Raw genomic sequence first — 60,948 nt, 5'->3', positions numbered from 1 at the left:
AACCATGAATTGCAGTTCAGTGAGTGGCACACATAAAGTGAGACTCTCTGTGCTGATAAAAGACCTGAAAAAGGCCCTATTGAGTGAAGTGGAGACTAGGAGTTTGGTAGGGGAGCTCACCTGTGGAGAGGAGTCTATAGCTGCATAGAAGGCTCAACAGCTGCCAGGGTTGTAAGTCTAGGCACCTAGCAGAGTCGCAGAATGGGAAATGCAAGGCGCTCTTTCAATGCACTGCCACTTAGTAACAGAAGGCATGTGCCAAACTTGCAGAATGAGAATGAAAACTCCCCCTTCAGAGTTCACTAAATATCAGCAGCGACTCTTTTTATCCCCTCCCCTCTTCTCTCCCTTCTCTCTTTCTCTTGTCTCCCTCTCCTTTAGTCTATTATAATTCCTTCATAAAAGAACAATGCTTGACTGAAAGACCCCCAAACCACGGAGATATACCAACAATCAGCAGGGAGAAGGAAGAAGGGGGGAATCGGCTGAAGTGTGGAAGCCATCAATTACTGAGGGCCTAAAGTTAACATCCCAGCAGGATATGTGCATTAGAATGCAGATATGGGCAGGCTATGGACAGCAGATGCCTAGCGGAGCGGTCAAAAGAGCACCTCGAGCTTATGAGAGGACATATGCAGTGTGGGAGACTCTCGCCTCTGCTGCCTCGCCTTGTAATCTGCAGAAGAATAGAAAACTAAATTGAATGATGATTGCAGTAGTGGCTCAAAAGAGTCATTGTGTGGAACTAACTGGAATTATGGGTTTGAGATATGACAAACAACTGACATCTCACATAATAGATGCCAGTACACATGGCTGTGGTGCAGCCTCAGTAAATCTCACACATCAGCAGTGAGATTGCCGTGGATCTGGGGGATTGCCACTGCAACAAGTGGGCCGATGAGCTCCAGTCGAGTCGAAAACGCACCGTGATTCCTCCACATGCACTGCCCTAACAGGATTTTCCCTCTCACACCATCTCCCCATTCTAGCCACTCAGCAAGACTCAGCCCTGCGGGCTTCCTCGCGCTGCTAATTTACACTAGCCTGCAGGCTACCTTCACAGACAGAACACTGCAATTGTGTTTTCAGCCTCATTAAGCAACAGCACAAAAAAGGGGAGCTCTTACCCCCCATCTACTTTCCCGTCCACGCTGTGTTCACAGGGATAGAAAGGCGAGTGAAGAAGAAATAAAAGGTAGGATAAAGAAATGGAGCAAAGTGCTAAATTATAGTTTCAAGCCTCTACCAGGTTGTTTGTGTTTACTACATCAATTCATTTGGGAGCCGTTGGAAGAGGAGGTGGAGAGTCTGAGCAGTCATTGCTCTTGATCTTCTGAGAACCAATCCGGCTGGTCAGGAGCAGCTCTATTCAGGATCAACCCATGCTTGTTTATTTGAAAGAGACCCTGCTTTTTTTTTTTTTTTTTAACTTCCCACCCTTTCCTTTGTTCATCTTCTCATGGGGAGGACTTTGAAATTGTAATCTCAGAATATTCAAACGTGCACATTTGTTCTGGCCTTTGGTGCCTGCAATAACATTATTATCAGACAAGCACTGCCCATTTGGGTCTATAGTGCATTCATCCACTTGAACACTTTTGTTAATTCATAAAAAAATGTATACGGCGGATTACATTAGAAAATGTGAGTCAATACTAATGACATTTTTATTGTCTGTAAATATAAAAAATATTTAGAGGAAGTTACACAGTAAAAGCTTCCATCTACAAATTATTTAGTGAAATTTGATGCTTAGTGCTGGAAATGTACCTGAATTCACACATAAAGAGTGAATTATCATCTCAGTTATAGTCTCATAAAATCTGACAATAAAATTATATAAAATAACAAAATTGCTTGCAACAAATGATCAGTATTTTTCCTCACATAGTAATACAGACTAATACATTTTTATGATGTGACAAAGAAAAGATTTCATATAATATACATCAAATTGCAGTAATTTATACAATAGTTACTGGCTTTGGAAATGCTTGGATTTGAAAGCAGCAGTAAGGGAAAAAAATCGATGCTGCTGCCTTTTTTCTGATACATTGCATAGAGCTTTGGCTGCTAAGAGCGTATGAGATTGTGGTGACATTCTTGGGTTTGTGAATGAGACCACAGAGTAGCCACACAAAGTTGCTTGTCCCCAGTCCTCAACCTAAACTCGCCCACTCACATTGTCTCTAGACTTTCCTCAAGAATGTGAATTTCTATGGCCATCGGCAAGCCAGACTAAATTGCCAATTGCATTGTCACCTCTTGTGGGTTTTCTCCTTAACAATCTCTGTTGGCAGTATGGCCCAGGAAGAACCTACTCAACAAAAACATCTGTTTTTAAAGATACTAGACTGGGAAGCAGTGTTTAAGATGTTATTTTAAAATGCAGTCATCAGATTATGAAACAAATGTTAATTTATCCACTACAGTCAAATGAAATAAACCCTGCTGTGTTCCGGTTTGACTCAAAAACAGCAGCTATAACAACACAGGATGCTCCAGTCCCTGATTTCTTTTTTACTGTCTAAAAAAGAAGCCACGATGAAGGCAATTTGCTTCTTTAACTACAGCACAACAGGAGTATTTCCATCTTTACCCGACATTCAAACACAGGGCACTGTGATGCCACAAGAGGAAGTGGCTCTGGCAGAAAATGTCAGACCAGTGTTTAAGTGCAGGACTGGATTGACTTGTTAAGTCAAATGAAAGGTCAAAGATTTTTCCACAGCGTTGAACAACCCAAAAACTACTATTTAGATTGCTGTTAACTGGAGAGTGTCATGCTTGTCACTTGATGTGAGGAAGGCAAAGACGTGTTGACAGAGAGAGAAAATGAAAATAAAACATTCTCCCAGAAGAAATATTAAATTACTGAGCAACTTCAGCACAGTTTTCCAGCCTCCTTCTAATTTCAGGCATGAAAGGTGAGAGTGACGAGTTGTGATGTTGCTGAGGATAGTACACTCGCTTGTCTCTATCTGCTCTGCACTCTGGCATGTCAGCAAAGTGTCCATCACGTAAAAGCCTATAGCTGCAGGCCTTTGTGCCACTGTGACACCTCTTGGAGGGATTGGGTTCCCCAGCTCACTCAGTCCTCTAAATGATCTGTTTGTTTGTCAGTCTCACTACAGCAGCTTACCTGGACTCCCACAAAGCCTGACGTCATCAGCTGGTGCACCTGAAGAGTGCGGTCTTGGCTCATTTGGACATGAACTGGGTTATCCTTGGATCAAGAAAACAAATGTGTGTTATGAAAATCGCTTTGAAAGACTATAGTTTTCCCATATACCTTACTGTGCTGCCACTTGGCCCCTTGCACTTTATGAAATGCCTAAATGGTTTCATCGAAGCATGAGACTATTGGAAATGGCCCCTGCACATACATGTGAAAAAGTTTTCATTTCTGGTGCCAGCTGAGGGAAAAGTGCTTCCCATTGAGCTCGCACCGACCTTGAAAGGCAGATCTGCTTTCAGACTCGCTAACACCATCTGACACAGTTCACTCGCCTGCATGCTGTTACAGAAATGTCTTTTTGGGTTGTAGAGAGGGGGCCCCGAAGCTAAATACACTGGAGCAAACACCAGGGGAGGAGAGGTAACTGTACTTCTTGTGTAGATTTATCTCTGTGTGTACCTGTATCAGATGAATCTCTGTATGAGACCATGCGCTCCGCGGGGCCGACTCTCATCCCCTACTTGCACGACACTGTGGAGATGAGATAGAGGGAAGGGGTACATGGTCGCTGGGATTTAAACCCAAACCAGCTGGGTGACGAGAGGCCCCCCTGTGTGTGGAGACAGAGGGCCGGCTTTGTCAGATAGGAAATGAAGGCGCGGACTCAACATCAGGATTTACTCAAGTTGAATCATCAACCAAAAGCTGTGGCTCTTACCTGATGAGGGGTAAATTGTTCTTTGCACCTGAGGGCTTTCAAAACCATCAGTGATCTCACTAAGGATATTTCTTTTACTCAGTCTTCTCTTTTTTGTCGTTTTACTGGAAAACAGCAGCTAAGTATTAGTACCTATCATATGCTGTGATACAGGGCTGTAGCACACAACCCAGTACTGGTGATTACTGGACAAGGCAATAAAATGGCACAATTATTTATTGTTTCATCCAATTAAAAATGTATAAATGGATATAATACAGTACGTTGGCATGGCAGAACAGGACGGAAGAGCAGGTTGTATAAATTCTTGGACTGACCGCTACCATTGGATGTTTGTGTTGATGTTTGTGGAGCTCGCTGTGTTGTGTTGTGTGTTGTGTTGGCCTGATGATGTCCAGGTGGCCACACTGTGTGCTGACACATTCAGTGTGATATCAGCTTGGACACACTGATGGGGAAGAATTTAGATTGTAAACATCATGAGGTTTAAGGCAACAAGCCTCTAGGAGGGAAATAAGTTCTGTGTAATGCAAAAACCAGTACCAAAGGACAACAAGTAACTAGATATGTGTACTCAAATACTGTAATTAGGTATAGCTTTGAAATACTTATACTTTAAGTATTTCAATTTTATGGAACTTGTATTTCACTACACATAAGAGGTAAAAATACCTTTTAGTTTACAGCATTTATCTGACCAGTTTTGTAGATTAAGACTTAATCTGCAGACCCCGTGATCAGCCTCTAAAATATGGTGTTTTAATGTAAACTCTGCAGTGAAGACTTAACTACAAGATTATAATGGTATTTCCATCTAAATATCTGCTATTAGTTTATGTAACACTCTGACTGGGGCTGTTACTTTTGATAGTTTAATATATTTGGCTGATATAATACTCCTGTAGTGTTCACACAAGTACAGTTTTGAATACAGGACGTTTACCTAAAAAACACACAGTGATGGCTCTTATGAAATAAATCCTCACTCTAAATTAACACTATAATTAATCAGATTATGCTACGCTCCTTGGATTATCTGATAGGAACTTATTATTCTCCTTGCTGATGTTAGACATTTTAAACAATTGCAGTAGGTGATTTAATGTTAATGAAACATGTCAACATGAATTGAACCGGCCCGTCGTCAATTCCAGACTAGACGTGAAACAGTTAACATGTCCACCCAGCTCCACGCAGTGGACTATGAAATATTTGGAGGACAATTGGTTAAGTGGAGTTAACCGTTGCCTTTTCTCCCTGAGGTATCTTCCTTTTTGATCCTGCCGAGCCTGGCGCCTCGCAAAACACAACTTGTCTGGCTTATTAAATAGTTTGACCTGGAGAAAGAAAAACGCCTGTTGCTTCTCAACTGCGGCCATTGTGAAATGAGAAGGGCTCATGACAGGCCTTAAATTGCTGTAATGCTGTGTGACCAGAAGTCATACCTAATCAGCCTCTGTCCTGGCTGTTTTCTCATGTGATGTGATTCTCCAGTTATTCTTTTACTCGTTTTGTTTTTAGACCTTTATGTGATTAACTGCTTTCACATACTAGAATTTAATTTTCCGTGTAGTATTTTAATTCGTGAATTCGACATAGGCATGATTTATCTATTTTTCTTTTCTGTCCTCTGTGATAAAAGTGTTGCTTTGATATTGACATGTGACTCGGTATATGACCTAATATAGCCTATGAAGGGCCCGGCTAATGGATGTAAATGGCCAAGAGCGTCCTCCCCACTGGTTAATTGCGCTGAAATTGGTCTAAGCTACTTTGTGAGAGCCATCAATAACCCCGCACCGCATGGGGTCTGTATGATTAACTTCTCCTTCCTTTCAAAGGCCTCTTGATGTTTCCTTGGAAGGCAGTGGGCCAATCAAAACCACACTGGTAGACGTCACCAAGCCAACTTGACGAGCTGATTGGTGGGAGCGGGGAGGGGGAACGGCCCCTGTCCTTTTATAGACTACCCCGTCCAGCGCGTAAAAGCTTCTGGGCACCGCTGACAGCGCAGAGACGCATATTGGACACTGCAGACCTCAGCAACTCTGAACGGGTCACACGGACGTGCATGGCCCCATCCCCTTGTATCATGATGAATCCTGTGCAGGGGTCACCGTCCCAAGACGCCAAACAGCTTCATCAAAAAGAAGAGACGGATACGGAGGGCGAGGAACTTCAGCCGAAAGACATGACCACGGAGAAAGGATACAAACTACAGCGGAGCAGCCTCCCGTTTAGCGTCGAGTCGCTTATTTCCAAGAAGACCACCTGTCGGACTTCTTATTCTCCCTCAAATTTGGCTCTGGCCCTGGTCAAGCCCGGGGCGGAACAGGGCGCGCAGTTCTCTCCAAGGACTTTTTACGCGGAGAGGAAGGTTTCCGCGGAGAGCTCGCAGGGTGTTTCGAGTAGTTCCAGCGAGGACAGTCCGCAGTTCAGTGAGAAAGATCAGAGCACTTGGTATCAGACGTCCTCCTTTTCTACTCCTCCTCGTAAGTCCATCCCACCGTTGTTGCCATAGTTTTGTGATTTTCCAAACAAGAACAAACTGCATTTATTATTTTTACTGTCCATAATCGGGGCTGCAAGAATAAGAAAGTGTTATTGTTTACCAAAATGGTCATTTCCCTGTTGCGTCACGACCCTTTTAATATTGTCCTACAGGCTGTGCTTAAAATTTAAAGTTTTCTTGAATTGTGTCCTTTAAATTGTAACCAACAAGTTGCAGCTAAATTAAGAGAACGTTATATCTGAGCCCATGAAGCGCACCTTTAGCTGCTGTGCTGATGCTTTGTTCTTTCATATAATCTTGGCTTATATATTTCTTATTATGGGCTGTATTTAAAATATTTGCACGCAGGTGATATGCAAGCAAGCATCACAAATCGGACGGTGAATGCATGATGAACTCTTGCAGTTCGTGTTTTAATGTGGTCAGTTTGTGACGCAGATTGCTGTGAAGTGTCAGCAATTGGTGCGTTTACTCGCTGAATCGTGTCTGTGTTTGCATCTACACCTGAAGGCTCAGCTTTGGTGCTCAAGCCTCAATTTAATCTAACCTGGGCTATTTTTATTTGCTCGTTTTCTCCAACAGGGAGCTCAAGTCCAACACAGTGTACTTTAAGGAAACACAAAAACAACAGGAAACCTCGCACGCCCTTCACTACCTCCCAGCTGCTGGCGCTGGAGCGCAAGTTTCGCCAGAAACAGTACCTCTCCATCGCCGAGAGAGCCGAGTTCTCCAACTCTCTCAATCTGACGGAGACTCAGGTCAAAATTTGGTTTCAGAACAGGAGGGCCAAAGCCAAGAGACTGCAGGAGGCCGAGCTGGAAAAGTTTAAACTGGCCTCCAAGCCCGTCCTGCCTGCCTTCGCGCTGCCGTTCCCCCTCGGAGCGCACATGGGTTCTCCAACATGGGGTCCGTCAAGCGCCTTCCCGAGGCCCAGTCTGCCGGTTCCTGGACTGTTCAGTGGACCCGTCACTTATGGGATGTACTATTTGTCTTAGTATTCCTGTGTGTGTTTGTGGTTTTTAGGGAGTAATAATGTCCTCTGCTCATGGTTGCAACACACTTATGAATAAGGATGATGCCTCTTTCACTCCTCGGGAAACCATTTTTGTATTTTGAATTTGGAGTTGTGAGATTTTTTTTTTTCTGTAACTTTCAGAAAGAAAACAATTAAAACTGTGGACACATTTCGATACTTCGATACAGACTTTTGTAACTTGTGTGCGTTTCTGGGCCCAATGAGTTCACTTGCTCTTCTCATTTTAAGATCAGTGCTGTAGGTTGTGGATTCTTAGACAGCATCTTAAATGTAAATGTTTTTAAGCAACATGGCTTAAAAATCTCCTTCCTCTCTCCGCCGTGCTCCTTTTAAAACTGGCCATCTAAAGAGTGCCCAGACAAGAAGGCAATAATCTACTGAAAGATGCTCAAAACCAACAGAAAAGTACTTAAACTGTGTCAGTGCCTTAAGACCAGTGAATCACTTGAAGTATTTCTCCTTATTCAGTGTGGACTGTTCTTTGTCATCATCGGGTAAAACTGCAGTTTTCTTAGAGTTGCTGTTTGAATGTTTGCATTTCCTTCCAGCAGTTTATGTCACAGTTTTTGTATTTTGTAAAAAAAATGAAGCAAAAGTATATTTTAGAAAACACGTATATAGATCATTGTTTTTTTACTCTCACAGTGTGGCCTTTATGGGACTGATGATAGATTTTCTTTGGGGAATTTTACTGTAAATGTAAATAAAATGTGTAGTGTTCATAAAGCGCTGCAGCCTCACTTGAAGAGCTGCAGGAAACGTGGTATTTATTGAATATCTTTGTATCTGTACTGTGTACATACATCAGTCTATCTAAATGCTCAGTTACTTGTAAAAACTGATTTTAGTAAATAAATATTATACAAGACTCCTTTTACAAATGTATGCTGTTTTTCTTCACTCTGAAGATCCTTCCATCCATTTTCTATACCCGCTTATTCCTTAACCAGGTTCACGGGGATCTGCTGAAACCTATCCCAGCTCTCTTTGGGTGAAAGGCAGGGGTCCACCCTGGACAGGTACTGTGAAGATAATTAGCCTAAATGTTCTTACGTTTGATGAATCAGGCAGGAGTTTGGGGCTTATATGAAGTGCAAGTTTCCAGATATCAAATATTTATATCGCATGGACTGCGTTAGACAAGTTAAAGTTAAATGGAATCGACAGAAAATTGTTTAATTATTTTAGATATATAGGCTATGCATGCCAAAGAATTGGGAAACCTCTTAGCCTGATCTGCATTTACTTCACAGTTATTTTTATCTCGTTAGAACAAACTCAGTAAATGAGGAACCCTTTCAGTTTTGTTCCATTTAGTCTGCACGGCTTTAGTTCAGAATATGCTGCTGGGTTTAATTTGGTTATTCTGAAGGTAAAACATTGAGCTGGAACTCGATAATATATATTAAAGCACTATGATCTCATAAATCAACATTTAACACATTCTGCATTTAACACCTTCTTTGGCGCATCACATACGTGTTTTTTGTTTGACATTAAGGCACGTTTAAATGAAAATACATTTAAACGTGTATCTTCCCATTCAGCTGCTGTGTTGAAACCAAACGCAAATAAAGAAATCTTTCAGTCCCGTAAATAAATAAATAAAGAGATAAACAAATAAAAAATTTATAATTCATCAATTAGCCCTCTAATAATGCAATTGTAAAGGCAGTGTATTTCGTTATGCCAAACAGGCTGCTCACAAAGTTTCTAAAATGTAGTCAGTTTAGATGAGCAGCTCCATAACGTCAGGGAACATTCAATTTCTCTCAATTTTTGAAAGTGATGCAATTAATTGCTTGTAATTATTTTTTGATTGCCTACATTTTCACTCTGTTCTAGACTAATTATATAAACTATTAAAAGGCCTAGTTATTATCCATTTTTATTCTCATTTTATTGCCTTTCGTTACTTTGCTTCAAATTAAAGTCAGCATGTGTCTCTTACCGAAACAGCTAAACTCCCAGGAACATAAAATAAAGTTTATTTTAGCTCTTGATTGGCCATTGTTCTTCACACAGGCAGACAGAAACATACCTGCAGATCCAGACCCGTCTGTGTTATACGCGCTGTCGACGAACTGCGGGCAGTGCAAGTCCCTGTTGGTACCGGGCGCGTCCAGCAGAGCGCGGTAGTGGCCTAAGTGCCGCCTCACTGACTCATGAAGAAGAAGCACTTCCGTTGTTCCGTCTCGTCACAGATAGAGCTTGCTGCAGCGAGGTGAGTGTTAACTTAGCGGTTTATTGAATGGAAGCACATATAGAAATAGTTAAAATAAGGCTTTGTTAGGGCCAAGCCGTTATCTTTGTGCACGACACGAAACAGTTCACTCGGTGCTTGTTGAAGGTCGTGACGTCACATAGAGATTTCTCTGACCTTGGGTGGGAAGCTAACAGTTAGCCAACGTAGGCTAATACCGCAGGTCCTGAATTATCCGAGAGCTCTGGGACCCATTGTCATTAACTGTTTAGATTTAGACTGAATCATATAACCATCCTGTCTTCTCTGCTAGTTATTAAACCGACGTTTTACCAATTAGCTCCTGCTGCTTGCTGGTCCTTGTTGGCATGTAACGTTAGTAATAATGTCTTGACGTATTTACCTGAATTTTTTCCCTTATCTTAAGGCTTAGTACATAAAATCAATGACATGGTATAAATTAAGAGGTAGACTGTCATTTTCACACGTACATATAGCTAAGGTCATTGAAATGTGGAACACTGGTTAGAAACGTACATTGGCCAGATTATTAGGTACACCCATCTAGCTAAAACTAATGCAGTGTAATAGCACTTAGTTACATTAAAGGGGATAATGTTCAGTTTTTGTTGTAGCTAATTGTTATTTGAGCTATGTGGTCATTTTGCTGTTGAACTGGTCTTTGTTGTTTTTTTAATTTGCTACTGCTGGATTTTGTGCATTCTACTGAGAGGTGCTGCAAATATTTCGCCTAGCCCTGCTGATATAAGTGGGATGGACACAATATTAGAACCATGTAGCCACAAATCACAAATAGTGACTATGAAAGATCAGGCTTGACTTTGGTAACAATAGGATGATGATAAAATCCCCAGCCTCTGCGAAAGCAACTAAAAAACTAAGAAAAAAGACACTAAGAAAAAATGTATCAGTCAAGCTCTCAGATAATTGCATGCACACATGCATTTTATTGTGATTAACTTGTAATCTGAATTATTGTGATGTTCTTCGTTTAATGCATGTCTGAATTAAACACAGTTTCCTTCTACCTTTCAGACAGTCAGGATGGCCAGCCGTCGTGTAGCTCTGAAGGCCATTGACTGGGTGGCATTTGCAGAGCGTGTTCCACCCAGCCAGAAGAGCATGTTCAATGCACTGAAGGCTCGCAGTGATGGCATTTCTGCCAAGTTAGTTACACCATAACTACATTCATCCATCCCTTATGTACCACTTATCCTGGTAGATCCAGGGTCTCATGGGCTGGAGCCAGTCCCAGCTAACATTTTGAAAGTGGTGGGGTACACCCTGGACAGATTTCCAGACTTACAAGCACAGGCTTTAGGAAAATAATGAAAGTCATCTTAATTCATCTTTAGTTTTCTAGCATGGAAATTTCACCCTGTGTTTAATCAGTAACTTAAATATCAGATTATTGAAATCATTGCTACTTGGTGATGATGGTTTGCTCTTGCTCATAATTAAGACAATGCTATGCCACATGTGGCTGCGAAGCAGGTGTACACACTAGAATCTATTTTTTGCAGTGTGTAGTTTGTGTGTGGATGTTTTTTTTTTTGTTTGTTTGTGTTTTATTTCTGTAGGCCTATAGTCAGTGTTTCATATTTAATTATATGCAGTTTGCTTGAGCATTTTTAGAAAATAGTTCCTACTAATGGTCTACTGGAATAAGTCATACACTTACAGCACTTGTCTTGCGCAAACTTGCACACTTTTTTTTTACATTTTTATCAACTCAAGTACATTTTCTTATTTGTGGTAACGTTTTGTACACATTTCATTCCCAATGTCCTTTTCAGTTTGCTTACTGAATCTTCATGTATTAACCTACATCTTCTCTCCTTATACCAGACTAGCCTCCCTGCCAGAGGCTCCTGCTGCCATTGACTGGAGTTACTACAGGAGCACAGTAGCCAAAGCGGGGATGGTTGATGAGTTTGAGAATAAGGTGAGTTTAACTAAACTGTGTTATTCTACAGGTGATGAGCATTTTGCGTGCATCCAGTAAGGCATGGGTTCCAATTTCTACTCTTGTATATAGTCACAACTCCATTTAAATTATTGGTGCCATAATTTTTTGTATATGGAACTTTTCCAATAGAGGACAAGATTCCTAAATCCCAATGAATGGTAAATTCAATGTAGAAAGTGTTACCATTTGATTTGCATTATGGAGGTAAGTCTTACATGTTCCTTCTACACACAGTTCAAAGCCCTGAAAATCCCTGAACCAGTTGATACACAGACGAGCACGATCAACACGCAGGAGGCTGAGGCTGTAAGTGATTACATCAAACATATCTGTATATTGAACGAATTTCAGTTTCAACTTTTCTTGAACAATTCTGTTTATTATTTCTTTGCTTGAACTTAACTGTGAAGCAAGAATTGGCAATCATAGGTTTGTAACTCTTGGGAATTGTAGATGTGTAGATGCCTAGATATCATAGAATTTAATATAAATATATAATAATATAATATAATAATAAATATAATATAAAATCCAGTCTTTTTTCTCTTTGTGTGCTTGTTGCTGTGACAAATTAATTTCCCCTTGGGGATTAATAAAGTCTATCTACCTATCTACCTATCTACCTATCTACCTATCTACCTATCTACCTATCTACCTATCTACCTATCTACCTATCTACCTATCTACCTATCTACCTATCTTTTTCCACTTTGGTGTAAATAGAGCAAAAGCGCAGCATCTTACATTGAAGGATCGAAGACCCGAATCTCTCATTATGAGGAAGAGGTGAGATTGTAATTGCATTAGTTGCTAAAATGGACATTGTGAACATGGACGTTACAATTAAACATCCAACTGTTCTTTCACTCGCCTTCTCTTCTACTTTGTTTTTTTTTTTTTTTTAGCTGGAAAAGTTTAAAAACATGATCCCCTTCGATCAGATGACAATTGAAGACCTCAATACCGTTTTCCCTGAGACCAAGTTGGACAAGGTTAAATACCCCTACTGGCCCCACAAACCCATTGCTGATCTGTAACTCTATTACTGAACACTGACATCACAATAAACAATATGTATTTTAAAAAGAGAAAGATTTGATGTCTTCATTATTTTGGTAACTACTTGAAATGAACTTGGTGGTGGTTCCCACAAGGGGGCAGTGTTACTATAATTACTATATTATAAACTTGAGCATGTTTAGTTTTTAATGTAATATTTATGTACGTATGTGTAATATTGGAAAATAAACCGTAAACCGAGGCAAATGTTTCTCTGGGCATTAAATCCGTCATGTCGCGATGTCAGAGGCGTCTTCTGATTGAATGGTAAATAACATAATTAACGATATCCAATCATGGGTCGCCTCGCTGTTTTCGTTAATGATCATTGGTTAAAGGCTTTTTATTTACATAAAAGTGGGTGGGATATCGGACTCTCGACCAATCAGAATGTGGGGCTGGGCCGACTTTACAGTGTCCGAGCTGTTCATTGGCTAGAGCTGCAGCAGTAAAACAGAAAGATGATTTCCGTTGCATGTTGACGACTGACGGGAGTCTATCACCCCAGGTAAACACCTTTTTAAAAACATTTCTCTAGTTAATGATATGTTTCAGTGCAATACATTTCACTGTCGTGTGTTTCACTGAGAGTTTCCAGCTTCTACGAGTAAGCGGTGTTAAAAACATGAGCTATCCGTTCAGAGGTCTCGGTAACTGAGGTCAAAAAGAGAAAATAGCAGCGATCACGGAGCATGTGGGAGTCAGCGTGGTGATGGTTTGCGGTTGTTTTACTTCGACATGCCTGTTGATTGTCACAGAGATGTACATGTACAGCTAATGTTTGCTAACTTCCAGTGACAGCGTTAGCCACTAGCAGGGATTAACCTTACTGCTAGATGGGACAGTGGGGCAGGTGCCCTCTGCCCTCGATATTATACAGCTGATTTATGCTGGTGTTGCCACACCTATTTAACGAAACACTAAAAAAAACCTGTCACCCTATGAGTTTTGACGTGTGGCCAGTGTCAACAGTAAGGCCTAATTATTTGGCTAACGCTAACATTAGTGACCAAACGTTGCAGGCTTGTGTGGTGGTTAGCTAGCTGTAACATCACTGCGTCAAAACAGCCCGCACTGCTGTGATTGTGATCATTTCCTGCAAGATTAGCTTGATTAAAGAATGCTTCAGGGTTTTCTGTTTATTAGGCGGCTCCCTGTCGAGCTGCTGTGGGTGCGGCACACCCAAACAGTCATGCCAAGGGTTTTACGAAAGGTTAGTAAGCTTGTGTAGTGAAATGTGTTTGTCTTCCACTGTGTGTGTGTGTGTGTGTGTGTGTGTTAACTAGCTGGTGTAACGTTATTTCTGACGAGAGTTTTCTGTGGTTGTTGTACAGATCATTAAAGATATGTACGTGGTCCAGACCCACATCACTTCTTAATGGTTTCATTGCGTCAGACATTTTCCAAACCAGTCTTCTTAATATGGGTCCAAGCGCATATATGGCCTAGCAACCCGTGATGCTTGTTCTTGTTGTGAATCACATGGCACAGAGGGTGTATTATGTTGATGCAAACACACAGGTCTGTGCCCGGACAGTGGGGCAGTTGTTCATGGAGAACAATGGGAGGGAGGCGCTGCTCGGAGCCTGCAGGTTAGGTTGGTTTGGTTTTTTGTTTTTTTGTTTTCGCAGTGTTGTTACCAAGCACAAGGCTATGTAGAGGTAAAGATAGCTAATATGAGGCAAAGCATCTTCTTCTGCAGCAACAAGTTTAGGTACACTTCATCCAACAGATGTTTTGTTACAGAGACTGCTGCCCCTGGGACAGCTGTTGTCACATCCCAAACTCCACAAGCTAGCTCAGTGTTTGAACAGTAGCTGATCTACCTGCAGCTAAGATGTGCTTGTTTGGCTAACCTTTTGATTTTCCATCCAGAGATTGATGAACCAGTAGCAGGTCAGGGAGAGTGTTGAACAGTAATTACCAGGAACTGAAATGCTGAGATAAACATAATTAATCCCTGAAGGAAAATTCAGGTAGGCTTGTAGTGACAGTAAGAAGAACTAAGTAGTAAAAGTCCAGTTCATGTAGGTCAGTCATCTACCATTAGTTAAGGTGTTGTAGAGCCTCATGGCAGTGGGGATGAAGGATCTACGATATCGTTCAGTCCTGCAGCTGCTTCTCTGGTCCATCAGGGTGGAAGGGGATGTTCAGTGTATTCTGGGATGGTCTCTACCCTTTTCTGTGTGCATCTGCACAGCACAGCCTCCAGTTAGTCCAGCCTCATTCCAGTCACTGATCCAGATTTTTGCCCCAGTTTGTCCAGCTGCCTTTGTGATTAGTTATTATCATCATTGAAAATCTCGTTCATAATTTCTGGTAAAAAAAGAAAAAAACTAAATAAATAACCTCTTAAATAAATATAGGAAAGTGAAGCCACATAATTTAATTTCATAAAAAGGTGCTGAACACAGAATAGTCAACATTAACACTTGACATACTCGTTTGTAATGTCCCATGGCCTAGGAACTGTCACAATATCAGCATCCTGTTCTGTGGCTTATGGTGATGAAAACAGCTACTTAATGTAACATGATGCTCCATGCACTGATCTGTCTACCCTCTCACAGTTACTGATGTTCTAGACTGAACAGGAAATACAGTTGACAAAAGATGCTGCTGATGACAAGCTCTTCTTATCATCAACAGGGACTTACATTCAAATGTTCTTTAGATGACTACTTAGCACTACGGTTATTAAGCTTCTGATCTTTCCTCTTTCCTTGTGAAGTTTTGGCTGTTAGGATTGAGATCCTTAGTTTATAGGCTTTGTCATGGTTGTTTTGTAACCTACTTTGTATGCCCTCAGCAAACAGTCTGTGTTCTTGGCCAGCTTGTCTTTCCCCCAGTCTCTCTTTCTGTGGCAGTCATTAGAGTAGGAGTGGGAAATTGGTAGACCTCAGCAACCTAAGCTAACATAGCTGTTTATTTGTCTATGGACAGTAAATGAAGCTTGTTGGCCCAGCTACAACAGAGATGCCTGTGTGAGATGAACAAGTCTGTGCTGGCAGATGTGGGCAGGAATGTGGTAATTAACCAACCTGAAAGATGAACTTTAGGAATCAGTCTATTGCTTCACTGCAGTAGTGTGTTGGATTCCGGTAACACTGGGCTACTTCCGGTACCTTTGTATGGTTATATGCTAATATACATATCAGCCAAGGTATGTTTTTCCAGTCAGGTTCTTTAAAAAACAAAACATTTGGATCCACTTCAATGTCTCTTCTTAAGAAATCAACTTTTACACTTTACATCAAACCATCAGACAACAACACAACATGTTTCTTCAGAAGTGTTCAGAAGTGGCACCAATTTATTGGGCCAGTAATCAGGTCATAGGGATGTGATTAGAGAGGGAGGGATTCATAAAGTGGGGAAGGGGCTACCATCTGGAAGGTTTATTAACTGTTATCTGGGGAGCCTTCTGTGCTTCAGTGTAAAAGAGGAAATAATCCTGGCCCAGTGTTCTCAGCAGTGTGCTTCTGTATGATGCGGTAATTTAAATCTTCTCTGATTTTAGCACTCAGTTAAAGCAGTTTTAAGGAGTGATTCACTGCAACACACATAGGCAGTTTCAAAACCTCACCCCTAAGGCAAGACTACTGCTAACGTCACATTTGCTGGTTTGTCTTCACTGGTTTTCTTTTAGCTAAGAGCAATTTAGTGTTTGTTTCTGTGAATGTATATACATAGTAACAATACAACGTTTTCTCAATAGGAGTGAAAAGTCCGCTGTGAGATCATATAAATAACATTTGTCCTGGGATGCAGCTGAACTCAGGGAACAAACATTTGACATGCATGTTCTTGTGTTCAAATGAATACTGGTTTGTTTTCTGCTTTTAGAAGCCACTTTTACATGTGCCATTTTGAGTTTACATAGTAGGTCAATTACGGGTGTTGATGACAATGTTGAAGAGGGCTCTGTTCTTTTGAAGTGTCTTAGTAAGGCTCGACAGTGAAACAGCAGCAGGGCCTGAAACAATATCACTTTGGTTATCATCAACTAACTTCTCCTTGGAATTCAGCCATCATTGTCATGATGCTGTGACATGTCCATATATCTTTCTGCTGAATCTGTATGTCTGACTTTGATTGCAGTGGCTGTTGATGGACCATCCCTATGAAGACACAAGGTTACAATGGCACAGAGCCCCTCGGACACCACCGAGGTTAGTTTGTTCACTGCATTTAGCTGCATGAGGATAAAACAGATGGAGTCAAATGGTCGAGTCTACCTTAATAAGTACAGTAAATCCAGCCCTCTACCATCACAAGTCGCCAAGTGGGCTGACAGATATGGGTATTAGAGAAGCGAGGAACACTGCTGTCATTGTACTGCCAAATTTGCAAACCAGACCCTACACTACTTTCTTACCTTTCCCTTCCCTTTTCTTCCCTTGAATAACAAACAGGAAGTGTCTTACAAATAAGAATGAATTTGGTAACTCTTGTATTTGGTCTGCACAGAATAGATCACTGTGACCTGCCAGTAGCTTATAAGGGGCAATAAGACAGTTCTTTTAGCTTACATTTAACCCTTTGTAGTTTTACTTTGTCACTGACCTTTCACTTACCAGATTAGTGCAGTGGATAAACTGTACTCTGTCTTTCACATTGTTTCCAGCTGAGCATTGCTTCCACTACTTCGAAAATTGCTTAACCAAACCTAAACCAGACTATAGCCTAAAACTGTAGATTAAAGCATGTCTTGAATTTGAACCAGAACCCAGGACATAGTCCAGATACGTCAGACTAAATTTTGGTAACAGAACCTCACACAGAGTTTCTCAGAATAAAAAAAAAATATATATATATAATAACTTAAAAGTATAGATGTAACATAGAATTTTTTTTTCTGATTTGAGTTAATGTTCCTCTGTGATGCCATCAGCCATCACATTAAGATTGCATACAGTTGCACACGTGTACACTTTCCACCTTTACACTTTGATTTCTACATTTTATTACCCTTGCTCATTGCTTCCAGCTACAGTATATTTCTGTAGACACCTGCTGCTCATGCATTCAGTCATCTGAAAGCTCCACTATCAATATTACTCTGTGTCCACCTTAGGCGTTTTACTGCCAAATTACCTTTAGCTCCTCACACACAAATCAGTAACCATTGATAATGGATCTGTAGTCTCACTGGTTGAGCACTAAAAACCTTTTTCTTTTTTTGTTTTTCTTTTTCATTTTTTGCCTGTGTAGCAGCCAACATGTAAGCTTCTAAACAGTTACTGGCTGTAAAAGTTGTATGTTTTGTATTATTGGTATGAAATCAGAAATGTGTATGCATTTCTCTGTTATATCAGGAAAGGTTGAGGCGCATCAAGACATTTGTGGAGGAGGAACTGCAGACAAGCATGGTAAGTGTGCAGTGAGATATTTTTTGCTTTACTCATTGCTGCCCTTTAGCTGTTGTCGGGGCACATGTTGTACTTTGGCTCAAGTTTGAAAATAAGGAGAAGAAAATGTAGGTAAGTCAAAGATGATTGTTTTTAGACCCAGCGCTGCTGCTGCTTCACCTCAGATAAAACCAGCCACACTGAAACAATTTGTGAAACCTGTGGTGACAAATCTGGGTGTAAAAATGGATTGTGATTTTAAATTAGACAAGCAGATCAACACAGTGGTAAAAACAGCCTTTTTTCAGTTGAGGCTCCTCTCGAAAGTCAAGCCTTTCTTATCCCGTAACGACCTCAGGAAGGTTTTACATGCTTTTATTACGACTCGCCTCGATTACTGCAGTGCACTCTATTATGGTATAAGCCAGGCCTGCCTCTCTCAGCTTCAACTGGTACAAAACGCTGCTGCTCAACTACTTACAGAAACCCGCAAACGAGACCACATCACTCTTGTCCTGGCTTCTCTTCACTGGCTTCCAGTCCAGTAGAGAATTGATTTTAAAATACTCCTCTTGGTTTTTAAGGCTCTGAATGGTCTTGCATCATCCTTTATCTCGGAACTAAGTCTATGTCCCCTCACACTCATTGAGGTCTAATGACCAGTTGCCACTTTTAGCACCAAACACTAGGTTCAAGAGCTGGGCAGACAGAGCGTTCTCCGTGGCAGCCCCCAGACTCTGGCACAAATTGCCTCTTCAGGTTAGGCTAGCTCCTAGCCTATCTGTTTTTAAATCCCGATTGAAAAGATATTTATACTCTTTGGCTTTTAAATCAACATTTTAATCATGTGTATATTGTGTTGTATTATTTTGTTTTTATTGTACAGCACTTTGGCTCAACCTGTTTGTTTTAAATGTGCTATATAAAGTTACAAGTTTATAAAGTAGCAGGAAGCAGATGGAGTTAAGTAATACTTTTAACACTTACTTACTTTATATACCAAAGTAAATCAAATTTCTCCTGTATTGTTTTTCACTTCAGATGGTGGGGATGGTGATTGGTGCAGGCATCGCTATAGTCCTCATTGCCATCCTCATCTTCTTCATCTTGAGGAGGATACAGCTTCGAAGTCAGTAAAAGCTGAGATACAGGGCTCATCATCCAATGGAAAAACATAAATTCAGAATTTGTATGTATTTCTATTTTAAATTGTCATGTCTTGCATATCATAGACCTGGAAGCTCAGGAGGCACCGAAATACCGCTTCCGCAAGCGAGACAAAGTCATGTTCTATGGGCGAAAGATCATGCGAAAAGTGAGTGTGTGTCTTCCTCAGCCTATCCCGCATAATATGCAAGAATATAACAGGGGTGATAGTTAAACCAGTATGTTTCTCAACAGGTCTCACAGTCTACCTCTTCCCTGGTGGGTACATCCTCCTCGTCTCGACCACGCCTAAAGAAGAAGCAGAAGATGCTCAACATTGCCAAAAAGTATACCTAAAAGCTGACTTCGACCAGCCTTTCTGTTGCTAACAGACAGTGTTTTATAATCTACCCATAATCTCATTTTTCATTTCTCTCCATCCTGCTGTCTTCCTGTCCTCACCTGTGTAGGATTCTGCGCTTTAAGAAGGAGGTGCCTACCCTTCAGGCCAAGGAGCCTCCTCCCTCAGTTCTTGAGGCAGACCTGACTGAATTTGATGTGGCCAACTCCCACCTTCCCTCTGAGGTGCTCTACATGCTCAAAAATGTCCGGTAGGTTTGTCCTCTGTGACATGTCTGTGAAATGTTGCTACCCCCATTTTTTTCAGTATATGAACTCCACTGGGTTAGTTCTGCCTTTCCAAACACTATAAACAACTGTACAAACCAACCTAACCTCTCCTTTGTCCCTGCAGCGTGCTGGGTCACTTTGAGAAGCCCCTGTTCCTGGAGCTGTGTAAGCACATGGTGTTTCTGCAGTTCCAACAAGGGGAGTACGTCTTCAGGCCGAGCCAACCTGACAACAGCATCTATGTGGTTCAGGATGGAAAATTAGAATTGTGCCTTACTGGAACGGTACATAAGCTCACTTCTGCGTGTATTACCATTTGGCCTGTTTACCTAGGAATGCAAATTATTTTCTGCAATTTGGTATTTGACTGGTATGTCTTGTGATTGAAAAATTCTATAACTCATACACAACATCTGCTAAAGTGCTTGGTGGGATTTCTGGCTTAGGCAACCCATTAGCATCCACTGACATTTGGCTCAAATAATCCTCATTAGGGAGCTAGAGGAAAATATGGCTTTTATCAGAGGTTTCTTTCTATTGAGCACGAGTTGCTTGATGTGCATATTGATGTAATGTTATATTCCTGTTGTCTAGGACGGCAAAGAAAGCGTGGTGAAAGAGGTTTACCCAGGAGACAGTGTCCACAGCCTCCTCAGCATCCTGGATGTCATCACAGTAAGTCACACCTTCTTCTTGCCACATGTGCTAATATACACATCCTCAAATAAAACAGTGTTTTGGACCTTGCCCACTTCCTGCTACAGAGCTCTTACACATAACATCATTCACATTTACCAGCTGACTCACCAGACCTATTCTGGCATACGCACATCTGTAGCAGTTATTCAATTTAAACTGTATAACTTGGATAGCATCACTATGGTTTCACAGTGTTCTTAAATAAGCATTGTTAAAATGATGATAACCAAAATGATGACGGATCTTTGTGTCCAGGGCCACCAGAAGCCTTACAGAACAGTGTCAGCACGGGCTGCAGAGGTTTCCACTGTTCTCCGGTTACCTGTAGAGGCCTTCCTGTCTATATTTGAGAAGTATCCTGAGAGCCTAGTGCGAGTAGTACAGGTCAGTCATGTGCATAAATTGGTAGGATCTGTGTTTGTTTTAATTTTTTCTTCAGTTTTTATTTCAGCATTTAACTTAATAGCATAATTGTGTGACACACACATAATTATTGCTCCTGATGTACTCTACTATAGACTCAATAACTTTGCATGTGATATGTTGAATGACACACTTCCTACTCTTCTGTTCAGATTATCATGGTTCGTCTCCAAAGAGTGACAGTTCTAGCCCTGCACAACTATCTGGGACTCACCAATGAGCTCTTCAGCCATGTGAGTTTGTCACACACACACACACACACATGCAGACATCTCTGGGTGTGTGGTTTTGCATTTATCAGGAAATCTTACTCAGTATACATCTTGTTTTTATTATGATTGCGACACTGAATGCTAATGTTCCCCCCACGCTCTCCCACCAAAATAGACAAATGAACGGTGTACCTCACACACATTATTTACATGCCACGTGCTTTTGATCTATAGGAAATGCAGCCCTCACGTCTGCCACCTCAGTCACCGCACCCTACTCGCACTAGCCCCATCCGCCACGCCAAACGCTTTGGCAGTCTGACGGTGCCTGAGGAGCATCGGGATGCTGCTATTAAGGGCGAAATTGCAGGTAGAGGTTAAAAAACCCAGCAATCTGATAGAGTGAGAGAATATAGTTTGTAATTGATTGTGTTAATGATGAAGAAGCTCTCTGAGCTTCTGTTAAAGCTTGTTAAATGTTGCACATTTGATTTATTTTAGGAGGAGAAGAAGGGAAGGATGGAGCAGCAGTTCCAACTCTTTCAAGGACCATCTCTATGCCAGTTGACATCGCTGGTGAGGGACAGCTCTACTATGAAAAATCTTGATTGAGAAGCAGGAAAAGATTATTTCTTTTTTTGTGCCTAATCGAAGCAATCATATTTATCACATTTAGCTTCATAGTGAAGGCAAATAACAATACATTTAGCTTTCCTGCCATTATTTGCACTCCAAAAAAGTGAACACAGGTATAATCACATTCCTGGTTTAAAGAAGGATGTTTTCAATTTTGTCTTTTTTTTAGACTTATTCTCACAGTGTCATTGGTTGTAGTTTAACAATTTCTGCTTTCTAAAAATGGGTGTAGATTTCAGGTGCACTTTCTTACATTCCTTACATTTAAACTGAATGATTTTCATCTAGCAATCTTAAGTTTTGTCTGTGCAGGTATACAGAAAAGTGTGAGATCAGACTTTGACATGGCATATGAAAGGGGACGGATCTCTGTTTCTGCAGAGGATGGCAACACTCCTCCCACCTTTCCCCGGGTCAGTACCCTGCACACCCTTCAGATGCAGATGAAATGAGGTCGCCATCAACTATTTTCTTGTATGTTCATCATTTTGTTCTGTGTCCCAGGACCAGCGGGAGAGAAAGGTAACAGTAGATGAGGTTCCCTCAGGGATCTACCTGTATCCAGAGGAAGAACCGGGAGTAGACAATATTTATACACCTGTCTGCAGTCGATACAGTTCTTCTCTGTTTGAGGAAGCTCAGAAAGAGATCCTCAAACTCATGAGGATTGAGGTTTGTGTCTGCATTGTTTTTTGTCTGTGGCTCCACAGGGAATTACAAAAAGTGTGAAGTCAAATAAGTAATTCTCATAAAGAATATGTGTTTCTATGTATTTGTAGAATTTGTGAGTCTTTACATAAGAATCAAAATACTAAATGCGTGGTACAATTTCTTCATGTGGAATAATGTATCCACATTATCACATTAGGTTTCTGTTTGTTTTTGAGCTGAAGCAAACTACAGCCAGCCATTCAAACGGTTAAGTGTTGGTCTCCCAGTTACCCTGTGTAATATGAGACCAAATTGTAATGGACTAAGAAATAATAATAGGCTCAGTACATTTCGTTTTTTGCATGAATGAACACTTTGTTGCAAGTCACTCCAGAGCATCTGCTGACCGATTATGATGTCAAAAGGAGGTCAGTCAGCGTGCCCACTCTAGAGGAGCTGGGTCCAAACTGTTTCTTAAATGCTGAAGTGTTGATGCTGATGTCCTCATCCTCTGTCTGGTATACAAAAAAGAGGTGACATAATATCCATGGTAAATAAACTTACAAAAAATGGAAAAACAATACAGAACAAAACAGAAAATTTGGCTGAAGTGCATACTACTGTAATTTATACTCACAGCGTTTCTGTGCTACATGTATCGTTTGAAGTTGTTTGCATGCATTTGAGCATTTGATAGAGAATGTGGGAAAAGTCCTTTTCTGTGTGTCTCTTAGTACTTCAATATCATCAGTGTGCAAAAATGTCTGTTTTTTTTTTTTTATCCAAAGCTGAATAAAAGATAATAAAGACATTTATTCCACGTTCCTGCACTTTGCTTAACTCTTCTCTAATTCAGGACCCGTCATTGTTAAATGGAAGAGTGACTCTGCACCATGCAAAAGCTGGAGCTGTCTTAGCCAGACAGGGAGACCAGGTACGTAGCACAAGACATAGTGGATGCCTTTTTTTAAAAACTGAAGACTGAACTGTCTCCCTTTACCTATGCTAGTATAATAAGAGTAGAAAGTAGTTGTAGGTAGAAAATGTATGACTTGAATCAGTGAAACAAACAATTAATGTGTCAGATAATATAGCAAATATTTTTGACCTGGTTCAGATTTCTGTATCACTTCATTTCCCTTTTTTCTCTTCTTAAGGACGTGAGTCTGCACTTTGTCCTGTCTGGTTGTCTGCACGTCTACCAGCGGATGATTAACAAACAGGAAGATGTGTGCTTGTTTGTGACCCACCAAGGTGAGATGGTGGGCCAGTTAGCTGTGCTCACTGGTGAGCCCCTTATCTTCACCATCAAGGCTGTCCGAGACTGCACTTACCTCAAGATCTCAAAGTCGGATTTCTATGAGTGAGTCTTTCATTCTTAGTATGGGCACAAATTAAATAACAAATAACACAATGATTTTTTTTTTCACATAATAATAATTCACTGGTGGTCAGCCTTATCCCTTTTTTTCATATTCTCTGAAAAGATTAGGAATGAATCTTTGTCTTCATATTCCAGCTTTGCCATAAACAATCACTGTTTTAACCATAATTAAAAGCAGTATGAATCAATGCTTTTACTACTTATGACTGTTCTGTTTGCTGCTTACTGCAGGATTATGAGAGAGCAGCCTAGTGTAGTGCTGAGTGCAGCCCACACGGTGGCTGTCCGCATGTCCCCTTTTGTCAGACAGATGGACTTTGCTATTGACTGGATGGCTGTGGAGGCTGGCAGAGCACTCTATAGGTATTTCACTTCAGTCGTCACTGACCTGTTGTAACAGAAGACTCGGTCCATTTCCTTTACATTTTATCTGTAACGATTACTGTAATATCTTTGTTTTTGCTCTTCGTGTCCACAGACAGGATGACCAGTCAGACTGCACCTACATTGTTTTGAATGGCCGTCTGCGTTCAGTCATCCGCAAAACAAATGGCAAGAAAGAACTTGTTGGGGAATATGGCAGAGGAGATCTCATTGGAGTGGTAAGTACAAGTCTCTTTGACCCTCTGCCATTTTCTCATTAATCACATGTGTAAAAAAGCCTAAATGAATGGCAAATCAGATCATTTTGACTTCAACATTCATAATTTAGCATTATGCCATTTTACTATCATTATTCCTTTGAATTATGCAGTAGTATGGCATGTTTCCTGTTATATGCTTTAGGTGGAGGCCTTAACCAGACAGCCAAGAGCCACCACTGTCCATGCTGTGAGAGACACAGAGCTGGTCAAACTTCCTGAAGGAACGCTCAACAACATCAAAAGAAGATACCCCCAGGTCAGCGACTTTGATTGCAAAAACATCTGGTGAAAATGTAGTCTGATTTTTGTGTGGTGTACCAGTGAGTGACATAATACTGATATCTATTGTCATCATTGTTTAGGTGGTGACAAGGTTGATCCACTTGTTAGGTCAGAAGATTCTGGGGAACCTGCAGCAGGGTCGAGGGCCATTCTCAGGTGACGTGACAAGGATTTTTCTTTTTCTTCATATAAACATCCATTCTTGTCTTTGTTTGTCCATCTTAATGCTTTTCTCTCACACTCCATCCACTCACTGTGTTTCTGTCTCACAGGTTCAGGCTTAAATCTGCCCAGTATGACAGCTAGTGCTGACGTAACCAACCCCGCCAGCAACCTCTCTACTGTAGCTGTGCTGCCTGTATGTGACGAAGTACCGATCAACGCCTTCAACCTGGAGCTCAGCCATGCCCTCAATGCAATTGGTTGGCCCACAGATTTTCTTTTTTTTAAATTTAGGCTTGCTCTCTGTTTAGTTCCTGATTATACCAGTATACATGATTATTTTTTTTGTCCTATGTCATACAGTGTAGTATATTAAACAAACGGAAATACTCATATAGAAACTTTACATTCTTTACTCTTTTTTGTTTTTGTACTTTTTGTTTGACACTTGCAGGACCCACTCTGCTGTTAACAAGTGACATAATCAGAGAGAGACTAGGTGCATCCGCTTTGGACAGGTCAGTCAAGTTTGATCACAAAAAGAATTTTACCACTTTCTCTTCTTTTTCACTGTCTGTGTTAAAAGCCTGTCCCACATCCTCATGTCTCTGCTTTCCTCTTTCCGTCAGTATCCATGAGTACCGTCTGTCTGGCTGGCTGGCCCAGCAGGAGGACATCAATCGGATTGTCCTGTACCAGACGGACAACAGCATGACCCCGTGGACTCAACGCTGTATCCGCCAGGCTGACTGCATTCTCATTGTTGGCCTGGGGGACCAGGAACCTGCTTTGGGCGAGGTGTGTGTGTACATGTACATGTCTTTCTCACTGTTTCATTTATTTATTTATTTATTTATTTATTTAAAATTGTGAGGACATTTTGCCCTTTGGAGGCCTTTCTTTTCTGGTCCTCACAATGTCAAAAGGTTGGTTGTTTGAGGGGTAATACTCAGTATCACTGCTTTCCTGCCAACTGTCAGATATCCAGTACATGCTAGGACAGGAGTCTCTCTTTAACCAGAGTCCTTCTCTTCTGGAGGTCACAAAGAACTTAAAATGAATATCACAGTGCATCTAGTCTTCTATAACATCTCTTGTTCTCTAGCTGGAGCAGATGCTGGAGAACACAGCTGTACGAGCTTTGAAACAGCTGGTCCTTCTGCACAAAGAAGATGGGCCAGGCCCCTCCAGGACGGTTGAGTGGCTCAACATGCGTAGCTGGTGTTCCGGGCACCTGCATCTCAAGTGTCCCCGCAGGGTCTTCTCTAGACGCAGCCCTAGCAAACTGGTACAAAGCAAACTTTCCATCATAACTGAACACTGCAAGATTATCGTGTAAGATTATTGTGCTACTACATGGAAACAATATTCTCATGTTAATTTTTTTTGTGCAGAGGGAGGTATATGAGAAGGTGTTTCAGAAAACTGCGGACAGGCACAGTGACTTCTCTCGGCTGGCCCGGGTCCTGACAGGAAACAGCATCGCTCTGGTGCTGGGAGGAGGGGGAGCCAGGTGTGTAGAGAGCAGTTTGTGCTTGAAGTTTAGTAGTTTTAAATGTAATATTGGCAAAGCAGCCTCCACATTTAACATAAGTAAATTATTACAGATTGTAATGTATCAGCAGCCCTAAACTAAAGTGGGGGATGTTTTGTGATGCAGGTTATAAAGTGGGGAGCGAAAAAATGAAACTAAAGTGGGTTGGCCCTGCAGAAAAAGATTGGTTTTCTCTGCTTTTCAACTTGCGATCTCTACTTTTTTGCCCAAATTACATTTCCTGTATCTGCCTGGTGTTGAACGTGTTTGCTCTCCCTCGTGCAGAGGCTGCTCTCATGTTGGTGTGATCAAAGCTATGGAGGAAGCGGGAATTCCTATTGACATAGTGGGAGGGACCTCGATTGGTTCATTCATTGGTGCATTGTATGCTGAGGAGAGGAGCGCTGTTAGAACCAAACAGCGAGCCAGAGAGTGGGCCAAGGTAACATACACATCTGTATTGATATGTTTCATCATTTCTGTCTTCCTCACATGTCTAAGATAAACTTAACTTTGCCCTGTAAGGAGTACGTTTCATTGTTACCCAGCAGCCCTCAGTAAGTTTCATTGTTACCCAGCAGCCCTCAGTGCACCTTTTTTTTTTGGTGTATTTGAAGGGCATTGTCTAGAAACTCATAAGAAACAAAGAAAAGCTGGTCATCAACCAAACTTTATCCAAATTTTGCTTTTTTTTTTAATAGGCAATGAACTCAGTATTTAAAACAGTCCTGGACCTTACCTATCCCATCACCTCCATGTTTTCTGGCTCTGCCTTCAACACCAGCATCTACAAAGTGTTTCAGGACAAGCAAGCTGAGGTGAGAGACTGTAGCACAAAATCATTTTGCAGAAGGAATTTATCTATCATGACAGTAGAGTTTGCATGCAGATGAGAGGGTTATGTTTTTAAGTCAGTCAGTGGAAAAAATGTTAATATGGTTTATGAAATCAACAATTATTTTCCCCTAGGACCTGTGGCTTCCATATTTCAATGTCACCACTGATATCACAGCTTCAGCCATGCGTGTTCACCAGGACGGTGAGTAATGGCTTTGCTGACTGCAAAGGCTGCCAACCTCATTCTCATTATTCTATTTTGATAGGCTTATTTTTTTTTTTTCAAAACTCTACACAAGCTGAGGGCAGTACATTAGTGTGATACTGTACTTTTAGAATAGTTTTTTAGTACAGCTGTAGTACTCATGGACATGGTAAAAAGTATGAGTAATTTTATAACTCTTTCTCAGTATGTAATGCAACTTGTCTAATAAAAGCTATGGATGATGAAGAGCGTGAAAAGTGTGAAATTAGCATTTTGTTAGCATGTTTATAAAGTATTTAAGTTGCAGGATACAGTCGTTACGTAAGTTACAACATTGGCATGTTGTTGCTCTCAGTTAAGTGACTTTGAGCAGTGTTTATTAACCATAATTTAACAAGTCTATAAATGTTTTGTTAGTAGGCACAACCTGACACAGAACCCCAAATGTATTTATTTATATATCAAGACTGACTGCATGGCTTCAGATTGCTGGTTTAAGGTGTCAATACTCCAAACTGAATTGAAACTTTAAAAGACATTTTACACTGAAAATTTAAGGCAGATTTATGGCCAGTATAGTCTCTGTGACTCTAGATGTGTTTAAGTCTCACTGGAAGAAAAGTAGTTTAAATTCCTCACGCCAAAAGCACAGTTGATGTGTTAAACAAGTAAAATGCAATGGATGTAAGGAGGCTCGGAGGACAGAGTAGAATTGCAGCCATTTACATCACATTATGGATGAATTGCAAACATTGTCAGTGTATAGGGGGTGGACCTATGCAGTGTGACCTCACCCATAGCGTTAGACACCGTTTCGGCTGTTATAGACGTCGCCATGTTGCTTTTTTGGAACCAGAAGTACCATATTTGGACAATATGTCAGTGTCAGAGAATATTCCAGTGGCGACCATTGAGCCAATCAGCAGCGAGCTTGTTGAACGTACATGCCCCCTGGAGAGAGTGGCTAAAGCTATGACCGCCTACAATGTGATCTGGCCTTAGCCATAAGGCTTAGCCTAAGGCTAAATATCAATATCTGTAATGCAAAATTAATTCCACCTATAAAATGGCAGGCATCTGCAATTTGTGTATGGGTAAAGCAACCTGTCAATCAAACATGTCAATCATCTTCACGTAGGAGTGGACAGGCGACATGGATTAAAGGAGGCACCTGATTGGTCAGTTATTTATCTTAATATCTTGTGGTACGGAGCAAATTTCAACATAAAAACTTAGTAATTGGCGCTGATTTTTTTTTTTTTTTTTTTTTTTTTTTTTTAAATGTAAATCAATGGGAGACGAGGCTTGTTGGAGCCAGTGGGTACTTCCTATAGGGCTTCAAACCTGGAGGCAAGCTTGATATGTCCACCCCTTCTACAGTCACTGATTGCAAGAAGAGTATGTTGGGGAGTGATGAAATGAGTGAAAAATGTTCAAATGGCCTGCATTCATATATTACTATCAAAACCAGATGTATTGTTTCATTTTAGTTTCAAACCCATTGTTTTGCCTCTCACAACATTCCAGTTTCAATCTAGTTTGGAGTATGCTACAGCCTAGGGCTTAGGAGATTTCACTAAATATGTACAAAAGCAAACACTGTATAATTGATAACACTGTATTTATATGCATGTGTCTGTATTTGCTGATAAAATGGTGAATGTGTTCTGTTTGACATGCATAAAAAATGCACCATCATTGACTTTACTTTAGTCTGAAATGATCTTTCCTACCAACCCCCCAAATTCTGAGAGCTATTTTCTATGTTGTGTAATGTTTCAGCTCAATTAATGTAATGCTACCTTGTAGGTTACAGAACTGTGCCTCAAATTCAGATTAATAGTTTGTAATGGTTCAAATTATTATAATTGAGGCTGATTACTGGATTTGAGGGGTTTGTGGGTTTGCATGCCTTAGTCCTGCAGGGAAACCTTAAATCTTTGTTTGCATTTTAGCATGTGTATGAATTAACTGCTGGAGCAAAGCCTTTTCATCTCTCTCTTTGTCCCCATAAGCTTCCTCTTTTACTGTTATCGCACTAGTTTCTTCATATTTGATTGTTTATTTCCATCCTTTATCTTTCTTTTACCATCTATATCTTGTTTTTCTTTTCTTTCTGTATTAAACTCCTCTCCTTCTTACTTTTCCTACACTAAATTAACTGAGCTTTCTTTTTTGTACGTTCATATCTAAAACTCCCCTGATTATGTCCTAGATGTATATCCCGGTCCAGATCTTTCTGCACATAGAGAAACATCACAGAACTGCTCACCCATAGGTTACTGTGTAGACAAAATAACCTGTGTAGTTGCTGACCCCAAAGATGCTGAACCCCACTCCCATGTCCGTGTCAACATGTAGGATCCAGAACACTCCATGTTACCTCTTCCCTTTCTTGCTCTTTACTGACATCCCATGTTGCTTCCTCCACTCAATCGTCTCCATTCTGTGCCTTCTTTAGTGTTTCATGTATGTTTTTGTCAAACATTGTTTGCATGGTGCTACTCTGAAAAAGCTACCAAAGTGAGATCTGAAACTAAACAGAAATTGAAACTCTTTTCCAGGACAACCTTGCCCTGTTTCACTTGCAGTTTTCTTGCAGTTCAGAGATTTTTATTTGTTTTCCTATTTTAGTTCAACTTTCTCATTTGCCCCCTCACCCCTTCTCACCTTACATCAGAGTTTAATAAAGACAACACAGGAATATGTGGTACTTCTGGACTCAGCCGGTTCCGCTGTTTTCAGGGAATCACACTTGTGGCAGTTAAAATGTTAGGAGGCCACAACATAAGGTGAGAAAGGGAGAGCTAGTAAATGAGAATGAGGACATCCTAGCAGAGTTTAAAGTAAATTATTTCAAGCTTTGTCTCTACCTCCATCTCTCTTATCTCTCTTTTTCCTACCATGTTTGTTGAACATTTATGTAACACTAACATAATTTTAAATTTGTAATTTAAATTATAAAATGTAAATTTGTAACGCAACAAAAGATCCTCACTGATTTACACATATCATTCATTGTGTTCTAGTAAACTAGTGTCCTAGTTTATATCGTAGCTTTTTTTTTTTATCATTTAGCTTAAATTGTATTGTTATAAATTCTGTAGTGTTTGGTATTTAGCCATTATTCTGTACAAAGTTGTGCATATTTTCTGAATTATCATTCAAAGTGTTAAATTTAATTGGCTGTAGTATTCTTCGCGCCTGTGTTTGTATCAAACTTACCTCCTGCTAGAATTTACTGCATTTAGCTACAAGCTTTCTGCAGTTTTGTTATCACTGTATTCCCCATCCTCTGTGTTTCACTCTCAGCAGCTTCTTGCACTCTCTTCTTCACTTTGTTAGGGCCATTTCTTTCTCCCTTCTTCCCTGTCTCTCCCTTTTCCCAATTTCTCTGCTCTCTTTGTTTCTTTGTCATTCCTGCTCTGTTATTCCATCTGTGACATGGAGTCCAGCCCATATTTGATGTGATCCTCCTTCTCCATCTTCATTTCCCGACAGGTTGTGTGTGGCGCTATGTTAGAGCCAGTGCCTCCTACACCCCCTATTTACCTCCCCTGTGCGACCCCAAGGATGGCCACTTGCTTGTGGATGGTTGCTATGTTAACAATGTCCCAGGTCAGATTTTAAACACCTGCTCACCAAATCTTCCTCCATGACCCCAAAGTCAACAGTCAACCACTTGGCTACCCTCCTCCTCTTTCTTGTCCTCTAAGACAAGTTATCACTCTTAACTAACCCCACCCCGACAAGGTGGACACTGGGAGCCCATGGTTTGGAAGGAAAGACTAAATCCAATATAGATCTTATAGTTGACCCAATCAGTGCCTTGTTTTTAACTAAATACTGATCAATAGCATTCTGATTCTGTCTCCCATTGGCTTTGTTGTTCACATACACAACAAATTTTCACCAGCTGGCTTGACCACTGAGTTTCACTTTTTTTTCTTAGATGTGAGGTTTGTCCCATGCATGTCTGGACATCTATGGGTCATATGTGGATGCATGAGGGCCTGGTTTCCTGGGCCCCGTATATTGCTTATACGTTCCCTTTATATCTGTAAAGTTCTGGCTGTGTCTTGTAAACACATGTCTTCATACGTGGCCATTCTGCTATATTTCTACAAAATGTAGTTTGTCACACAGCCTGGCCTATGTAAATCAGACTTTTGTTTGGATCAGGTATAGAGAGCAGTTATGACTGTGTGTTTTGACACTTCTGCACTTCAGCATCACACCTGTATGTTGTTGTGGATCATTGTGCATTTTGGTTGGGCCCAAATGTTATTCTCCTTTGTAGAAAACTGCAGCTTGTTTTATATGGGGAGCTGCCTGTGAAGTAGCTAATGTTTCATTTCAGTCATATTCACCTGTGGGAACATGTTCAGTTTCTCATATACAGCTCTTTTCCTGTCCCCTGGCTTTGCTTGCTTTTATGTGCATGTCGCTAGTAAATACAGCAAGCCAATCCATATATTTATATATATATATATATATTGATGGCCTCTAATGCCTATTTCCCTTAAATTGTTTGGGTTTTGTGTTCTGGATCCTGCTGTTGCCCCTTTTAGCCCCCTGTGCAAGCTGAATAAAGCCCTTAAGTAGTTACCATAAACCTTAAGTAAAGAAATGGTAAGGTGTAGGTGGTAGTAATTCCTCTGGATTCATATTTCAGTAAGATACTTCTGCCTTAGCATTCACCACATACAGCTGCACCCCTGGCTTATGTCTGCGGTGCTCCTTATCCTTCCAACCCATGCAGTGCCCAGCCTGCTCCTGCCCCCTGCTGACACTAATATGTTCTGCAGGACTGAGCAGGCTTGGTGCTTCCCTACAGAGTTCATAGTGAAATATCTCCAAACATTGTCACAACACCTGCTGCTGCTGCTCTGTCTCTGGACATGTTGATATTATCCTGCACCAGAAGTTGCACTAGAAGTTGTAAACATAGCATATAGAGTTTCTGTGGATTTTACAGAAACTCTAGAAAATGTATATGCGCACATCCTGCCAAGCACTGTTGTTAGGACATAGTTTGGAGACTCAAGTAGCTTTGGTGCTCTGTGATGGTTTCCATTTACATTTTAACTTCTGCACAAGTCTCACAGGGTGTGAGGTAATGAGGTTTGCAGTGGCGTAAAACAGTCTATAGGTGAGCAGAATCACAGTTCTAGCCTTTGCAGGGGTTGGCTGCCTTTCTTTGCCAGCCTCCCTCTGGAGCTGGGATTGCAGACTGTGCCAACACTAACTTGAAACATTTAGCAAACATTATTGAGATGCTATCCTCCCCCTTCCTCCTCCCTCCTTCCCTCCCTGGTGTGCCAGGCTCTCTGTGGCGCTATGTGCGGGCGAGCATGACCCTCTCAGGGTACCTGCCGCCTCTCTGCGACCCCAAAGATGGCAACTTGCTAATGGACGGTGGCTACATCAACAACCTGCCAGGCAAGTAGAGGTGGTACCTCTCCCCCCACCGACTTATTGTCAATGTCCACCCAACTTCCGTACCCTGGAGGAGGGGGGAAGGTGGAGTGAAGTATGGGGATGATTTTAAGGAAGGCCTTTAATCAAATAGTTTATAGGCTGGGTAAGTATATTTTCGTAAAGGGGGGTCTAAATCCAGTGTTGGTGCTGAGTTTTTCCATTCTGAATATTGAACTGCTTAATTTATCAATCTCGTCAGACAAATTATTGACCAAACTGATACAATTATATTGATTGAAAGCTCTTTAAACCAGACTCTGCAGGTTCAGATGGGGAAAAATCAGCAGGTTTATAAAATGCCCCTTAAAATAAAAATGAATAGGGGGAATGTAGTCTTTGTGAAATGGCCTGGTGTCAGGTTGTACTGTAAAATAAAAACTAGAGGAGGGGTTCCCACTAGGATCAAATTTGAACTTTAACACTGAGTTGAACTAATGTGTTCTTCTAATCATGTCAAATTAGGTTTTTAAACTCCTGTGGTGATCACATCATAATCTCATTAATCTCATTGTTAAATTATTTTTAAACCGAAGGACACCAGTCTGCTTTGAGATAAAAGTCTGCTGAGCATTTTTCTGTAGGGCTGGGAAATAATTTGATATTATCATTTATCGATCTTTAGCAGAATCCTATTTTTATAATGATCATATCACTTGTCCAATGCAAGTTGTGTTTTAAGTCTTAATTAATGAACACAGTTGAATGTTTCAAACTTCAGTTTGATGACTTTGATTGTGCAGAGCCTTTTTTCTTATTGTAATATCAATGTAGTTTCAGTATTGGAAAATGAATAGTGTGATGATGATTTCAACCTTATCACCCAGCTCTACATTAGTTTTATTATATGTTAACCTACTTCAGAAATCAGTGTTTGCATTGATTTCAAGCAGAGGAAAAATGAGTGGAGTCTGTTTAGAACGAGGAGATGAGCCACTTTTTGCCTGCAGACTGTTTAATACATCTGTATTCCCTGAAAGTATTCAGAATTGCACCTGGCATATTTGTGCACATTTCAGTAATGTCCATGGAAGTAAAATTTAGGTAAGACAAACTACCTTCGGCTTTCGTTGTAGTGTGCAGACAAAAACTCTCCTGAGTCTGTCTCTGTGTAGTTATGATAAAAAATGCACTGATGAAACACAGCCATATTTCACAAAGCTCAAGGCGAGCTGTTGTAATTCTTTATGTAGTAAGGATATCCTGTCTCATTATGTCCTTGGCCATATGCATTTCTGAGTTTTGTGAAATATTAATTACTTTGGATGCTCAAAAAATTGATTGAACCAAAGTGAACCTTGTAAAAATCAACATCATTTATTTTTGAATTTTATTACTCTGCCATCCCTGGAAAATTTGTGCCAATCAGCTGCATTTCAAGTTGTTCTTGTCACACTGGATCAGTGCTTTGGGCTTGTGTAATGTCGTCCTGTTTCTGTCTTTGAAACAGACTCAGCACCACAAAAAATGTTGAGTAGCCCAAGGCTCTTTAACACTTAACAAAAGGTCATGACTCCAGGGCCCTGTGCCTTTTGGCCAGCAAAGTATACACTTTTAAAGTTTTTTAAAGTTGTAGTGTTCTCTTTTAGTAATTGGTGATAAATGCCCTGGAGTATGTCTGACTCCTAAAAAAATGTTTTTGTGGTGCAGTGTTGTTTGAACGTTTTGTCTTTTAAAATAAAGACTCAAAGAAACTAATATTTCTAAAAAAGCTTAATAGCACAGGATTATCTTAATTGTTTTACCATCTCTGCTGCTGGATTCTGTGTTGCTGTGTTTGTACGTCTGTGCATGTGTGTGAATGCCGGTGTACACTTTACACGTCCAACAGCGGACATTGCAAGGAACATGGGTGCCAGAACCGTCATTGCCATCGACGTGGGAAGCCAAGATGAGACCGACCTCTGTAACTATGGTGATTCCCTGTCTGGCTGGTGGTTGTTGTGGAAACGGATCAATCCCTGGGCGGAGAAAGTAAAGGTACAGTATGGTTTAGCAGCACAACACACTGGTAACTAGTGATGAATCGCACACTTAATATAGAATACTGCATGGGAGTCTTAAATGCATCTGATCAATGTGTAGTTTCTGCTGCGTAATGATCAACATTTCCTTTTGGGTTCATGGTGAATTCTGGTAACCTGTGATCTAAATATGATTGGCCCGACCCGGCCATTTGTGTAGGTGCCGGACATGGCAGAGATCCAGTCTCGGTTGGCCTACGTGTCGTGTGTGCGACAGTTAGAGCTGGTGAAGAAGAGTGCCTACTGCGAGTATATCAGACCACCTATCGACCGCTTCAAGACCATGGACTTTGGCAAATTTGACGAGATCTATGTGAGTTCCCTCCTGAGTATGTCCTGTTTTAACCTAACTGTAGGAATATGAAGCATTTGTGATCATTGAGTTAGTCTCTATACAATCCACTCCTTCATTAAAATACATTAAAATAACGTTTATCTATAAACAGTTACTTGAGACATAGGCCGCTTATTAACCACAATTGCTGACAGGTGTAAGAAAGTAATTTAGGAGGTCCAGTGTATTTCATTGTAGGACTGTTAGCAGAATATGGTGTAAATGATATGGACACTACTTTTTCAGTCCACTTGATTTTTGCACTAAACTCAGAAGCTGGAAGATACTAATTCACTTTGTCTTCCACCACTTCCATCGTCTTCTGAGATGGTATCTTTCAGTTTCTGATTGACTGAACACACCTGATCACCAGTGGATGGACCAGTGATAGTTGGAAAACAAGCAGGACAGTGCCCCCTAAGCACCAGAGAGATAGATAGATCTTAATCAGCTTGACTGTGCAGTGAATGTTACAAAGTACTTAATCAAAACAAGTGTATACTTACTGATTATCTTATGTTTCTATTTAATCTACATTGTACTGTAGGATGTGGGATATCAGCATGGCAAATTGTTGTTCACTGGTTGGGCCCGAGGGGACATCATAGAGAACATGCTGAAGGACCACCGCTCAGCCGACTACAAGGACAGCAAAAAGGCCGACGTGAGAAGCGCACATAAATGCACCATAAGTGAAATATTAATGTGGTTGAGCTAGGTCTATATACTGTAATGGAACATTTATCATGCAAGTATTCATTATTACAATAATTTCTTGTCTCTCAGTCCTGTACATGTCCAGGCGCTGACTTCACTGACCTTGCAGAGATTGTATCCAGGATAGAGCCAGTCCAAAGCTACGTGGCTGCAGAAGGTGAGCGTTCTCTTCCTTATGTATTAGTTAAAATGTTTCCTCTTTGTATTTCAGACTGTACTACAAAGTATTATGGCCGCAGGTAGTACACATTGAGTTATAGTCGTGTCCTTCACAGTTCCCTCTGTAGGATCAATGTACTTATTAAATAAAGATTCACTGTATTCACCTGGTCGGTAGGAGAAATACTTTGAGATGTCCCTAATGGGTGAATTCTCAACCGAGTGGGTCAGTAACACAAAAAAATACTGACATACTTCCTCTTAATCTGTCCGTTCAGCAGAGGAGTCAGACTGTCTGACAGAGTACGAGGAAGATGGGATGGACACGGTGCGAGAGGAGGAGGGAGAAGAGGAGGAGGAAGAGGCAGAAGACCCAGAGGACCACTCCCCTGGAGAGTGGGTGCAGAATGGAGTCTTTCAGACGGTCAGTACACACAAAAACAGTGCTGTCTGATATACAGTAGCTTAAGAGATGGGGAAATTGAAGGCCCCAGGTTGAAATGTTTTATATTAGTCAATACTGATCCATAAAAATACCCCAGATTAGCCATCAATACCAATCTTTAGGACCAGCACGGAGCATGTCTTTTTACTCTTGTTTGAATAACATTAGGCAAAACATTCAGAGCTCAAATAAAATTTCTGAGTTTTAATTTTGAAAAATGAAAACATTATGTTCTTGAGCCTTTTAGTAAAAATGTAAGTTTTCAGCAGGAACAAAATGAGCTTGGGGGCGTGTACCATATATACTCCAGCAAAGTCAGGAAGTACTGAGAAACAAAGACACCAGGCTTATCTTAGAGGTCATTGTCTTAATATTGGTATTTTTAAAGTACAGTTTCAGACACTTAACACTTTGTCTTCACACTGTAAATGCTGCAGTGTTCATCACACATTATAATACAAAAGTGCAAGATAGAACGAATAATATACAGATTTTTTGTTTTGTTACATTTTTGGGTATTCATCTGGAGGCATAGGTGCATTTATGAATTCTTCACAGGTGCAGTTACCGATTACCTGCACAAATGTAAGCCAAAACACGGCTGCCCACTGCTATCTCATAATACATGAACATGGCAATCAAACTATGTTTCCTTAAGTGGCCTGTCATGGTAATCAAAATGTTTATTCAAACAGGAACATAAATTATATCTTATCTTCTGTGCAAAGATGACAGTTTGACACTAGAAGAATACACAGTCCCACTTGGCAAACTTAAGCTTTCAGCTGTACTGAGGAGATGAAAACAGCACTCTCTCTCCACTCAGGAGGATGAGGAGAAATCCGTGAGACAACGCAGGAAACTTACGACTGACTCCAACACCTCAGAAGTCTCCGACTGCTGACAGACAGCCATGGAGGAGTAGAGAGACAAGAGCAAGGGCCAAATTGTTATTGTCACACTCAGCTCCTGCTACTTCTAAAATGCTGAAACACTGTTTCTGTTGTTCTCAAGGGGCTCCCTGTTCATCTACTGAGCTGTTGAACCCTCTTTGCATTGAGTGGCTTCATCCTCACTCTCCCACCCACTGTTTTTTCTTTAATCATCAGTCTGACCCATTGCCACGATCACTGGTAACTACAAAACCAGCCAAAACCAGTATGCCCACCAAGTAACAAAATCAAGGACACTTTACACTTTCTGTTCACCAAATCAGACCACCATCTCTAATGGCATTTTATTCCATTACAGATGTTTTGACACATTACATGATCTATCTATTTCTTGTGTCCACTTGTGACAAGTGTGTGTATGTTGCCTCCATGGTAGGATGAGGGTTTGCTACGGATCTGCAAAACTCTAATTTGTTGAAATAGTAACAGGACCCTGAAAAGAGTAAGAAATACTGTATGTACAGTAGAAAAGTAGTTAGTAAGAGTTTTGTAAGTTTAGCATAGATGCCAAGTAGGGAGTAAGGCAGGGGAAGCTACAGGAGGAATGGATGTCCATGTGGACATAAAGGTTGAGTGTATGTTGACAGGCTGGACCAGTTTTAAGCAGGATGATGGATTAGAAATTTAAAAAGCTATGATAATGAATGCTGTAGAAAGCTGTAATGCAGGTTTAAAAAAATGAAGAGATGGATTAGTGAAGAAATGATTTTAATTTATTTAACATTCACACAGTACAGTAGAGTGAGCTTGATGTGCTGTAGGTAGGCTAAACTAAAGAGGATGGAGGGAATGGGTAATGCAGGAATGAGGAATGAGATGATTTCAGTGAGTGGATGAAATAGTATATGCTTGTTTGAAAGTTTCCACTTCACTTGTTTTGTTTGCAATGATGCCAGATAAAGACAATGCCTTTTCAACCAGCATTTGATCCACTCAGTGAAAGTTGTCTGTGGAGGAGAGAGCATTGTTCGACTGACGCTACACAACAAACCAACGTGTCGCACATACACCACTCAGGGTTCCTGTGTATAACTTGACATTTTTGACAAAAAAAAAAGTTTTCTGCCGATGGACAATAAGTTGTGTATGTGTGTCAAACTATGCCAACAAGTTATTTTGTGAAGGATAATATGCAGAAACCCTGAGTAAGCCTAGAATCCAAATAGACAAAACTGCACCTCATGTATTTAACATGGACCTCTTGTAGAAACTATAACAAGATGATAATATACACAATGTTGATATTCATATATGTGTATGAGGTGGAAATTTGTAAGATCATGCTTTGCTGCAGAATAAGGGAATCTACCCCTAAATAAAAATCCATCCTGTTATTATGAAAGGTCGGATTTGCGGTTTGTTTTTTAGTTTTTTTTTTATATGTATTTACTACTGGCAGGCATTTTTTTTTTTTTTTTTTTTTTTTACATTAAGGGGTGTTTTATTTTGATTAACTTGGCTAAAGATGTTTTGCACTGAAGATTTTAAAGTTTTCTTTGCTCAGAGGTTGCTTGGTTTAATAATTGCCATCTATTTTGAGGTGGGAACCTGAAGAATATAATTTATTATGCATAATGGAAAATAAATATAAGATGCTTCATGTAATGTGACATTTGACTTTTTCCTCCCTTAATCTGTTTTGTCCCTTTATCAAGTTGTGAGCTTCACTGATTTTTTTCAATGCACAAATATATACTGATGTTACAAACCTGATGTTTCTCAAAAGCTGGACATACTCCTATTAAAATGTTTTTAAGAGCAAGTCAAGTGATCATAATTTGGATTTAGGTCAGACACCTGCTTTGGGATGTAGTTTTTGCTCCACTGAGTTTTGATTTTCTACACAGGTATCTAAGGCTTTTCAAGGATCTCCAAAGTGTTCAGTATTAATTCAGCACATTTGCAGTTATGAAATAAAATAATCATTTAATTCTTTAAAATATTTGAATGAATCAGTAATTTGTAAAATTCTTAACTTATTTTGAAACAGTTATATATAATGGACAATTGATGGGTATAATTTTTTATTTCTAAATGTTAATGTTTCAAAAGTCTGGGAAAGGAGAAGTTGAGGAAACGGACCTAGTGCTGAGAGATTGTCTCTGATATGGAAACATCACAGTCAATGGTTACCCTTTACCCTGAAGGGTTTTTTTTTTTTTTTTAAGTTTCTGTTTGCTCTTGTGTGGTAAACCTAAATTAAAGTCAAGCTCAGTACACAGTACGTGAGAGAAAGACCATAGCAGGCAGCCGTGACCGTGATGCTGCAGGGGATGAATGAAGCAGTGGAGAGAAGCTAGTCGAGCTCACCTGGATTTCAGGTAAGTTCTACAAACTTTTTATTTATTTTTTCGACAACTGGAGCATTTTGTGCATTTCATAGCCTGTTAGTAACTGGTGTGGGCATGTACAGTCGTTGAACAATATTTTGTTTGTGCTGTGACATTTAGTTTTCACCATAAAGTTTGATTAGATGAAAGGTTGGGAGATCCCCAAAGTTATTACTATTATCCTGAGGAGGAATCAGCAAATATTTATTCAGACATTTAAGTGAAAACCACAACTGTTCAGCTCATGGTGGAGTGAGAGGAAACCTCAGAGGGTCACCAAAGGCAAGGGGGATTATCCTCTAAAACAGGGGTCTCTAATTCCAGTCCTCGAGGGGCACTGTCCTCCTTTTCCAACTATCCCTCCCCTTGCAGTTTCTGACTAGCTGAGCACATCTGATCCAGGTAATCAGCAGTAGGTAGGTCATGGATAGTTGGAATACAAGCAGCTCAGTCGACCTTGAGGACTGGAGTTGGAGACCCATGAATGTCTGTATAAAATTTGATAGAAAACCAAATCTGTCAAATATAATATCTCCATAATAGTGGAAGAGCCATGTGACTGATATTTAAAACAAACATGGTGTAGCACATAACCTGAAGCTGTTCTTCAGTCTGTTAGTCTGATGATGATATTGAAGGGGTGGGTGGGAGTGAGTCATACGTGTACAGAGCATACAGGAGAGGGCTCAGCCCGCAGCCCTGAGGAGAGTCTGTGCTGAGGGTTAGGGTGGAGGAGCAGACGATTCCCACTTTAACCAGTTGTGGTTAGTTAGTGAGAAAATCCTTGATCCAGGAACAGGTGGGGTGGGGGGGGGGGGGGGGGGGGGGAGTGTATGTCAGTCAGCTTGTCAACCAGGATGTCAGGAATGATGGTGTTAAATGCTGAGATGTAGTCTATGAACAGCATCCTGACGTAGCTCCCCGGCTGCTCAAGGTGGCTGCTGAATGTAGAGCTGTAGCAATGGTGGCCTCTGTCGATCTGTTATCCCTATAGGCAAACTGATGTGGATCCAGGTTTGAGGGGGGCAGGCCTTGACGTGGTGCAGGATGAGCTTCTCAAAGTATTTCATGATTACTGACTTTAAGGCAGTAGGTCTGTAATCATGATTGCAAAGAAAAAAAAAATGTCCTAAAAATTGTATAGTCAGTCATACAAACAAGCCAAATCTGTGATTATAGACAAACTGGGTTGTAAAAGCATTAAGTTAATTTACCAAGTATATTCTTGTTTTTGATTGGAATTGGTTTCTGAGTTGAGGCTCCAGTGTTGTGAGTCTCTCCACATGCCTCACACTTTATCTTTCCTCAAATATAGTTTCTCCTGTGTTTAACCCTGATCCCTGTGTTTCCCTTCTCTATCTGTCAGTGTTTCAGATGTTTGCAGCAGACTCATCATGTCCACGGGGTCGCTGAGCCACGCTGCTCTCGGACAGAGCGTGCTAGATAGAAACAACAGGCTTACATGAGTCCAGCTACCTATAGAAATCCCTGTAGCCTGATGAGGGCAAACAGACATTCACATTGTTCTCTTGTATTTGCTCTGTATAAGATCAAAACATTTGAAATATAATTCATATTATATGCTGGATAGCCTGGCCTAAATATGGTTTCATCATCATGTTTCAACTCATTTAAATTACAAAAGACATTTTCACTGCCTTTGGTGGTAACTAGCCCTTTAGATACTACTTTTTTTATTTATTTGTGGGTTTTTCAGTAATGGCTATGTAAAGGACAGCATTTTGAGATTCAGCAATTTTACTACGCCCATGACTGATGAGAGTTGGCAGCTAGATAACCAGGTAGAAAACAGAACATAAATAAGAAGGCAAAAATGCAGTGGAAACTGGAATTTAGGGTCTACAGACAATCATTGGTCAAACATGTAGGCAACCCAGGATGATAATGGCTGCTATTAGTTCTAATTTCATTATTGTTTTTTTGTTTGTTTGTTTTGCTTTGGACATCTTTATCTGTTTGGACATTATTTTCTTCTTCATGGAAAGTGAAGTGTACAAGAGAGGGAAAAAAACACGATTTCAGTTATAGGAGTTAACAAATTATTAATTCTGTTCATATTACCATTTAGTGAAATTCTTACTGCTTGGTCACCCTGTTGCATCCTCACATGTAACTTGTGTTTCATGTCTTCAGGTATGAGTGCAGATTGGCTGCATCCCTGTGACTTTCACTGGCTACGTTCCAACACCTGCATCAATGATTATCAGGCAAAAACAACCAGAAAAAACAAAAACAGAAAGATCAACATCATCTTCCATTACTAGGCTGATATGATGATTTGCATTGATATGTTAAAATATAGAAGAATTCAGTCTGGGCATGATTGGCCACAAGTCTGTAAAGATGCAAACTGTAAAGACAGTTTCAGACATCAGTGTGGCAACATGATATGGACTGTACACACCTTTGTACACAATCTTTGACTTACCTAATAACAGACACTAGTCTCAAATTTGACATTTGTGCTTATATTTCAGCACCTTCAGCTGGGTAGAGGGCAACTCAGACCCTCTTTCTACCTTGCCAAGTTGAAACTGGGGAAAACTGAGACACCATTTACCATCCTCACTGCCTTGGAGTCTCAGGCCATAAACACAGAGAACCTCAGGAGTGTGTCTCCAAGATAAACTCTAATACTGCTCCTGTCAGGGCTGCAGAGGTAAATTCGGAAAGCACCGTGGCTTGATTAATATTTCACATAAGTTCCAGCATTTTTTTAACTTGATAAGCCACCATATGGCAGGTATGAAGGTAGAGGTGGCAAAGGCCAAACAAAGGGCATATGAGGATTTGTATGATAGGTTGGACTCTAAGGAGGGAGAGGTGGATTTGTACTGGTTGGTGAGGCAGAGAGACAGAGATGGGAAGGATGTGCAGCAGGTTAGGGTGATTAAGGACAGGGGTGGAAATGTGTTGACAGGTGCCACAAGTGTGATGGAAAGATGGAAGGAATACTTTGAAGAGATGATGAATGAGGAAAATGTTAGAGAGCACAGAGTAGAAGAGGTGACTGTTGTGGAGCAGGAAGTAGCAAAGATCAGTAAGGATGAAGTGAGGAAGACGTTGAAGAGGATGAAGAGTGGAAAGACAGTTGGTCCTGACGACATACCTGTGGAGGTATGGAAGTGTTTAGGAGAGGTGGCAGTAGAGTTATTGACTGGGTTACTTAACAAGATCTTGGAGAGTGAGAGGATGCCTGTGGAATGGAGAAGTGTACTGGTGCCCATCTTTAAGAACAAGGGAGACATGCAGAGTTGTGGAAACTACAGAGGAATAAAGCTGATGAGTCACGCAATGAAGTTATGGGAAAGAGCAGTGGAGGCTAGGCTGAGGTCAGAAGTGAGCATTTGTGAGCAGCAGTATAGTTTCATGCCAAGAAAGAGAACCACAGATGCAATATTTGCTTTGAGAATGCTGATGGAGAAGTACAGAGAAGGCCAGAAGGAGCTGCATTGTGTCTTTGTAGATTTGGAAAAAGTGTATGACAGGGTGCCGAGAGAGTCAAGTAGAACGGTGAGGTTACAGGGAGTAGAGGTGAAGAAGGTGGAGGATTTCAAGTACCTAGGGTCAACAGTCCAGAGCAACGGAGAGTGTGGAAAAGAAGTGAAGAGACGTGTGCAAGCAGGTTGGAACGGGGGGAGGAAAGTGTCAGGTGTGATGTGTGACAAAAGAGTGTCAGCAAGAATGAAAGGAAAGGTGGACAAGACAGTGGTGAGACCAGCAATGTTGTCTGGTTTAGAGACAGTGGCACTGAGAAAAAGACAGGAGGCAGAGCTGGAGGTAGCAGAGCTGAAGATGTTGAGGTTCTCTCTGGGAGTGACGAGGATGGATAGGATCAGGAATGAGGAAATCAGAGGGACAGCTCATGTTAGATGTTTTGGAGAAAAAGCCAGGGAAGCCAGATTGAGATGGTTTGGACATGTTCAGAGGAGGGACAGTGAACACATTGGTAAAAGGATGCTGAGGTTAGAGCTGCCAGGAAGGAGGCCTAGAGGAAGACCAAAGAGGAGGTTCTTGGATGTAGTGAAGGAGGACATGAGGATAGTTGGTGTGGGTGAGGAGGATACAGAGGATAGGGTTAAATGGAGGCAGATGATTGGCTGTGGTGACCCCTGAAGGAGCAGCCCAAAGGAAAAGAAAGACAAAAAACATCAAAATTAGAGGTACACACTAGAACCAATTGAGGGAGACCTTTCAGTTAACTTATGTACTTATGTAGCTTTATGCTTGACTCTCATCCTCTTCAGTAAGATCAATAAAAACAATGTATAACACTACTCATTGGAGTTCGATGCTTGAATGGCTGGATTGATGAATTAGACCAAAAATAGCAATAAACACAAATAATATAGAACAGTACAGAGTTAAAAAGAAGAAAGATAGAAAGAAAACTGTGAAATGTAAATGTTTTACATACTGACTTACATACTTACATTCAGTCCAAAATTATAACTAACCCTCTCTCCAGCCTCTCTTTTTCATACAAATATCTGTTGTTCTATTGTGAACAACCAAGTGCAACACCACTAATTCACTGTGATTCCATGAATGTGGTACATGCACATAAAAGCAAACATATGAGGCATTGCATATCATCACTAACTATATGTCACATCAACCTTTACCCTTACACAGTGTTTGGTGTTAGTTACTTGGTCATTTGTTGGTTGGGCAGTGGTATCGCTTTTCTCGAATGTCATATTGTTGAAAATGTAACATTAATCCTTAAAAACATCTTATTCTATTGCTACTATGTCATTCTCATAACTGTCTCCCTGTGATAAGTCAAAGGTCAGAAAACTGATTTTTGCCTGTGAGTCAGTAATGATGCTCCAAAAATAAGTTTCTGCCACTTGTTCAGTCTCTTTAACATGGACCCCCATGAACTGCTCTTTCCCTCTTAAATAACAAAGTTAATCCAGTGAATAATCCTTTGGATGCATGACTGGATGAACAATACATAGCAATAGAATGACACCAATTAATATAACAGTACAAAGTTTGAATAAGCATCTCTAGCGCTTTTCAAACTCATGTTTTTTATACTAAAAGTGAACTATGGTGGACTTTATTACAGCTGTTCCTGTATGTTCAATTGGCCTAAACTGCAGTACTTCCTGCCCTACAGCAGATGGAGGCAACATGTTTATCAACTCCTGCCTTGATTTATGCATTTGCCTAAACTGTTAATATATATAACTTACTTGTAACACTGTAAGTTCCCACCAAGATTTTGTATTTATGAGCACTAGATACACAATTAATAATAGTTTATAACACACTATAAAAACAGTTTGAGACTGAAATGTTGTGATCTACTGGTAGCAACACACTGGCACCCCAGTCAGTTTCAGGGAGGCAAGTACTACAGCAACCAGCACAGAATGCACAGCTGTAATGTGGATATGCCAAAAGTGATAAATAGCACTAATGTGGATGATTAAAAGAGCAAGCGTGCATGGTTTATCAGTGAACTGTTTCAAACTACACTGCAGGCTGGAATCTGTGCTGACAGTGAGAATCAGGGTGACAGTATTCTGTATAAATGGGTTCGGTATGAATTGAATGCGCAGTGAGTAGACCTGTGTCGTGTTGTCTGAAATACAAATTATCACTGAAGATAAAATATCTAAACTGACATCCACATAATAACAGAGGCTGCGCCTTCTCCCAGCTGAAAAATTGCACTTCTCTGCTGCCATATTTTATGTTTTACACATGTAAAAGGAAAAGTTTTGCTTTTTACATCTTTGAATCTATTTGAAACCTTCCTGAAAGTGCTGAATCTTTCTTCTCAGTCTTACAGTAATGGCTGACTACACTAAACGTCAGTAATACAAAAAATCTGTTTCCCTCTTTAAAGATTCTTCGCAGTTGTTTCTCTAGTGTGGATTTGCGAGAAATTTTCTAATAGTGTACATCCTGGTGTTCAGAGTTACTGTAGCCAGCCAAGCCCGCTGTCAAAAACTACTCATCTGTCCTGTGTTATTAAAGAGATGAGAGCCTGCTCTGCAAGCATTAGAAGCAATAATAGCTCTGCTAGTCTATCCAATTATCAGTCTAATGATTGTTTAAGCATGCTGGGACTTTGGCGTAAGCCTGCGCAGAATGAGGCAGAGCAGAAAGTAAAGTCCCTGTTGTGTAAGAAAATTACAAGTTCTATCTTCTGGTTTTGCCAGATTTAACAAAGCCTAAATGTTAAAGTAGGAGACGCTCTATGCAAATTTGTTAATTTTGTGCCTGACTGCAAGTCAATGACAAAGTCAGCAGATAGTCGAGGCAATTTCAAACACTGTTGACTGAAAATTCCCAGCGTTCTCAGCGCTCATTAACAGCTTCCAACACCGTCTGAAATAGCAAAGAATTTTACATGTACAATGGTAAACATTGAACATGTACTCAGTGTTAATTGTATCGAAGGGATTTTGCTGTTCTGTGGAGCTTAGTGTGTGCTCAGCAAATTTGTTCTTATGCGAGTAAAATATTACTACTTCCAGTCGCTTACTGTTTTGTGCAGCTCGCTCACTTGTTTTTTGTTGTTGTATGGACTCTAACATGTAACTTGTGCTTCATGTCTTCAGGCAAATATATAAATGTCATCACTGAGATTGGCTGCATCCCTGAGACTTTCGCTGGCTATGCTCCAACATGTGGATCGATGACTGCCAGGTAAGAATGAGCTGACAAAAACACAGACACTACTTTTGATATTAACACACATCATTTCTTCACATTTGGAAAAATCATTTTATTCCAAACTGTGTCACAATGCCACATAAAATGAATCTCATAATTATTTCATATTATAATATTATAAGTCCATTTGTTCATAACACATTTATATACAACTGTTGACCACAGACGTTTCCTGAAACATGACATAATCAGATATGATTACAATCATACTATTCATTTTCTGCTAAATTGCATACATACAACTAAAAAATAATCATTACCGTATACAGAATGAAATAATATATTCTTTATCTTCCTGTGTTTGTATGAATCTTCTAGTGAACGCTGAGTACCTGGATCAAGTGTGTTCAACCAATCAGAAACTAGAAGATACCATATCAGATAAGGGTGGAAGACAAAGTAAATTGGTATTTTTCAGCTTCTGATTGACTGTACACACCTGATCCATGTAATCAGCAGTGAATAGGACAGGAATAGGAAAACAAGCAGGATAGTGGCCCTCATGGAGCATGGGTTGCCCACCCCTGACTCAGATGTTTTGAATTTTGAGAGGCACATGCTGGATGCACATGTTTGCAGAGGCTTTAACAAGCATGCAGGCATCCTAGCAGTTCGGTGAGACTGGACAATGTGATGCTTTCAGTTAAATGGCAACGTCAACATGTTAACATGTTCAGAATGACAATGCAAACATGCTAATATCTAACAGGTAAGATTTACTTTTTGCCTGCCTTACAAAACACCACTGATGTTGACTGGAATTGCATTAGTTTTGCATTTGTCATAAACCAAAGTAAAGGCTACATTAAAAAGACCTAATGATGCTAGAGGAAACATCAGGGGATCACTAAATTTATATGAACTTGATGACAAACTAACATTGCAATGCCACTTATTCAGCCAAAAAGAAAATACTGTACAATATGAGAAGAGAAGAGAAGATAAACTTCTTCTAATCCCCAAGGGGGATGAGTGAGGGAAAGAGTGTTCAGTATACACGTTGCATTTGTACATGTTTTGCTTTGTGTTAATGAGTTGATTCCCAAATCATGGGGATCATATGCAAGGCAGGATGGTTTCCAATGCACTTGGTACAGTGTGACTGTAAATCCAAACCATCCTCCAGTGATTACAGGGTTTCTCAGTCACAACTGATACTTCATCAGAAATGTCAGTGCACACTGTCATCTGGGCAATTTAGTGACTTATTGAGCAGCAGTGCTTTTGCTCCATTAGAGCACAGTGCATTCTCTGTGACAAGGAAAAGTCAACTTTGAGAGGAGTTGGCTAAGTTGGTTAGATTTAGCTTTGGGTTGATGTCGTTAGAATGATAATGATATGGGTTTTTCCATTTGAGAATATTTGGTCATGTCATTATGAAAATATCATCTTGATCATCCAGTGTCATCATTTGGCTGCATTGCATGATGGATAGATATAAAAAACTGTGTAAAATAGCGAGAGAAACTTTTTAGCAAGAAACTCTTGCTCAGAGTTTTTCCACAGGAGCACTATCATGTTCTTGTTTGTTTTCCAGGAGGAAATGGCTGACGATTTATGAGCCTCATGTCAAATTTTCCTTTCAAGCGTTTGATTGCAAACACATAATATTTATTGGACTTAGATTGAGATTTTTATGTTTTGGATAGTTTCTTAATCTTACAAAAATAAAATTGCATATTTAACGGTCTGTAGATTAACCTTAATTCAAGAGAAGCCCATTATTTTGAATGTTCTGACAATGTTTTGCACTTTGCACAACATGTACCTGGAAGGCAAAAACTACATCAGTAAATGCATCCATGAACCCACTCATTCACCCACCACACACACAACAAACAGCTTGAACACCTCTTTTACTACTACTCAATGTACTTATTGAGTACTCATCCAGCCTGATCAAAGAGGCTTAATTACATGCATTAGTGAGTGATGACTCCACTGAGTGGGTACTACACATACAAATAAGACTCTGTATTCAAGGTTACAGGTTTGGATGTGTGTGTATCAGAATTTGTGTGTGTGTGTGTGTGTGTATGAGTGAGTGAGTGAGAGAGAGAGAGGGAGGGAGGGAGAGAGAGGTAGGGAGGGAGAGAGGGAGGGGGAGTTTGGAGGGTGAACTGCAGTGTAGATTGGACCTTGTGTTTGAACATGATGCATCTGCTTATGAAGCCCCGGAACAGTGTTAGTCATTGTCACCTCGCTATTCAGCAGAGGAGGACAGACGTCAGTGGGTCAGTCACCAATTATCCTCTTTGCGCTGATGAGAGAGAGGCCGGTCCTTCTCTCTGTGGTGCTCAGTCTCCTCCCCATTTTCTTTCTCTTTTTCATTTGCATTCTCCCTGCCTCTCACTGTATCTTTATTTGTTAGGAAGAAAAAGGGGTATAACAAACTGTGGAGCAGACTATCATTTTTATAGGACCACATAAGTATTTTGTGGTCCTTTTATAGCAGCTTTAAAAAATGACTTCCTCTTTTTTGATCGTATAGTTGTAATGGTTTTAGTGACACTTGCTGCGTTTTGATTTCATGTGTGTTAATTTCGTTAACACAAACTATGACAAAGACTATGCCTTCATTTGGTCACCAGATCTAAACAGAAGGTGACTTTTGAAAGCAATAAATATGACCATATGTGATTACCTTAATGTAATCTCTTCTTCAGTGCCCTGCATGCATGTGTGATAGAGTAAAATAGTTTCCTCTGTTCAAAAGCTGATTTAGTCGCTTGACCTGTTGCACTGCTGTTAATAAGAAGCATCGAACATTAGTAACGTTCTGTTTCTGCTTGTCCGACGTTACTGGTTCTGGCAAGAAACAGGTTTATGAAATTAATTTATCTACTTTATTGGAGAAAGACTTGCCATAGCCTCAAAATGCTCAGAAGACTGAGATAAAACAAATGCAGGACAAAATTAGACATTAGATAGAAACTAAACTAAAATGCCTTTAGTTTTTTTGACAACTACTTCAACAAAAATCAAAAGAATCCTCTGCAGTCACACACACACCTTAGATTTATGATGCAGCAGGCAGGCTAGGAAGCAATGCTGCTTTAATAAATAATATGTTTTTAACTTTGTAATGATGAATTGTCCAGAGATAAAGTGTAATAAGAAAACAAAAGTTGGTGTCTGGATTTGGTCAACAGTTATAGGAAAAGGATAGTAAAACGACACTGACCAACCACTGTACTACTGCCTACACCCTGGAGAAGCCACTTCTTGCATATAGAGACATCCCAAGATACATAGAGAAGGAGCCTGCAAATCAGCAGCATCTTCTCTGTTACTTAGAACGTCACCTAATACCTAGAACCCCATATTAGCTCCTCTGAGCAGCAGCACCACTCACCACATCAAAAACTCCCATGAGTTTATCAACAAGGTTAGAAAATTGAAGAAACCATGGTTTCTGGGATCCGCCTTAGCTCAGACAAAATATATTCACTGCTTGACCAAACTCAAGCAAGTCTCAAAAACACAGAATAGTTTACCTTAGGAAGAAATAGGTTCATACACTTTGGGGCTTACTTTTTCCTGGCATCATTTATGCCCTGAGGCTAGCTGTGTGTTAGGGTTGTTTTCAGACTGGAGTTTATTATTAATATTTTAATATATTTTTTACTTATGCTGCATCCCCACATAAGTCATTCTGAATTGTAATTTTATAAAGTGAATATATTTTTGTTTATTAATTGTGTTAATTGCATTAATTGCGAATTATATATACAGAAATATCATCTCTTCAAACAGGTTGAGAGACAATGAGGAAAGGTCACTTCTTTGTTAATGACCATTTTTCTAAATTAAAGTAAAGTAAAGTATCATGCAGGCATCTTCTTTGAATTGCTATCCCATTAAGCTGCAAAACTGACACCGTAATTCAAGGAGAGAAGAAAGAAGTCATGATTGGGCAGCAGCCCACTTAATGACTAAAGAGTGGTTTGTGCTGTGACACACACTTGTTTAAACAAACATATGCACAGCCATGAATATGTTTTTGTATAGAAACCCAGTTACGTACAAAGCTGATAGATGCAGCGCCTGCCACCTGTAAACTAAACAAAAGAAAAGGGCATCAATATTCTGTTTACATTACCTGAACACTTCTGAAGCCTGGGACTGTAATTGTTCAGTTAGTTGTTTTTGATATCTGTTGAAGTTAGAGTTGTTCGTATTGTTGACAGGGTACAAAATGTCCTGACAGTCCCACAGAGAAAACACATGGGCACACCATCTGAGGCTTTTCTCTTCTTACAGACGCTGACTTTTAGCACAGAGTTGAGCAAGATTAAAGAAAAAAGCTTTTCCAAATGCTTGCCATTAAATTCAGCCTCAGGGAAAAACATGTTGACATAGGGTGTTAATTTAATTACATGCCTGTTTTGAGGTCTGTCTACCAGTGTCAACTAGTAGCAGAGAGAATTTGGCCTGAGAAAGCGATGCCAGCTGTGCATGTAGATATGAGCACATACGTAACACAGACGAATGTCGCCTAATTTAGCATTGCTCCTCTTTCTAAAGTACTGCTTCAGTTTTGTTTCAGCTATGACTGAATGTTTGATAAGTTTAGCTATTTAGTTAACATTGTATGGACTGTTCTGGGAACTGTGCTTTGTTTTCACGCCATTTGATTTTACTACACAGTATGACATTATGTGTGTATCCTATACAAGAGACCCTCTCATACAATATAAATAAAGGACCACAGTGTGGGTCAAGTATTTTGTCCCCTCCTTGAACCGTCACCTTATCGTGGTGGAGGGGTTTGCGTGCCCGTATGATCCTAGGAGCTATGTTGTCCAGGGCTACATGCCCCTGGCAGGGTCTCCCAAGGCAAACAGGTCCTAGGTGACGGACCAGACTAAGAGTGGTTCAGTGACCCCTTATGGAGCGACAATCGAGGACCGTGACGTCGCCCGGCATGGCGAAGCCGGGGCCCCACCCTGGAGCCAGGCCTGAGGTTCGGGCTTGTAGGCGAGCGCCTGGTGGCTGGGTCTCCCCCCATGGGGCCCAGTGGGGGGAGTGGGGGCAAAGCCCTAAAGAGTGACGTGGGGCCGCCCTTCTGTGGACCCGCCACCCGCAGGAGGATCCATAAGGGGCCGGTGCATAGTGGATTGGGCAGTGGTCGAGGACGGGGACCTCTGCGACCCGATCCCTGGATGCTGAAACTGGCTCTAGGGACATAGAAAGTCACCTCACTGGAGGGGAAGGAGCCTGAGCTTGTGCGGGAGGTCGAGCGGTACCGACTAGAGATAGTCGGGCTCACCTCCACGCACAGCCTGGGCTCTGGCCTGGCTCCTATGGGCTGAACAACAGTGCAGAGTACCCGGCCTTTTTGGAGTCTCTCGGAGGGGTGCTGAAAGGTGCTCCTACCGGGGACTCCATAATTCTGTTGGGGGACTTCAATGCTCACGTGGGCAGCGACAGTGAAACCTTGAGGGGCGTGATTGGGAGGAACGGCCTCCCCGATATGAACCCGAGCGGTGTTCTGTTGCTGGACTTCTGTGCTAGTCACAGTTTGTCCATAACGAACACCATGTTCAAGCATAAGGGTGTCCATCAGTGCACATGGCACCAGGACACCCTAGGCCGGAGGTAAATGATCGACTTTGTAGTCGTGTCATCTGACCTTCGGACACTTCGGACACCTTTTGGACACTCGGGTGAAGAGAGGAGCAGAGCTGTTAACTGATTACCACCTGGTGGTGAGTTGGATCCGCTGGCGGAGGAGGAAGCGGGACAGACTTGGCAGGCCCAAAGGTACTGTGAGGGTCTGTTGGGAAGGTTTGGCCGAACCGACTGTCAGGGAGGTCTTTAACTCACACCTCCGAGAGAGCTTTTTCCGAATGGATCATGTTTTCCACCTCCATTGTCGACGCGGCGGCTAGGAGCTGTGGCCGTAAGGTTTCGGGTGCCTGTCGTGGTGGCAATCCCTGAACCCAGTGGTGGACACCGGAGGTAAGGGATGCCGTCAAGCTGAAGAGTCCTACCGAGCTTGGCTGGCTTGTGGGACTTCCGAAGCAGCTGACAGGTACCGCAGAGCCAAGCGTGTTGCAGCCCAGGCGGTGATGGTGGCAAAAACTCGGGTATGGGAGGAGTTTGGTGAGGCCATGGAGAAGGACTACCTGTTGGCCCCCGAAGAAATTCTGGCAAACCGTCCGGCGCCTCAGGAGGGGGAAGCAGTGCTCTACCAACACTGTTTACAGCGGAAGTGGGGAGCTGCTGACCTCGACTGGGGATATTGTCGGACAGTGGAAGGAATACTTCGAGGATCTCCTCAATCACATCAACACGTCTTCCATAAGGGAAGCAGGGGCTGGGGATTCGGGGGCTGATCCATCCATCACCCAAGCTGAAGTCACTGAGGTAGTTTGGCAGCTCCTCGGTGGCAAAGCACCGGGGGTGGATGAGATCCGTCCCGAGTACCTCAAGTCTCTGGATGTTGTTGGGCTGTCATGGCTGACACGCCTGTGCAGCATCGCGTGGCGTTCGGGGACAGTACCCCTGGATTGGCAGACCGGGGTGGTGGTTCCTCTTTTTAAGAAGGGGGACCGGAGGATGTGTTCCAACTACAGAGGGATCACACTCCTCAGCCTCCCGGGGAAGGTCTATGCCAGGGTGCTGGAGAGGAGGATCCGGCCGGTGGTCGAACCTCGGATCCAGGAGGAACAATGCGGTTTCCGTCCTGGGCGTGGAACACTGGACCAGCTCTACACACTCTCGAGGGTGTACCTTTTTGGACTTGGAGAAGGCATTCGACCGGGTCCCTCGAGACATCCTGTGGGAGGTGCTCCAGGAGTATGGGGTCCGGGGCCCTTTGCTGAGAGCTATCCGGTCTCTGTACAAATGGAGCAGGAGCTTGGTTCGCATTGCCGGTAGTAAGTCAGACTTGTTCCCAGTGCACGTTGGACGCCGGCAAGGCTGCCCTTTGTCACCGGTTCTGTTCATTATTTTTATGGACAGAATTTCTAGGCGCAGCCAGGGGCCGGAGGGAGTCCAGTTCGGGGACCACAGGATTTCATCTCTGCTTTTCGCAGATGATGTTGTCCTGTTGGCTCCATCGAGCCAGGATCTCCAGCGTGCGCTGGGGCGGTTTGCAACCGAGTGTGAAGCGGCTGGGATGAGAATCAGCACCTCCAAGTCCGAGGCCATGGTACTCAACCGGAAAAAGGTGGCTTGCCATCTCCAGGCCAGTGGAGAGATCCTGCCTGAAGTAGAGGAGTTTAAGTATCTCGGGGTCTTGTTCACGAGTGACTAAAGGACGGAATGCGAGATTGACAGACAGATCGGGGCATCGGCAGCAGTAATGCTGTCGGTATACCGGTTCGTTGTGGTGAAGAAGGAGCTAAGCCGGAAGGCGAAGCTCTCGATTTACCGGTCAATCTACGTTCCTACTCTCACCTAGATCGCGGATACAAGCGGCTGAAATGAGCTTCCTCCGCAGGGTGGCCGGGCGCTCCCTCAGAGATAGGGTGAGGAGCTCAGTCACCTGGGAGGAGCTCGGAGTAGAGCCGCTGCTCCTCCACATCGAGAGGAGTCAGTTGAGATGGCTCGGGCATCTTTTTCGGATGCCTCCTGGGCGCCTTCCTGGGGAGCTGTTCCAGGCATGTCCCACCGGGAGGAGGCCCCGGGGAAGACCCAGGACACGTTGGAGGGACTATGTCTCCCGGCTGGCCGGGGAACGCCTCAGTGTCACCCCGGAAGAGCTGGAGGAAGTGTCCAGGGAGACGGAAGTCTGGGTATCCCAGATTCGGCTACTGCCCCCGCGACTTGGCCCCAGATAAGCGGAAGAAGATGGATGGATGGATGGATGGATTTTGTTTCATTTTTCCTATAGACTTTTAATCAACAAGACACACCTATTCTTCTGTCAGTGTCGCCTAACACAGGCTTAGTGTTTGAAGTCAGGGTAAAGAAAGAAAAACTATCCATACTTCCATCCATTATCTACATCCACTTATTCCTAACTAAAGTCACAAGGATCTGCTGGATCAGAAAGAGAAACTGCTATATTTTTTTCTGCTGATAATGATAATTTTATACTTACCAAGTTACAGTAATTGCTGCGATCACAGGAAACAGAATTGCTATAAATAGGTTCAACAAGGCTACAAACACACATTGTCATAGTCATGACAATTATTTGGAGTGAAAACAAAGCAACTAGCTGTGTCACTAATAATTATTTACTGTAATTTACAATTTATTCTGATGGGGACATGAATGTATGTATCAAATTTCATAGCAATCCACCCATTAGTTTTCAAGACATGTTACTTGAAACCACAAGTCTCTATTTCCAGTACTGGTCATCAGTTGAGTTAATAATAAAACCCCTCAATGACACTTTCCCCGAATAAAGAATTTCACAGGGGAATTTGAAGCATTCAGACCATAGTGAACCTGTGAGGCTGAACTTCATTTGCAGCCTGAGACTAATTAGACCACTTCATGTGCTCTTGGCCCTGACCCATCTTCTTTAACAGATAACCATGTCAGCACTAACATCAGATACAAACAAAATCCCAAAATGAATAATATAATTGATTTGTGTGGTAGGGTCTGAGCAGCTACAGGTACAAAAAGAGAAGCAAATGTGTAATTAGTGAAGCACATACAGGGCTGGAGAGGTTTCTAATTACATCTGTGTGATAGTATGTATGTACAAGTGTAGGGGCAGAGTAGCAAAGGAAATGAACAACATCTAATGCACTGCTGACGTCAATACGTAACCCTACTGGCCATATAATGCTCCAGAGTGTTTCATCTCAACCTAAACATTAGGAATTTAACAGATTTTACAAATGTTGAAAGCTGACAGTGGTTATTGCAGAGTGTGTTTTTACTTCTGGTGCCATTTTAAAAGGTAACTCAGCTGCAACAGCTTCTCCAAAGTCATATGAACTCGCTCTTAATAAGCTTTAGAAAGGTTACAGCAGCATTTTGAGCCATCAGGCAGGTAATATGCTAATAAGAGCTTGTAATTGGTAAAGTTCAGGTTACTTAAAAAAAAAAATAAAAAAAAAAAAATATATATATATATATATATATATAGGCTAGGTATATATATATATATATATATATAATACTCATCTCTCATAATGTTTCTCCTTTTGTTTGACTGCTTCCAATCGTCTCTCTTTAGAAGCACTGCATGCAATAACAATAACAGGAGCAACTTGGCTCAGTGCTCACTGTGCCAGTCTCTGTTGACTGTCTTGTATGTTCCTACTGAACAAATGAACACACTGTATAGCCATTGTGATCTCAGACATTGTGCTCTTTGGCTCACCTTTAATCTGTAGTTGCTGGTGCGCAGAGTGTGTTGATTTATGCACCTTTACTCAGACTAATGTATCACACAGTGATGGTGAGAGATCCGGCTCAACATCCGACATCCACGTCCCATAACAGTCAATGCTACATAACAAATCTTGCAGAGTATGCACGCATTAATGTTTGTGCGTCTGTCGTTCTGGGTTGCTGTTTATATTTGCACACTGAGAGAGTATATTTGAATATGATTGTTCTTGTTTGTTCATGTGGGAGGATTCAGTTGTAATTCGACTAAGGATTAGCACGTACTACACACGAGCTACCGTAGCTGCCTCTACATTTTTCATTGGCATGCCACAGACAGCCAGTAAAAACTTTGCTGTGAAATATCTTGATGTTGACCATTTTTGCTATTTTAATAATATGAAAATGTCACGGCAGAATTTCTAACTCAGGAGGAGAAACTTGTTAAAATGTCATATAAAATCCAAGCACCAAGTAGTAACATTAAAACTAAGTTAGAGCCGTGGTGTGAAACTTCATACACAGCCCCTTATAAATGACTCACCCTATAACCAAATGATGAAAGTGTTTATATTAGGTATTTTGTTTACACACCCATGAAATGAAGAAAGGGCACACTTTTGAGAAAGGCACCTTTGACATCTATTAACCTATTTATTACACATTTTTAAAGTTATTATTCAGACATTTTTGCCTTTGTCAGTTAGGAAGTCACAGAGAGATGGACAGGACAGAGACAGCAATACAGAGACTGGCGAAAGTGGAATCGAACCAGCAACATTACACATGCATTCATCACATGGAAATGGTGCAGCCTTCAAAACAACTTAGCTACTGAGATGCAGAATTTTCTACCAAGTGTCTCAACATTCTAGATGATTTCCCAAGAAAGACTTTTATATTTTATAGTCTGTTGGATTTTTGGTTGGCAAAGTTACACTGTCATGTGATAATTACAGCTGTAGTAATTACATAATTAATTAGAAATTTGGCAGCTACTTTGATAAACATTTTCATATTTCAGACATTTTCCAGCTTCTCGTATGTGATGAATTGTTGATATTCTTTACCATGTGTGATAGTAAATGAAATATCTTTGTATTTTGAACATTGACCAGTTTCTAGACTAATGATTAACTGATTGATTGAGACATTAATTTTCAGTTTCGTTGTAGTCTAAATAGTTACATCCCAAGTGATAATGCAGTTTTAAGTACAGACTTATGAAATTGATTGTATATCAGGTTCATTGTGAATATACTACAGACTGTTGTACATAGAGAAATATGGGAAAATGTAAAAAAGCAATAAAAAGACATGAAGCTAAGTCATGTAGCAGTAGTCATCTAGTAGTAGTAATAGTAGTAATGTGAAGACTGCTGTTTGAAATGGGCCACAATGGGCACTAGTATGTCCATTTGAAAAGTCTAAAAACAACATATAAATAATGAATTTTTGTGAATTGCTCAAATTGTGTCTTTTTTCAGATGCAATGGGGCAAATAAACCAGGGTTTCATCTCAGTTGGCCAGACTATACCTCGACCTGTAGTGAAGGCCCCTGGTCCAAAATAAAAACACTCGCTTTTACTGAGACACTTACACAAACACCCGACAACAGCTGATGGAAGAAATAATGGACCCAGTCCACCAACAACCTGCCATTTTCCACTCTTTAGTCCTCACGTATCCATTTTAAGTTCTGTTTTCATGCATACGTGTTTGTCCTTGTTTATGCAGCTGCTGAAATAGCTTGCTGAGTGGATGCGTAATGGGGAGCCGAGGTTAAGAATGCGTGGCCTCCATTACCTGTTTTGCCTCAGCTCTCAAGCGGGTTTGCTCAGATGTTCTCTGTTCACTGATCTGATGTATTTTTGATGTATAGCCATTATTTGCTCCACATAAAGGATATGAGGGTTGAGCCACAGCTGATTTGCAGATGACCTGGTTTCACTGCCTTCCCCAACCTTCTAATAATGTCACCTTGTGTCCTCCACAATAAACTCGTTCATTTCATATGTGCATTAGTTTGCCTAAGTCATCGCAATCTCCTGGTGGAAAGCAAAAAAAGTCATTACATATAATCTTAATGAAGATTAGCTGTCATCTGGTCATAAAGGGCAAATAGATTATAATTTTTACTGTCTGTCAAAGTAAAAACATATTACAGACAATAGTATTTAATTTATGAAAAATATAATTATATTATTTTCAGTGATGCTGTTACATGCAAAAAATATTTTTATATTTTACCTGATCAAATGAAAGCTAATTTAAAAATCTTTTACATAGTAACCGTGGCTTACAGTCACACTATTAAGCAATTAATTAGGCAGATCTACATCTACACTTTAGTTTGTGGTCCTATTGAACTCACTGTGTATTCAGTAATATAAATGAGATGGACAAAATAATAGAAACACATATAAATATATACCAAATCAGTCCAACAGCTGGAACTACTCCAACATTTTCTGCTACAAGAAAATGTAGTGTAGGACTCTTGTGTTAAACTGGATTTGTTTTAGCTAGGTGTATATAATAAACAAGCAAAACTTAAGCACTTCAACAAAAAATCAACAGAAAATACGTCCTTCTAATGTGTAAAATAACCTTGTTTTCTGTTCCAGTACAGTGGCCTACTTGAGTAGATTTTGATCACCCACCACTATTTATTGTTACATGTGTAAACTGTAAACTGCACAGACGTAGTTTCAATAGCTGCTATCTGCTGAGAGGAAACAAGTGGAAAAACAAGTTTATTACATTTCTGTTTGTTTTTTTTAACACAGTGAAAATTACAAAATCAGTCTGGAGGGAATTTTAAAAATGGTTTGAGGTTATAAATTTCTGGATTTTGGACATATTTAATTGTCATCTATATGACATTGTTGCTGATGCTGATATGTTTGCTTATTAAAGATGCCCCAGCAACCAATGTGCCACCTGTACAGACCTCAGCTGTATATTAGCTAACAGCCGACACACCTGCCATGTCTGTTTTATGTGTTTGTGTGCGTGAACTTCCCTCCTTTGCCCTTTTGTCTCTGTATGTTTATAAAGCAGGTTCAGAAAACCCCAGGTTTTACCCAAATTTTCGCTCAGGTTTTTCTACATTTTATACTTACATGGACACATCTTATTTTATTTTATTATTTTTGGCAAGTTTGAATTTATTAAATAGCACAGTATAGAGCGAGGAACAAGTAAAGAGACAGGGCTGGAATCAGACGATAGACATTGTGATTATGTGTTATGTGCCTTAATCATTTGCCATAGACAAGTCAAACAGGTCTATGCATCATTTTACACCACCACATGCTAGGCATGCTGCTATGAATGTTGCCATCCCACTAAATTACTGTAATCATACCCATAATTAGGTCAGAAGGCACAATCTGCACCTACCTGTAGGCCAGAAGGTGGATCTAGTCAATAGTATGATTTAGCAATATCAAGTGGCTGTAGAAATGATGACAGGAGCAAAAGTCTAAAACTCTAAAAGATAATAGTACATGTTGGGCAGCATGGTGATTTAGTGGTTGTTTGTCTCTATGTGGCCCTGTGATGGACTGGTGACCTGTCCAGGGTGGACCCCTGCCTTTCACCCAAAGAGAGCTGGGATAGGCTGGGACCCTGAATAGACAGATACATAGATAGATACATACATACATACATACTTTATTCATCCCACATAGGGGAAATTCAGATTAGGCTAAGTGGGTATAGATAATGGATGGATGGATGTAAGGAGGAGGTCAGAGTGGATAGATGGGTGATAGTTTAGTAAATACTTACTACATACACTTAAACTGAAAACCCTAGTGCAGTAATTTTGTCCTCTCACCAGGTGTGATCATAATGACTCGTAATGAGAAGAGTAAAAGGTTAATACAAGCTGAAAATTCCGTAACAGAGTTTCCGCAGGAGTCTGGATAAACTTTGTCACACTTTAATTAGTAGAAATACAAGCAGATGCCCTTCTGTCTTTCATGAGAATACAAATGCCATTCACGCGTCCATTAGGAATTCAAATACCATGCAAATCCTAACTCCTCCACAAATAATCATACTCATTACTTCATCACAGCGCACACACACACACACACACATAGTCACACACACAGAGGGACAGCCAACACTCTACAGATGGTGTCCAGTCTCACAGCAGAGAGGCATACATATGCAGCTTATAACTCAGCCAAGTCCTCTACACTGAGACCTGGCAGCCTGCTGAAACTCCACAGCCAATTGAGGAGCATTTTACAGGGAAATCACCTACATCCACCAACAGCCCAGTTACAGATGGTGATGCGTTTCTGCTCAGAGAAAGCAAAAAGGATGTGACCGCCGATTCTGTCAGCAGCCATGGGTTTATTTACAGCCATATAAGAAAGAGACGGTCAACAGTGATGTATAATGACAATGAGCCTTATAATGAATGTTTGCTTCTCAAGACACCCAGAGCTTTTTGAATTGTTAATTCTCAAGATGTTTTAAGAGATATGATGATGGCAGGTTGGCATTACACTGAGCGATCAAGAGAAAAAAATAATTTCAATTTCAACAAACCTCTAAACAGATGACTGGTTGCACTGCAGGCTGCATAAGCTTAATTCTCCAAAAATGAAAATGAAAACTAATCAGAATAAGGATGAGCAGTTTCCTTGAAATTAGTTTTCACAGCAAAAAAAATAAAAAAATCAGCACTTGCACAGTGAGTAATGGATTCGGACGCTCACCCGCTGGTTTTATCTCATCACTGCCAAAATGTTTTCAAAGTAGAAAAAACATTACCTAACACAAACTGGCTATCTGTTAAGGTCACAAATGTACTGACAGACTCCCAGTAACAATGTGCCAGGACCTGGTCTGTGCTTGTTATCTGTCCGCAACACACAGAATCACAGATGAAACTTAATAACCAGTGTACAGGTGTTTCTGTACAGGTTTAGCCTCGACTAAACTGCTTGGTTTTTGCAATAAGGATAC

The 60,948-nt window shown here is 40.9% G+C and overlaps 3 protein-coding genes across 8 annotated transcripts; all 3 read left to right on the top strand.

Annotated features, from left to right (window-relative positions):
- The first annotated feature begins 5,906 nt into the window (after positions 1-5,906).
- On the top strand, positions 5,907-8,294 carry LOC113127998 (homeobox protein MSH-C-like). The gene is made up of 2 exons (XM_026303000.1): positions 5,907-6,391; positions 6,994-8,294. Exons 1-2 carry the CDS (start codon positions 5,971-5,973, stop codon positions 7,404-7,406), a joined length of 834 nt encoding a protein of 277 aa, XP_026158785.1. The 5' UTR covers positions 5,907-5,970; the 3' UTR covers positions 7,407-8,294.
- A 1,296-nt stretch (positions 8,295-9,590) lies between these two features.
- On the top strand, positions 9,591-12,732 carry LOC113128001 (ATP synthase subunit d, mitochondrial-like). The gene is made up of 6 exons (XM_026303005.1): positions 9,591-9,671; positions 10,707-10,837; positions 11,520-11,616; positions 11,875-11,946; positions 12,364-12,426; positions 12,546-12,732. Exons 2-6 carry the CDS (start codon positions 10,716-10,718, stop codon positions 12,675-12,677), a joined length of 486 nt encoding a protein of 161 aa, XP_026158790.1. The 5' UTR covers positions 9,591-9,671; positions 10,707-10,715; the 3' UTR covers positions 12,678-12,732.
- Positions 12,733-13,128: 396 nt separating this feature from the next.
- On the top strand, positions 13,129-38,947 carry pnpla6 (patatin-like phospholipase domain containing 6). Of its 6 annotated transcripts, none has more exons than XM_026302992.1 (36): positions 13,129-13,207; positions 16,801-16,871; positions 18,018-18,071; positions 19,092-19,179; positions 19,283-19,365; positions 19,452-19,543; positions 19,667-19,807; positions 19,951-20,110; positions 20,421-20,501; positions 20,781-20,909; positions 21,101-21,181; positions 21,395-21,530; positions 21,662-21,736; positions 22,109-22,209; positions 22,301-22,468; positions 23,304-23,381; positions 23,605-23,810; positions 24,063-24,194; positions 24,310-24,433; positions 24,618-24,731; positions 24,838-24,913; positions 25,030-25,179; positions 25,374-25,437; positions 25,549-25,717; positions 26,025-26,207; positions 26,314-26,432; positions 26,739-26,895; positions 27,155-27,271; positions 27,423-27,492; positions 32,821-32,937; positions 34,805-34,953; positions 35,158-35,310; positions 35,879-35,995; positions 36,118-36,205; positions 36,489-36,631; positions 37,482-38,947. In XM_026302992.1, exons 2-36 carry the CDS (start codon positions 16,842-16,844, stop codon positions 37,554-37,556), a joined length of 4,020 nt encoding a protein of 1,339 aa, XP_026158777.1. In that variant the 5' UTR covers positions 13,129-13,207; positions 16,801-16,841; the 3' UTR covers positions 37,557-38,947. The 6 variants fall into 6 exon arrangements, with proteins under 6 accessions (XP_026158777.1, XP_026158776.1, XP_026158775.1 ...); XM_026302991.1 differs by having other exon boundaries at positions 37,479-38,947; XM_026302990.1 differs by having other exon boundaries at positions 36,486-36,631.
- Positions 38,948-60,948: the final 22,001 nt, after the last annotated feature.

The sequence above is a fragment of the Mastacembelus armatus genome, chromosome 1, assembly GCF_900324485.2.
Source record: "Mastacembelus armatus chromosome 1, fMasArm1.2, whole genome shotgun sequence".
Taxonomy (NCBI): Eukaryota; Metazoa; Chordata; class Actinopteri; order Synbranchiformes; family Mastacembelidae; genus Mastacembelus; species Mastacembelus armatus.
The sequence above is the reverse complement of the archived record's forward strand: the minus strand, read 5'-3'. Positions and strand labels throughout refer to the sequence as shown.

What these genes read in the sequence shown, in the direction of transcription:
- LOC113127998 (XM_026303000.1), top strand. Translation starts at nt 5,971, where the DNA reads ATGGCCCCATCCCCTTGTATCATGATGAATCCTGTGCAGGGGTCACCG. An exon ending in CTCCTTTTCTACTCCTCCTC is followed by an intron (nt 6,392 to 6,993) that starts GTAAGTCCATCC and finishes TTTCTCCAACAG; the next exon opens with GGAGCTCAAGTCCAACACAG.
- LOC113128001 (XM_026303005.1), top strand. Translation starts at nt 10,716, where the DNA reads ATGGCCAGCCGTCGTGTAGCTCTGAAGGCCATTGACTGGGTGGCATTT. An exon ending in TTGATGAGTTTGAGAATAAG is followed by an intron (nt 11,617 to 11,874) that starts GTGAGTTTAACT and finishes TTCTACACACAG; the next exon opens with TTCAAAGCCCTGAAAATCCC. An exon ending in TCTCTCATTATGAGGAAGAG is followed by an intron (nt 12,427 to 12,545) that starts GTGAGATTGTAA and finishes TTTTTTTTTTAG; the next exon opens with CTGGAAAAGTTTAAAAACAT.
- pnpla6 (XM_026302988.1), top strand. Translation starts at nt 16,842, where the DNA reads ATGGCACAGAGCCCCTCGGACACCACCGAG. An exon ending in CCATGCCCTCAATGCAATTG is followed by an intron (nt 25,180 to 25,373) that starts GTTGGCCCACAG and finishes TGACACTTGCAG; the next exon opens with GACCCACTCTGCTGTTAACA. An exon ending in CTGGGAGGAGGGGGAGCCAG is followed by an intron (nt 26,433 to 26,738) that starts GTGTGTAGAGAG and finishes TCCCTCGTGCAG; the next exon opens with AGGCTGCTCTCATGTTGGTG.